Here is a 72,089-nt window from a genome sequence, read left to right on the forward strand (position 1 = left end):
TAATCCCTTTCAGTCTCTTGGAAGATCCTTCTCTGTTTATTATTTCTTCCCTATTGTATTTTAAGTTCCTTCCTCCTCACTCTTTTTAGTTCAAGTTTATTGAAAGAATAATCTACATCTTCATTTTTCCCTCCCATTTTTATTTCTTAAATTTCCTGCAGTTTGGATTCTGTTCTTCTCATAAAAGCCTCTTTTATGTCATTTTCAGTGACCATCTGATTGCATTATTCTTTGCTACTCACTTTAATTTTTTCATTGATTTCTTTTATTTTTTTTTCTTTCTGTTCTCGATTTTACTTATTTGTACATACACCTTATTATCTTATTTATTCTACTTGTGTAAGGTTAATTTTTTTCTTTTTCTAGAGTTTTTTATTTATGTAGAATATTAGATTTTGGATTTAAACCATTTTTATAGCTGTTATTTTTTCTCTATGTATTGTTTTATTTAACTTTATCCTAATAAATGTTGGTATGTTGTTTTTTTTATTTTTTGTCTTTGGAAAAAGTTTTTTTAATCTTTTAATTTTTAAATTAGTTATGTATGACAGTAGCATGCATTTATGCACTTTGATATATTATACAGAAATGGGATATGATTTCTCATTTTTCTGAGTTTACATGTTGCAGAATCATATTGGTCATATAGTCACCTGTATACATAAAGTAATAATGTCTGTTTCATTCTACTTTTTCCATCCCCACATCTCCTCCCCCCTTTTCCCATCACTTCCCTCTACCTAAACTAAGGTAATAATATTATTATTCTCTAATTATTGATATGACATGTGTCTTAAATGGCCCCTGCCTTATTGTGAATTAGCATCTGCATACTAGTGAAAACGTTTGGCCTTTGGTTTTGTAGGACTGGATTATTTTGTTTAGCATAATATTCTCCAAGTCCATCCATTGACTGTCAAATTCCATAACTTCACTCTTCTTTAAAGCTAAGTATTATTTCATTGAGTGTATATACCATATTTTCTTTATACATTCATCTCTTGAGGGACACCTAGGTCAGTTCCATAGCTTAGATATTGTGAATTTAGTTGCTATAAACATTGACATGGGGTATGATGTGCTTTTGTTTTCATGTTTTGCAGGGTATTTTCCCACTTTCTTTATGAATTTCTTTTTTTAAAAAAATGGTAATTTAAGAATATTTTGTTTTATTTCCCTTTATTTGTAAATTTCCCCAAATTTCTTCTGCTATTGATTTCTAAAAGGATTCATTCCATTGCATTTACATGGTTGTGTATTATTTAGGGTTGTTCTTTAAATTCTTTAGGGTTATTCATGGCCTATTACATGGTCTACTTTGGAGGATATTTAGTGTGCACTTAGAATGTCTAATGTGTTTTTTGGAAGAGTATTCTATAGAAGTCTCTTGTCTTACAGTGTTGTTCAAAATTTCTCTGTTTTGCTCTTTTCCTTATTGATTTTTCTATATACTATCATAAGAGAAAGTTGAAGTCCCTGATTAATACTTTTGAATTTATTTATCCTTTTACCTTTTATTTCCCTCTGATGTTAGGTGGAAATATATTTTTAATTACAGATATGACTTGTGTCTTAAATGCCCTCCAAAAGATCATGGATTGAAGGCTCATTCCAATTATAACAGAGCAGAGGGGTGATAGGATCATGAGTCTTCTGGCCTTATGATTGGATCTATACATTTGTTGATTCATACCTTAATGGGTTTTAGGGGAATGGCTTTTTTATAAAAGTGATATCTCTCTGAGTCCTGGATGCCATGAGATCAGCAGCTTTCCTCCGCCAAATGCTTCTCTGATTATTCACTATTTTGTTTTAGACCTAAAGCAATCAGGCCATGCTACCATGGACTGAAACGTCTGAAACCATGAACCAAAAATCATCTTTACACTTAATATTTTTTTAAACAAAATATTTTTCAATGTTCACTTGTTTGAATTCATGGACATTAAAATGTGTGGATACAGAAGACTTCCTGTACATTTTATAAGAACTTACTTCTGATTGATATTTCTTTTTAGCAAAACAGACATTCTGTGTGCCTTTAAATAGCTTCATTTAATCTCCTTTTTTGTGGTATTATTGTATATATGTAAGTAACTCAATAAATATATACAAGTTTTACTTAATATAATCATAAATTTTAAAAAAAATGGGAGAAGGAACAAGAGCATGTTAACATTCATAGTTAGTTACAATGACCTTTTTATTTTTTATTCTTTTCATTTATTCCTGCAGATTTGGGTTCACTCTGGTATCATTTCCTTACTCTCATGGAGCTTAATCACACTGCTTTTTCTGTAAAATTATAGATTGTCAAGTTTATAACAATCATTTGTTATTACAACAATACAATTATATATTTTTAATCAGATCACTCTTTAGAAATTATTTTTGATTGATTTAGACAGTAGAGTATAATTTGTAGAGGAAACATGAATAAGATGTTAAACAAATAATTGGTGTTTAGCTAAAAGGTGTGACGAGGGTGACATTTATAAGTAAGGGGAACAGTTCTCATACTTCTTGTTTCCAGCAGCAATATACAAAAAATGGCAATACCTTAAATGTGTAGTGGACACCATACACTTTTATTCTCTTGAAGTTGAATTTTAGCTTCCACCTAGAACCCACAACAGCTATTTTAGCTAATCTAAGATCACATCCACAGGAGATGCTTCTGAATTACTCTCCTAAAGAAAATTTCAGCAGAAAGACAAAAATAAGAAAGTTATATTTAAAAGCTGTCATTCATGACTACACAAAGGTTCATCCAATTTCAATGGCAAGTTTAATGGTATTCATTGCTGAGTAATATCTTGACTTGAATTCTAATATGTAAGAATGTATTTCCAAATTCACTATTATTTGATCATATCTAGGCATTTGTAGGCACTATAGATAAATTTCTCAGCACGTTTCTGGTAACAACTTAAAGATTTTTTATAGTAAAGCAATTATTCTATTAATATCACAGATTATTTTAATCCCAGTCCTTAGTTTTGTGAGAAAAACATTATAGGAAGTACAGAGACTTTTTAGATGTATTTAATTTTAAAAGACAGACACACTAGTGTATTTAGGGTCAATTTTTTTTCTTTCATTGCACAGCCAAAGAAAAAACAAAAAGTAGTACAGAAATGAAGCTAGTTTTTCTAACTAATAAAGTCAGAGATTTAAGGCAATCTTCTGTTTTAATTCTCTTAGTTTTGACCAGTGACAAATTTATGTGGCCCTGTGCATGTTTCTAAATCTCCATATGTGTTCAACTGAATGAATTGCTACCAGCATGACCATGGAGGAAAAACTATAACTAACTGGTTTCTTGTATAATATTTTTGTAAAGTTATAACATTTTAAAAATATTACTAGTTAGTCAATTATTAAAGGCTTTACTACTCATTACTTTAAGAAAAGTTGGGAGCAATCACAGTATATATTGATATTTTATTTAACCCAATATTTTCCAAATTTATTTGAACTTGGAAACACACTCCATCTTCCTTCAAACTTCCACTCTTTCTTTCCTTTTTAAGCATGTTTATTAAAATCTCCCACAGGACAAATCAGAAATTGTCACTATTAAATTTCCTACACATGATGCATGTGCACATAAACACACACACACACACACACACACACACGATATATTATTTTGCTTCTTTTACTTTAGATTGTTCTAAATAATCAGGAGTTAACCAAGCATAGTAGAAGTTAAAGTTATTTCTGGGGAGAAAAAAAGGTAGTTTTGAGATAAAATGAAACTTTCCTTTTCTACCCTGAATACTTAATTATATGCTCTTTCTCATTAGTCTAAATTCCTTTTGTAACCTCAAGAACAATAACTAGTAAAAAGATTTAAAACTTGTTAAGAGAAACCAAATTTTATAAAAGGATTATTTAATCCAAGATTTTGTAAGTACCAGCCTCTGGTATTTTTAAAATCACTTTGTGTAGAAAATACCAAAATTTGTAAACATTTTTTCTAAATCAAGCTATGAAGAAAGGGAAATCTGATTAGACAAAATTAACATCCCTTTTTTTTGTTACCATTGTATTTTCTACGTATTCTCTTATTGCTATTGGTATACTTTGCCATCATTTTCTATTTATATGCTAAGTGAGGAGAAAGGTTTTTGTGTTTTCAATATCTAAACTTTCATACTGTAGGGTATCTGGTAGGCTTTCAGTAAATGTTTGTTGATGTAGGCCTTGGAAGTTGGAAGATTTAAGTTCCTAGTCATTCCAAGTGGCATACATTCATGATTGTCATGCTCAAATCTTAGGATGACTATGTTGTGTCGAATATATCTTGAAATTATAGTTTATTTAATTTTATATTTATATGTGTTTTGTCTAAGAAAAGATTTAAGGTGGTGTCCATGGATGCACATAATACAATAGAATCAAGTACAATTGAAATAAATGGATAGAAGAACAAAATTGAAGAGTTTAAACTTTCCAATTTTATTTTTTCCTTTTGTGAGAGTAATTAAGGCAACATAGCATTGACCTAAGAGTAAAGATAGTGGTTAGTGAAGTAGAATTGAGATTGCAGAAATAAACTCTTAAAATCATGATCTTTTTATTTTTGATAGTTGTCCTTTTATTAAATGATTACTCACATGTAAAAAAATCTTAATAAAATTCAACCATACATAAGAATTACAGACCTAAAGCTGAGGGGTAGAACTATAAAATTTTTAAAAGAAAGCATAGAAGAAACTTTATGAACTAGGTTTAGGTAGAGAGTTGTTAGATATGACACTAAAATCACAATCCATAAGGAAAAAAGTGAATTTTATTTTATTAAAATTAAAATTGTTACATGTCAGGAAACTGGAAATCTAAAGGAAAAAAGAAACCTACAGATTGGAGAAAATATTTGCAAATTAATTATAATAAGACTTTTTTATATATTTGTATTTTTTTTGTTTTAAATACACACACACACACACACACACACACACACACACACACACATTGCTCAGGATTAAATTCAATGCCTCACACATGCTAGGCAGCCTTACCACTGAGATACAAACACAGCCTAAGATGTAGTTTTTTAATACACAAATAAATATTCAATAATGCAAACCAAAGTATTATGTCAGCAGTAGAATAATATATTTATTTTTTCTATGTTATTTATATTTCCTTTTTCTGATGAATGAATATTATTATACAATTATTATAAAATTACCCTTAAATTATAAAATCTTGAAACATCATAATAATAACTAATAAGGAACTAAAGGTTACGCCATTTAGTTATTTACATAAGTTTTTGTTATAATAGTAAATATTATCTGGCATTTCTTGCAAAATTAATTTTAAAAAATTGATTATTTCATATTTTTATTTACTCAAATTTTTTGTGAAGTTATGTATATTAGATTTTTATCACTCAACATTCTCTAGGTTATATGAAGTAGTTTCTAAAGTCAGCATAAGCACTCTTTACCTTTGAAGATTGATGAACATTAGAATATCTATATTAACTTTTTTGGAATTATGCCATTTTTGAAACACAATACATAATCATATTTCTGACTATAAGTAAGAATAAAGCATAAGTAGCCCCCAATTTTTACTGATCAAATAGATTGTAGATAGATTTTTTAAAATTAAACTTGATAATTTTTATAAAGATACAACAGTACTATTCAGGAGCCAACTTAGTTGATAAGATAAAGAGTTAATTTATTATTTAATTTTTTAAATTGCTGAATATTTATTTTATTTATTTATATGTGGAGCTGAGAATTGGACTCAGTTCCTCACACATGCCAGGCAACTGTGCTGCTACCACTGAGCCCCAACCCACATGATTTATTTTAGAGGTTCAAATGGAGAAGTTAAGACAATTTCATACAGATTTATAGAGAGATATGAACATGTAAATTGCGTATTTATTATCAGTTAATAAACCTGATCAGAGAAGACACTGGAAGACTGATATTATAATAAGATATAAAGTAAAAAGAAGTAAAAATGATGAGTTGAGTTCACTGGTAGAGGGCTTCCCTGGCACATGTGAGGTTGTAGGTACAATCCTCAGTGCAACATAAAAATGAATAAATCAAAATAAAGATATTAGAACAAAGATTCAACGAAGTTTAAAAAAAGTAAAGAATGAACATCTGCAGCTAAAATTCCAATATACTTCATTAACTTAATGCATTTTGTTATTAAAACAACAGATTGCAGATAGATTTAGCTTTGGTATCATTACATAATGTAGAACAGCATGCTTTGAAATGATAAACTATACTCTATTAAGTTGTAATTTATAAGACATAGCTCTTTATATAAAAACAAGCATGACTTTGATTTTTCTATATCAGAAGGACATATTAGATTTTGAAAAACACAGCTCTTTCAAATATATTGCTTTCCTTTTAGATCAATATAATCTAATTAGGAATATATAAAAGCCATTTTGTTCATTTCTCAAAAAGAGCTAGATTTATTGAGGCAAAAAATAAATATGATTTTTTGCAGAGATTGAATTCAGGGGCACTCAACCACGGAGCCATATCCATAGCCTTATTTTTGTATTTTATTTAGAGACAGGGTTTCACTTTACCAAGTTACTTAGTGCCTTGCAGTTGCTAAGGCTGGATTTTTAATTTTTTTTTTAGTTGAAGATGGACACAGTATCTTTATTTTTATTTTTTTTGTAGTGCTGAGGATTGAACCCAGGGCCTCATGCATGCAAGTCCAGCACTCTACCACTGGGATACAACCCCAGCCCCATGAGGCTGGCTGTGAAATCGAGATCCTCCTGCCTCAACCTCTAGATAAGCTAGGATTACAGGCATGTGCCACAATATCTGGCTTAGGTTTATATTTAACACACTTAAATTTTAGAGCACTTTTAGGTTTTTACTTTTAATTATTCTGAAAATTATAAAGCCATGAGAAGACGTAGAAGAAACCTTAAATGACATTTATGTTCACAGAATAATTGACAGTATAAATATTTCTTCATACACATTTCCCAGACACACACACACACACACACACACACACACACACACACACACACACACACAGAGTCCTTCTTTCACCATCAACATCTCCCACCAGGGTGGTATGATCTTGATATACTTTGACACATCATTATCACTTAATATTCATGGTTAGCATGAGGGTTCAGTCTTGGTGATTGTACATTCAGTAGATTTAGACAATATATGAATGTGTATCTTTGAATACAATGTCACACATAGTATTTTTATGGCCTAAAAATCCTATCTTCTCTATCTATTCATCTTTTCTGCCCCTTTGATTCCAGAAAAATACTGATCTTTTTACTGTCTTCATAATTCTGCATTTTACAGAATTTCATGGTTTGAAATCCAGTGCATTCTTTTCAGATTAATGTCTTTAACCTCAAATAAGCATTTAATGGTTTTCTACATCTTCTCATGGTAATAAACCTCATTTATTTTTAAGGGTGAATAATATTATGACATAAATGCGCTGGTTCACTTACCCACTAACAAGTTGAGGACATCATTTTTTATTACAAGTTTTTGCAATAATAGACTAATCTACTGTAAACATTTGTGTGCAGGTTTTTATGTAAATGTAAGTTTTCAGCCCAATTGGGCATGCAGCAATAAGGGCAAATCAAAATTGTATGATTAGTACACATTTGATTTTTTAAGAAATGTCAAACTTTCTACCAGAATTGTTTTATACTTTTGTGTCTCTGAACACCATGAATGAGAGAGATCCTGGTACATCTCAGCCTTTTCAGCATTTGACCCCTTCAGCGTTAGACTTTCACCATTCTGATTCATATCCAGTGGTATTTTATTATTGTTTTAATTTGCAATTACCTAATGTCTTCGATGTTGAGCAACTTTTCATATTCTTATTTTCCATCTATATATCACATCTGGTCAGATGTCTGTATAGATCTGATCATTTTTAAAAACTGTGTTGTTCATTTATTATTATTTAGATTTAAGATTCTTTGAATAATTTGAATGAGTTTTTTATGAGATATGCTTTGGGAATAGTCTTCTCTGTCTCTGGATTATCTCTTATTCTGTTTGAGATTATCTTTTACAGGACAGAAATTTTGATTTTAACTGAGTTCAACTTAAATGATTTTTCTCTTTTATGAATTTGGCCTTTGGTGTTTGTATCTAAAATGTTATTTTGAAAAACAAGGTTATTTAGATTATCTTCTACTTTATCCTTTGTGGTTTACATTTATGCATACATTGTCTTGTGAGTTAATTTTTGTAAGAGGTATGAGATGTGTCTAGAAAATTTTTTGAAATTTATAAGTTGATTTCCTGTTTCCCCAGCACCATTTGTTGAAGAGGCCATCCTTTCTCCAATGAAGATTCTCTCTCCTTAGTTAAGATTAGCTGACTGTCTCACTGTGAATCTACTTCTGGGTGATCCTTTGTTTGGATTGTCTTTTCTTTAGTAAATGCCATACTATTTTGATGCTTACATCTTTATGAGCCTTCAATTGATGAGGCTCCTTTGCTGTATGTGTTCTTGTTTTCAAATATTAAGTGTGCAATCCAGTATTTTTGCTTTTTTAATGAATTTTGGAACCAGCATTTCAGTAATACAGTTTAATTTTCTGAGATGTTACAAATATAATAACAATATTTTAAGTAAGAATTACTTGACAAATAGCAATTTTTCATATATTTTTTGATGGTGCTGGGGGCTGAACCTAGGGCCTTGTGCATGCAAGTCAATAATTGTACTAACTAAGCTATATCCCCAGCCTCCATAATTGTTCATATTGATGGATAAAAGTTTTTTGAAATTTAGTTGGGGATTTAATTGAATCTGTAGATACAACTGTGAAAACTGACATCTTAACAGTTCTGAGTTTTATTTTTCTGAAGCATGTAATATCTTTTTTTTTTTAGTTTTTAAACATTTCTAAATAAAGTTGTAATTTTACTCACAATGATTTTGACCACATTTTATTAGATTTAAACAGAACTATTTAATTTCTACTGATGCAAATGTAAATGCTATTATTTCTTTTTAGGGGTGAGGGGGTTGCGCCAGATATTCAAGCTAGGGGTATTTAGCCACTGAGCCACATCCCCAGATCTTTTTATGTGTTATTTACTAAGTTGTTTATGACCTTGATAAGTTGCTTAGGGTGGCTTTAAACTTGTAATCTCCCTTCCTCAGTCTCCTGGGCTGCTAGGATTACACATCTGGCATGCTATTGTGTTTTTAACTGCAAATAACACTTGTTAATTGCTGGTATATAGGCATGTGATTGACTTGTGTTCCTTCTGTATTCTATGTCCTGCATCTTTGCTATAATAGTTTATCAATTACATGAGTTTTTTGGTCAGTTAATGCGGACTTTGTCCAAGGATGTCGTATTAAAAAGATAGTTTTGTCCTGTGAACAAAGATAATTTTTCTTCTTTTTTTCCCCAATCTGCATGTGTTTTTTTTCTTAATCAGTGTATTATCTACCTAGCACTTCCTAAAGTGGTGTTGAATAAAGTGGATAAAAAGGCCCATATTTCTTTGACTTGTTCCTGAGCTTAGCAGGAAAGCTTCTAGCTTTCCACCATTGAATACATTATTAGTTAGAGGATGTGCGGGTGTGTGTGTGTGTGTGTGTTTATCCAGTTAAGAAAATTTCTGTTTAATTAGCTTCTAGTTGATGAATTATTTCTTTATAAACAGGTTCTGGATTTTGTCAAGTGCTTTTTGCATCTATTGATATGATCACATTGATTGTTGAGTATTAAACCACACTGGTATATGTAGAATAAATTTTAATTAGTTCTGATGTGACATTTCTTTTTTTAGTAATTCTACATATACAATTTGTATGAATTTGATAATATTTTGTTAGTGATTTTGCATTTGATATTACAGTTTTTCTGTAATATCATATCTGATTGTGGTTTTAGTGTAATGCAAGCCTTACAGAATGAGGTGGGATAGATTTCATCTGCTCCTTCCTTCTAGGAAAGATTGTAGAGAATTGGTATAAATTCTTTTGAAAATGGTTGGCAAAATTTACCAGTGAACTCTTCTGAGCCTGGAATATTCTGTTATAGTAGAAGATAATTAATTGTTTGAAATTTTAATATATATAGTCTTGTACAGGTTTTTTTCTGAGGTTTAGGAAATTTATATCTTCAACCAATTGGTACATTTTACCAAAGTTATCAAATTTGTTTTCATATACTTGTTCTTAATATCCATTCATGATGCATTTAATGTCTTTATGCTTTATGTTGGTAACTTTCATGTCTGATCTAAGTACCACCTAGTATCCATGCTTCCCACTCCTGTGTTATTATGGCTAAAGATTAGAGATCAATGATCTTTTAGTCTTTGTTTTGAATTTATGCAGTTGGAATATAATCTTATGCTTGGAATTTTTTTAAAAGCATTTATCCTGAATAATGTTTGTTGAGTCTCCTGGTTCTATGATTTGTTTTCTGATATTAATCTTGAGAAAGTTAGTCATTTTTTTGCTTAAAATATTTATCTTGTCTCTTTTTTCCTTTTTATGTTATTCCCAATATAAGCAGTGATATATTTTTATTAATGCTGTAACTCTTAAATATTTTATTCAATTTCTCTCCTCCCTATTTTTTTTCTATTTTATTCTCTGTTTTGGAATATGTATTATATTCAGGCTTATTCAGCCATTTCTAGTCTACTTCTGAGCCATCAAAGATAGTGTTTATTTCTATTAGAATGTTTTTGTTTCTGTATGCCTGCTTTATCTTTCCTTAGATTTCCATCCGTACTCACATTGTCTGTTCTTGAAGTTAATTTATTTATTTTCAGGAGAGCCCTTATTGTTTGAGTTATGGTTTTTAAAAATTTGTACTTATAGACAGTTCCACACTACTGCCATATCTGAGTCTTCTGGTACTTGTGCTATTTCCTTAAATAGTGCTTTTTACTTTTAAGTCCACATTGAAATTTTTGTTCAAATTTGGTTATGGTATACTAGATAAATAAACTGATGTATAAGACATATTATAGTGATGAGATATAAGGTGTGGATATAAATTTATGTATTTTCATTTTAAAATGTTGTTTTTTTAGTTGGCTGGTGCTCCTTGGGTGTGACCTTTGCAAGTGTTTGTCTTTTCTTTCACTTTAAGAATGACAGAAAGGCCATAGAGGGCTGGAGTATGGTGGTACTTTTTCCTCCAGTCACTTGGTTCTAGTAAATCCCTTGTAGGTTAAAGTATCATAAATATTTTATCTTGAAGGACAACCTTGTTAATAATAGTAGATTTTTCTGGCCATTTTAAAAATAATTGTTTTCCATGTTTCCCTGCTGAAAGCAAAGGGAATTTTTCCCAGGCTTTATTTGAGACCATAGTCTGGCTCCTGGTGGAGAAAGTTTCAGGAGTCCACAGTCATTTCAAATCTCCCTAAAGGTTTTGTTTTGTTTTTCATTTTTTTTATAATTGTATATCCACCAATTTATCAGTTAAAGTTAATGTTTTCCTACTTCAACTGCAAAGATGTTTCAGCTTCCAGACTTCTGTTTTAGCCTACTTTGATTTCTGTATCCACCATTTGTCTCTTCTGTTTGCAGGGCAAACATTGCACTGTGACCTCAGTTCTATGATCTAAGAAGATTGGATCAATTTTAGTTCATTTAGTGCTTTTCTTCTTGAGAGGATGGGTCTGATTATTTTAAAGCCATTGTATATATGCTACAAGAAACTTGGGAGTCTTAATTTTTATTTCTTAGAAATTGAAATCACATTTTAATAATAATGAGACATATGAAAATTATAGTTCTGGGGTACCATTGGGAAATCAGAAAGCTTTGAACAGGGTTTTGGTATGAGACTCATGAGCTATGACCTATATTTAACTCTTCTGTAAGGTTTTTGTTTTGTCATTCAAAGTATTTACTCCTCAGTTTTCTCATGTTTCATTGAAACACTAGGTTAGTTTAGGGAATGAAGTTAAATAGAATATAAAACTAATTTAAAAAATTAGTAGAGATTGTGATTCTTGTAGTAGCAGGGGGAAAAGTACAAATGAAAACCAATTCCTAGGATTTTTCAAATAAAGCACTGAAATGAATGGTGTACTTTTTTTGTGAGTACATGTTAAAATGTTTTCAGGCACAAGTAGGAGTATATTTAACAGGGACAAAAATGACAAGGTTACTTATGATTTACTGAACAAAGAAATTTGAATTTTTTACAGACTCTTTTCTCCCAGAACTTACATACATTCAAATGTATTGCTCACTTGCAAAAAATCTACCATAGGTCCAGTGATTTGTAGTGACTCAGGATCCAGATCATTTTCATCTTGTGTGGCAAAATTTTCAATAAAGTGTTTCAGGGCTTGTTGTCATGATGGAACAAGTGTGAAGTGTGAAGCATTGGATATAAGTGTCTTTACCTTTAGACCAAGATTTATGTTCTCTATTCTAAAGACATGGTCTCACTGAACTGCATAGACAGGGAAATTTGGTGAATTTGAATGTATTCTGGCACACAACTGCTCTTCCAAGATCAGTAAATAATAAGCAAAAGAGAAGTACAAAGTACAACAAACAGTATGACTATTTCCTTTGTGCTACAAATATTACAAATTCTGAGAGTAGCAAAGAAGATACAGGATTATCTATGGTTTAATTTACCTTTGAGACAATAGTGCCCACATTGATGATTAGAATGCTGAAAATAAATATGTTGATGAGGGTGATGTTGTATCATGATTATGATGATCGTGGTGGTGACAGTGAGGATGGTGATGACAATCATGATGGTTAACAAGTGTGTTCCTTGGGCTAGGGATGTGGCTCAAGCAGTAGCGTGCTCACCTGGCATGCGTGCAGCCTGGGTTCAATCCTCAGCACCACATACAAAGATATTGTGTCTGCAAAAAAAACTAAAAAATAAATATTAATTCATTCTCTCTCTCTCTCTCTCTCTCTCTCTCTCTCAAAAAAGTGTGTGCCTCAGTGTTGCTCTTTAGATTCTAATTTAATCCACAATGTGAAATTCAAGACAAAGGTTTAAATGTAAGGTGAAAGAAATGTGCACCATTAATTAACCAAAATGATATATAGAGAAGATTAATTGACAATCTTTTGGGCTTAATTTTATGTTTTGTTATCTAAGAGGACACCAACTATGAGAAACTTGCTGGGAAAATAAATCAGTATAGAATTATATTCCAGACAGCTACATTATTTATCAATTTTAGGATACTGTTCTACACTCTTGTGTTCCTAAAGTATCTTCAGACCATGTCAAGCATTTTTTTAAATCAGAGTGGTATCATAAATCTTGATATCTCCCAAGAAATATGTAGGCAGATCTTAAATTGCAAAGTTATAGGGGACAGAGAGAGCACTGAAGATATGAGCTTAGTGATACTGTGGGGAACATATACTCCTCAGGTGTGTGGTCTTTCTGAGGGCTGTGGCTTGCTTCTTAAAATGCTAAAATACTTTCATCATTAATGCATTGCATGTGTTTCATGATTGACTTTTTAAATTTACTGCCCTAGATATTACTATGCATGCCCTATTTATATGTTTGGATATCATGGAAAAAGGCAAGCAATTTATTTGTCAAAACACATTAGAATACATAACTTTAAGGCAGAGTTGCATTGGTCAGTAAAAAGCTATGATAAATGCCCTTTGGCTAATATGTTAGTGCTGTATAATTTGAAATGGTCACGATTGACCGAAAAACCTATCTGTGAGAAAAGAATAGCATGCCAAATTATTTACATTATCATTTAAATTGTATAATAGGAGACAATTATTACATTTTTTTGCTTTCTATAGGTAAATTTAACAGTAAAAATCAATGACTACAAATTAAATTCTTTAGTAATAGGATTGTTGGATTAAGTTGCATTATTTATTTATGTTCTAAACAGCATTGGAGATACATAAATAATAGAATAATGCCATACAAGCCTGTGGTTTTCCTTGCATTTTGTAGTTTTGAAGAATTACTGATGTTACACTTAACTTTCTCAGAACTAAAGTCCCATGTTGAAATATTGCAAATGTGGAAGTAAATACCAATCACCTTGACAGTTGGTTTTTAGATGTTGTTTAGACAACCTTCAGATTTTTATAACATTTTTAGAATGACTACCATGACTAAGGAAGCTGAAAAACGTCAAATCAGAATAGTGGTTCAAGAAACATAGTTTTCTTAAAAATCATTCAATTACTAATGAGCTAGTGGAGTTGACAGGGATTCTGAAAATGTCAGCATTATGGAGGACATTGCTTGTGCAGGGAGAATAATCAAGTTTATGCACAGCCTAACACCCTCTTTTCTGCCATTCAATCAAGATTTTCACACCACCTTGAGAATGTAATAGGATTTCAGATAATGTGATTCCTTAATTGCTTGAATTGAGGAAACGAGTGACTGGAACCAATATGGCCAGCCATTTTAATTAGTATCATCACAGCAGTTATGGTTTCAATCCTCCTGACATAATGTAGCCAGCACTCACAACTTTTCCATGTGATGGAAATGGATAATCCATATTTTGGAGGTGTTTCCCAAACACATGGAGAGACAAGTCCAGAGTAGAATAAGGCAGGAAGATAAATTTAATTTTATAATATGTCTGTGGAGGTAAAACAGAAACTTAGTAAATGTCTTATAATAATGAGCAAAAGAATACAATTTCACAACTATCATTGTTAAGGAAAAAATCTTTAGTGATCTATTTGGGTGTGAAAAGATAAATCTTTAGTGATCTATTTGGGTGTGAAAAGATAGGCTTGCTACAGAAAGAGAAGCCAAAACAAAGATTAAATAATATTTAGCTGGCATTATAGCTAAACTCAGATGGAAGGATAAAGATACTACAAGATGGATACTATAATTATCACCAAGAAGTGGATAATACATATTCCCTTTTGAGACAGTGCTTCTAAACTGCACCGTGCTAGGTGAAAATATCATGTGATTGCTAACTGTATGTTTAAATCTGGATACTGAGTAGCAAGAGTAGATAGTTCACATTGGTGATTTGTTGCCACTCAGTTTTAAATCCAGTATATCCTGACTCCTATATGGTGAGAAAGTGGGATCTGCCATATTTTTTTATGACCCAGACCACATTGACTTAGAGTATCTTCTTAGATTCAGCCAACAAGAAGCACCAGGGGAGTTCAGAAAGAAGCAGTGAAGAAGTAAATTTAATTAATCTGTTGTATTTCTGGGAGTACACTCTCTCAGCTTTGGGAATGGTACTTCTAGCACAGTGGCACCAGTCTGCAGCTCCTTATAGCAGCACCAGGCCAAAATTCTCAGATATATCCTCTGTGTTAAAAGATGGAGTATGGTTTTGGTTTACTACTGGGGATGGCTGCATCTCTAGGAGGTAACACAGGATGCTCATCCCTAGGCATTGATGTATTTCAGGTGATAGACAGGCTGCAGCAGAGACAGCAAGCAGCATGCTGAGAGCTATCTGTCATGTTTAAAGAGCACAGAGAAGCCAACCAATGTCCTTAATCTCTGAATTTTGAATAAATTAACTAAAGAATCTTGGTAGATTAATCAAATGGAAACTGCTTTGTTTCTGTTATAAGTAATATAGCATAGAAAATTATAAAATATGACAATATACCCACTTGTATAAATTTAGGTAAAAGTCTCTATATATGTGTATTTATATGTGTGTTTGTGTAACTGTAGATACCTTTTTCCAAAATTTACTTCAAATTACACACATACATGTGTGAGATGCAACATATATCTTCATTTAATTTTTGAAAGATAAAATGTTTTATGCATTACGTTTTACATTCTAAATATTTTTTAAAGATTTTTCTCTTTTGAATTTCTAGTTCCTTTACTGTTTCTAAAGCTGTAGTCATCAAGTGACTTAAAAAAAATATATACACACACACACACACACAATATAACTATATGCTATTGGATTACATTAATTATATAAAAGATAAAACAGTTTATTGATCTGTATTATATATAATACATTCCTATATATTATGTATAATATATACATTTATTACATATCTCTTTATAATATATATTATGTATATGTTATATTCCCTTACAATATATCATATAAAATACACACACATGACTAAATTTTATGAAAGGAATTTGGTATTTGGACAGAGATTCTAGAACTGCAGTAACCAAATGCAATGTAACAGAATTTCACCTAGCACTTTCATTTTTAATATTGTATGTTAATAATTGATATTTTTGAGGATAAGTTATAAAGATAATAATGATTAATGCAAAGAAACACAAATAATTTCAAATTTACTAATGCAAAAATACTCCTGCAATTCCTATGAGATAAAGTGAAAATTGAATGAAGTTTAAGGTATCTATTGTACAGTTTTTTTCCTAAACAAACAAAAAGCAGCTTATTAGGGTGAATATAAATTTCACATTTAGAGTTTGATTTATCTGCTATGCAAAGAATGTGAACGTCAAAACAAAATGAAACATTATAAGCACTTAATTTTAAAGACAAAACCACAATATAACGGAATTAAAATTAGAGCTTAAAATTAGTCTATGACAGAAGACTTAAATTGATTTATTTAAATTGCATTATAATACTAATTCATGTTTTCAGAAATAACAACACAAATAAATGTTTCCTGCAGATGCATGTTTAGGAAAAACGGAGTGTATATACTTTAGAGTTCTGAATCTACACGTTTTTTTGTTGGGCAAATGCATTTTGTTACATATTTACATAAATCCTCAAGAAGCATGCATGATTCATCATTAGTAACAGTGCATGAAAAGAAAAAGATATTCATTGAGCATCAACAATATGCTAAGTACTTTATAGTTACATTGTTTTTATTTTCTTATTTAATCTTACCCAAATCCTATCAGTATTCTACATTTTGAGGCCATTTTCATTGTTATTAAATTCATACTGCTAAAATTTTATAAGATTTCAGTCAAGGTCATTAATTTCTTTGAAACCTAAATGGAAGAGCAAAATACTTATACAACTGGAATTCAAGAATGATTTGAACCCTCAAAAACTTAAGGTAGGTGAGGTGCATTAATCAGAAAACATCCATTTATTCCAAATATGCATTTTCCCATCAACAAAGAGAGAGCTATTTGTTGTTGGATTATTTTTACATTCAATTTTTTTTAACCAAACTTGATAGGGTTAAATTAGCTAGGAAAGTTTGGATGGCTTTTTGCACTTTGTGTATTGTCTGTGCAGATTTGAAGGTAGTAGTAGTGTGGAGCAGGGATTTTTTTCTGATGGGGGGTTAGTATTAATATCTCAAAAGAAATTATGCATTCTCATTATTATTTTGCAATTTTACTGTGGAAATTCTCAAATGTTTTACTAGCTACTTTGCCTACTGCCCTCATCCCTTTTTGTTTTATTCCCTTAACCTGAAAATGTTGATGGTCCAAAAATGATAATGGGGTTAGTAATGGGGACCTTATCATTCTACATTAAATTCATTTGTGTTGTTACATAGGTTTTTATTTATTTTCTATGTGTAATCTCATCTATATAAATTCTTTCATCTGTTTTTAAAAAGCAGATATCCCAAGGGTTATTAAATCTTGATAAAATAGTTGATACACTGGATAAAATAGTTGTAAGCTTAAGACTTTCCAGTAGTAATAGGTGAAGTTCTATATGTAGAAAAAGAAAATGGAGTGAACATTAGGACACGTGTTGTGTCATATGTCTGGTTGGAGTTTCCTGATAATTATCTCTAGCAGGGCTCTAGCTGGCACTTGTGTCTAGCACTGCAGAACTTGAAACTGCATTTCTGTCCATGGTCCACAGCTTTTTTTCTTTCCCTGCAAGAGGTCTGAGAGCACTGTTGAGGGAAGTAGAAGTCAAATTGTTAATAGGCTGTTTCCAGGAGTTCTATCTGCTCCTGTAGATTAAGCCTTCATGCATGAGGGGTTTTGTCATTGTTTTGCCCCCTGATCCATTTCCTTGCCATCATGCTGTAGCTTGTGATTCTGTCAGCATTTCTCCCAATGGTGGCCATCAACTTGGCTTTGGCAGCTTCCCACCAGCTGGAGAGTAGGTTCCTCTGGTCTACTTATCCTTAGAGAGCCAAGAGTATGTTGTGTAAACACTGCATGGCTGGGATACTTATGTTAGATGAATCATATAGTGCAATAAACCTTAAGCTCCTAAAGAATTTGTTCACTATCATGTCTAAGTACATCTATGATTTGAAATGTATTGCTTTGTTGTATTTTAGAAATATTAACAACTTTCCATCATAGTAAGAAACTGTAATTTGGTATTTAAAACACTTGGAACATTACTAATACGGATGCCAGGGGTAGATTAGACACGGCCCCACCCGGGATCCAGAGGACTCCCCAATTTAGGGGCAAAACCTCTCAAACCTGGTGCCGGGGGAGATCAGGAATGGCTGCACGCATGGTCCAGGCAACTCGGCTCTCTAGTGGTGAAACACCTTGAACCTCGGTGCCAGAGGGAGATCAGGTATGGTAAGGCCACAACCATGGTCCGAAGATTCTGTCCTCTAGTGAAGAGACTTCTCCTACCTGGGTGAAGGGGGAAGATCAGGTACTGCCACACCCATGGTCCAGGGAACTCCCATATTTAGGGGCTAGATTGTCAAACACATTGCCTGGGGAGATCAGGTATGGCCATGACCTGGGTCCAGGGAACTCCCCCTTCTAGGGATGAGACCCCTGGAACCCGGGTAAAGATCAAGTCCTGCCATACACAGGGACAAGGGGACTCTTCCAACTACGGGTGAGACCTTCGAACCTGGATGCAAGGGGGAGATCATGTACAGCCGCACACAGGGTCCAGAGGACGCCTCCCTATAGGCAGAGTCCACACGAACCTGAGGGAAAATCATGTACCACCACAAACAGCGTCGAGGTTACTCCCCCCTCTAGGTGCGAGACCTTGGAACCTGGATGCCAGGGGAAGATTCGGAACCGCCACACCTAGGGTCTAGAGGACTCCCCCTTCAAGCGGAGAGACCCCTCAAACCTGGGAGTTGGGGGGAGGTCACGCAGCCATTGTCGAGGGGTCTCTCTAATCTAGGGGAGAGACCCCCAAACCTTGGTCCTGGGGGGAGAACAGGTACTGCTGCACCCAGTGTACAGGGGACTCCCACCTCTACGGTAGAGACCACTCGAACCAGATGAAGAGACAAGATCCGGTCCAGAAGAACCCATGGACCAGGGGATGCACCCTCTAGGGAGGAGACATTTGGAATCCGGGTGCTTACTGCATCCAGGGTTCAGGGAACGCCTCCATCTAGGTTCAACACCCCTTGAATCCGAGAGTTGATTAGGTTCCACAGCACACAAGGATGACGGGAATCACCCCTCTAGCGGTGAGACCCCTGGAACCCCGATGCCAGAGCAGATCAGGTACGGCCGCACCAGAGATCAGGCGACCACACCCTTCTAGGGGCGAGATACCTCTAAACAGATGCCGGGGGAATATCAGGTATGGCACCACCCAGCGTCCAGGGGACTCTCCCTTCTCGGGGCAAGACCGCTCAAACACTGTGCCGGGGGAAGATTAGGTACAGCCGGACCCATGATCCAGGGCACTGTCCCCTCTAGGGGAGAGACCCATCGAACCCCCTGTGTAGGGGCTTTTCCACACATCCAGGGTTGGGTGGATTCCCCACCCTTGGGGCGAGACCCCTCAAACCCAGGATTCGGGGGAGTTTAGTTACAGCTGCACCTAGGGTAAAGGGGACTCCCACCTGTAGGGTAGAGACCTCTCCTAACAGATGCCAGGAAGAGATCTTGTAAGGCAGCACCCAGGGTCCAGGGACTCTCCCCTGTATGGGAGAGTCTCCTCTAACATGGATGCCGGGGTAGATCAGATACATCTGCACCCAGGGTGCAGGTGACTCTCCAATTTATGCCAAAACAACTTAAACCAGGTGCCCAGGGGTATATCAGGTATGGATGCACCCGGTGTCCAGGGAACTCCCCCCTCTAGGGGTGAAACCCCTTGAACCTGAGAGCCGGAGTGAGATTAGGTATGCCACGGCAGCACCCATGGTCCAGAGGACTCCATCTTTTAGGGATGAGACCTCTCTCTCCCAGGTGAATGGAGGACATCAGGTATTGCCACACCCATGGTACAGGGGACTCACCAATCTACAGGCAAGATGGTCAAACATGATGCTGGGGTGAGATCTGATACGTCTGCACCTAGGTCCAGGGTACTCCCCCCTCTAGGGCCAAGACCCACAAACCTGAGGGACAATCATATACCACTGCACACATGGTCGAGTTGACTACCTCTCTAGGGGAGAGAACCCTCAAACCCGGGTGTCTGGGAAAGCTCCCACTGCAGCCATTGTTGAGGGGACTCTATACTCTAGGGGCGAGAACCCTCGAACCAGGGTCCCGAGGGGAGATCAGGTATGGCCGCACTCAGTGTCCAGGGGACAACCCAGCTAGGATAGATACTAAAATCAAATGCAGGGAGATCAGGTACGGAAGCACCCATGGTCCAGGGACACCCCCAACTAGGGATGAGACCCGCAAACCCCATGCAGGGGGGAGATCAGGTTTACAACCACACCCAGAGAACAAGGGACACCCCCCTCTATGGAGGAGACCCCTGGAACCCGGGTGAAGGGGAATATCAGGTACTGCTGCATCAAGGGTCCAGGGGACTCCTCCATCTAGGGGTGAGACCTCATGAATGGGGGGGGGAGATTAGGTTGCACTGCACATAAGGAAGAGGGGTCTCCTCCCTCTACAGGTGAGACCCCTTGAACCCAGGTTCTGGGGAGAGATCAGGTACCACTGCACCCAGGGTCCAGTAGACTCTTCCCTCTAAGGGAGACACCCCTCGAACCTGGTGTGTGGGGAGATCAGGGAGGGCCGCACGCAGGATCCAGGGGATGTCCGCCTCTAGGGGCATTACAACTCAACTCGGTGACAGGGGGACATCATGTATGGCTGCACAGGTACCAGGGGACGCCAGGTCAAGGGGTGAGACCCTTCAAACCCAGCTGCCAGGGGAGATCAAGTACAGCTGCATCCTGAGACCAGCGGCACCCCCATCTAGGGGTAAGATGCCTATAACAGGATGCCAGGGGAATTTCAGGTATGGCAGCACCCAGTGTCCCCTAGCGTTCACCCTATTTAAGCGTTCACCCTATTTAATCTCGAGACCCCTTGAACCTCGGTGCCAGCGGTAGATCAGATATGCCTAGATTCAGGGTCCGGGGATTTTCCCATTTAAGTTCAAGACCCCTCAAACCCGGAGGGAGATCAAGAACAACTGCACACAGGGTGTAGGTGACTCCCCCTTATAGGGGAGATACCCCTCAAACCCAGATGCCAGAGGAGGATCATGTAAGGTATGGCTGCACCCAGGATCCAGGGAATTCCTCCATCTAGGGGAGAGACTACACGAACATGAATGCGCAAGGCAGATCACGTAGGCCTGCATCCATGGTCCAGGGGATGCCCACCTCTAGGGGCATGGGGAAAGATCGGGGGAACGGCCGCACTCAGGGTCCAGGGGACATCCCCCTCTAGGGTAGAGACCCCTTGTACCAGATGCCGGGGAGAGATCAGGTACAGCAGCACCCAGGGTCCAGGGAACTCCCCCCTTTAGGGGCAAAACCTCTCAAACCAGGTGCCTGGTGGAGATCAGGCATGGCTGCACCTAGGGTCCATGGGTCGCCCCTCTCTAGGAATGAGACCTCTTGAATCTGGGTGCCGAGAGGTTATCACCTACAATGGCACCCAGAATCCAAGTGATCCCCCCCTCTAGGGAAGAGACCCCTGGAATTTGGGTGCCGAGGGGAGCTTCCGCCGCAGCCAGGGTAGAAGGAAATCCCCACTCTAGGGGTGAGACCCCTCAAATCTGGGGGGAGATCAGGTACCACTGCACACAAGGTCGAGGGCACTTCCCCCTCTAGGGGGTGAAACCCTTTGAATCTAGGTGCTGGGGAGAGATCAGGTACAGCCGTACCCAGGATCCAGGGGACTCCCCCCTCTATTGGTGAAACCACTCGAACACTTGTTTCGAGAGAGTTCCCCTCACAGCCAGGGTCGAGGGGACTCCCCAACCTAGGGGCAAGACCCTTTGAACTGAGGAGCCAATGGAGTTCACTGACAGCCGCACCCAGGGTCCAGGGGACTCTATCCTCTAGGGTAGAGACACCTTGAACCATATGCTGGGGGGAGATCATGTACGACAGCACCCAGGGTCCAGGGACCCCTCCCCTCTAGGGCTCAGACACCTCACAACCAGATGTGGGGGGTTGATCAGGTAAGGCCACACCCAGGGTCCAGGGGATTCGCTACTTTAGGGTCGAAACCTCTCGAACAAGGTGCCAGGGGGAGAAAAGATACAGCCGTACCAAGGGTCCAGGGGATGCCCCTCTCTAGGAACAAGACACCTTGTACCCGGGTGCTGGGGGAGATCAGGCCTGGCTGTACTCAGGATCAGAGGGAGACTCCATCCTCTATGGGAGAGACCCCTCGAACCTGGGTACCGGGGGAAAATCAGGTATCACCCATTGTCCAGTGGACTCCCCTTCTAAGGATGAGACCCCTCCAACCTGGTGCAAGGTGGAGATGAGGAACTGCTGCATCTAGGGATCAGGGGATGCCTTTCACTAGGGGCAAAATTCCTCAAACCTGGTGCCAGGGGGACATTAGGTATGGCCACACCCAGGGACCAGGGGATATCCCTATGTAGGGGCAAGATCCCTGGAACCCAGATACCGGGGAAGATCAGGTACTGCTGCAACCAAGTTCCAGGGAACTGCACACTCAAGGGGCGAATGCCCTCAAACCTTGGCGCCGGGGGGGGGGGGGGGGGAGGGAGATCAGGTATGGCAGCATCCAGGATCCAGGGGACTCTCCATCTAGGGACCAGTCCCCTCAAACCCGGGTGTAGGGGAGAGATAAGGTACGGCTGCACCCATGGTCCAGTGGACTCATCCCTCGAGGGTAGAGACCCCTCAAACAAGATGCCAACGGGAGATCAGGTACAGCCGCGCCCAGCGTCCAGTGGAATCCCCCCCCTAGAGTAGAGACCCCTCGAACCAGATTCCGGGGGGAGATCAGGTACGGCCGCACCCAGGGACCATGGGATGAGCCACTCTATGGGCAAGACCCCTCAAACCTGGGTGCCAGGGTGACATCAATTACGTCCTCACTCAGTGAATGCCCCCATCTAAGGTTGAGACCACTGGAACTAGCGTGCCAGGGAAGATCAGTTACTGCTGAACCCAGGGACCAGGAAACTTCCCCCTCTAAGAGAAAAGCACCTCGAACCTGGGTCACAGGGGAAGATCAGGTACGGTACTGCCGCACCCAGGGTCCAGGGAACTTTCCCCTCTAGGAACGAGACCCCTCGAACCCAGGTGTCAATAGGAGATATGGTATAGCCACATGCAGGGTCCAGGGAATGCCCCACTCTAGGGCCGTGACCTGTGGAATTTGGGGGCCGGGGAAGATCAGGTACGGCCACACCCAGGGTCCAGGGGTCCCCTTCCTTAGGCGCAAGACCCCTTGTAACTGGGTGAAGGGGTAAGATCAGGTATGGCTGCACCCAGGGTCCAGGGAACTTCCCCCTCTAGGGGTGAGACCCATCAAACACAGAGCCTGGAAGAGAGCAGGTAAGGCTGCACCAAGGGTCCAGGGGACTCCCCACTCTAGGGGCGAGACCCCTTGAACCCGGGGGAGATCAGGTACCACCACACACAAAGTCGAGGGGACTCCCTCTTCTAGGGGTGAAACCCCTCATACCTCGGTGCCAGGGAGAGACTGCGTGTGGTACCGCTGCATCCAGGGTCTAGGAGAAGCCCCCCTTTAGGGGCATGAACCCTAGAATTTGGCTGCCTGGGAAGATCAGGTATGGCAGCACCCAGGGTCCAGGGGTCCCTTCTTTAGGGGCGAGACCCCTTGAACATGATGCTGGGCGGGGATCAGGTACAGCTGCACCCAGAGTCCAGGGGACTCCCCCATTTAGGGGCTAGACCCCTCAAACATGGTGCCTGTGGGAGATCTTATATGGCTGCACCCAGGGTCCAGGGGAAGCTCCCTATAGGGACGAGACTCCTTGAACCCAGGTCAGGGGGTAGATCAAGTACCGCTGCACCCAGGGTCCAGGAAACTCCCCCCTTTAGTGCCGAGACCCCTTGAACATGGTGCTGTGCGGAGATCAGGTACTGCGGCACGCAGGGTCCAGGGGACTTCCCCTCTAGGGGCGAGACTTGTGAAACATATTACGTGGGAGAGATCTCGTATGGCTTCACCCAGGGTCCAGTGGAAGCCCCCCTCTAGGGATGAGACTCATGGTACCCAGGTGCCGGAGGTAGATCAAGTACGGCCACACCCAGGGTCCAGGGGAATCTCTCATCTAGTGGCAAAACCCCTTGAACCTGGGTGCTGGAGAAAGATCAGGTTTGGCCGCACCCAGGATCCAGGGTACTCCCCTCTCTAGGGACGAGACCACTTGAACCCTGGTGTAGGTGGGAGATAAGGTACCGCCTTCACTCAGGGTTCAGAAGTCTCCCCCATCTAGGGGCGAGACCCCTCAAACCCGGTGCCATGGGGAGATCAGGTAAGGCCGCTCCCAGGGTCCAGGGGAATCCCCCATCTAGAGGTGAAACTCTTGAACCAGGTGACAGAAGGAGAACAGGTTCAGCGGTGCCCAGGGTCCAGGGGACGTCCTCTTCTAAGGACGAGACTCCTGGTACCCGGGTGCTGAGAGAGATCAGGTACTGCTGCACCCAGGATCCAGGGGACACCCCCACTAGGGGAGAGGCCCCTCGAACCTGATGCCAGGGGATATCAGATATGGCAGCAACCAGAGTCCAGTGGCCCCCCATTATGGGGTGAGACCACTCCAACAGGGATGCCGGGGGGAGATCAGGTACTGCCACACCCAGATTCCAAAGGACTCCCCCTCTAGGGGTGAGACCCCTTGGTCCAGGTGCTGGGAGGGTAATGAGGAATGGGTCCAGGGGCACCAGGGTCCAGGGGCACCCACCTCTATAGGCAAGACACCTCTAACCCAGTTCCGAGGGGAGATCAGTTATATCCAGGGTCCAGGGGCTGCCCTCCTCTAGGGGTGATACACCTCGAAACTGGGTGCTGGTGCCTCGAAACTGGGTGCTGGTGGGGCGAAAAGGTATGGCCGATCCCAGGGTCCAGGGAACTCCCCCCTCTAGGGGCCCGACCCCTGGAACCCAGTGCCTAGGGGAGATAAGGTACGACTTGCACCCAGGGACCAGGGGATGCCCCCTTATAGGGATGAGACCCCTCGATCCGAGTGTCGGGGGAAGATCAGGTACGGACGAACCAGGGTCCAGGGATGACCCCCTCAAGGGGTTTGATCGCGCTAACCATGGTGCCAGGGGGAGATCATGTACGGCTGCACCCAGGGTTCAGGGGTCCTACACTTTAGGATCGAGACACCTCAAACCCGGCACCAAGGGGAGATCAGGTACGGCCACACCAAGGGTCCAGGGGACTAACCACTCTAGAGGCGAGACCCTTGAATCCCGGGGTCTCAAGTACCGCCACACACGGGGTCAAAGGGACTCCCCCCTCTAGGGGCAAGACCTTCGAACGCGGATTCGGGGGGGGGGTGGGGGGAGATGAGATATGGCCGCACCCAGGGTCCAGGGGACTCCCTCCTCAGAGGAGAGACCCCTCGAACCACGGTGGCAGGGAAGCTCCTGCTGCAGCCAGGGTCAAGGGGACGCCCCACTCTAGTGGGTGGGAACCTGGGTGCCAGTGGGACATTAGGTACAGCCGTATTCAGGGACCAGGGGACGCCCTCCTCCTGAGGAAAGACCCTTGGAACCCGGGTGCTGGGGAAGATCAGGTACTGCCGCACCCAGGATCCAGGAGACTTCTTCCACTAAGGGCGAGACATCTCATACCTGGTGGGAGATCAAGTACCACTGCACACAAGATCGAGGGGACTCTCCGGCTCTAGGAGCGAGACCTCTTGAATCTGGTGCGGGGGGGGGGGGGGGGGGGAGATCATGTACGACCGCATCAAGGAACCAGGGGACGCCCCCCTCTACCACCGAAAACCCTCGAAACCACGTGCCAGAGGGAGATTAGGTATGGTGGCAGCCAGGGTCCCGAGGACTCCGCCTCTAGGGGAGAGACCCCTCGAACCTGTTGCCGGCGGGAGATCAAGTATGGCAGCAACCAGGGTCCAGCCGTCCTCCTCTTAAGGGCAAGACCACTCCAACATGGATGCTCGGGGGAGATCAGTTAGGACTGTACCCAGGGTCCAGGAGACTCCCCCATCTATGGGCCAGACATCGAACCTAGTGCCAGAGTGAGATCAGGTACGGTTGCACCTAGGTACTAGGAAATGCGCCCCTCTAGGGGCGAGACCCCTCAAATGGGGGTGCCAGGGGGAGATTAGATGCGGTTGCACCCATGGTCCAGGGGACTCCCCCCTTAGGGATGAGAACCCTGGAATGTGGGTGCCGGGGGAGAGCAGGTACAACCACACCCAGGGTCCAGTGTAATCCCCCCTCTAGAGGAGAGACCCCTTGAACATGATGCTGGGGGAAGATCAGGTATAGCTGCACCCAAGTTCCAGGGGACTTCCCCCCTCAAGGGGCAAGACCCCTTGAACCAGGTGTCATGATGAGATCAGGTACGGCCACACTCAGGGTACAGGGGAATCCCAGGGTCGAGACCCCTCAAATAGGGGTGCTGGGGGGAGATTAGGTACCGTGGCACCAAGGGTACAGAGGACTCCCCCATCTAGGGATAAGACACCTGGATCCTGGGTGCTGAAGGAGATCGGGTACGGATGCACCCAGGGTCCAGTGGACTCCCCCCTCTAGGGGAGAGACCCATTGAACCTGATGCTGGGGAGAGATCAGGTAAGGCCGCACCCAGGATCCAGGAGACTTACCCCCTCTATGGCCGAGACACCTCGAACCACGAGCCATGGTGAGATCAGGTACGGCTGGACCCAGGGTCCAGGATACATTCCCCACTAGGGGCAAGAACCCTCAAACCTGGGTGAAGATCAAGTACTGCCACACACAGAGTCGAGCTGACTCCCCCCTCTAGGGGCGAGACCTTCATAAGCAGATGCCAGAGGGAGATATGGTACAGTCGCACCCAGGGTCCAGGGGACTCCCCCTTCTAGGGGAGAGACCCCTCGAACCTGGGTGTTGGGGGGAGCTCCCGCCGAAGCCAGAGACTAGAGGATAATCCATTCTAGGGGCAAGACCCTCAAACCCGTGATGGGGGTAGAACAGGTATGGCCGCAGTCAGTGTTTAGGGGATTCCCCCATCTACGGATGGAACCCCTCAGACCCGGGTGCTGGGGGCAGATTGGGTATGGCCACACCCAGGATCCAGGGAAAGTACCCCTCTAGGGACAAGACTCCTCGAACTGGTGGAGATGAGCTATGGCCACACCCAGGGTCCAGGGGACTCCCCCCTCTTGGCACGAGACCCCTCAAACCCGGGTGCCGGGGGCAGATCAAGTATGGCTGCACCTAATGTCCAGAGAACTCCCCTCTCTAGAGGAGAGATCCCTCAAACTGGAGGGGAGGTCAGGTACCTCCGCACAGAGGGTTGAGGGACTCCAGCCTCCAGGGGCAAGAGCTCTCTAACCTAGATGCCAGGGAAAGATCAATTAACCCCACACCCAGGGTTCAGGGGACCCCTCCTCAAGGGGGAAGATCCTCTGAACCCAGGTGTCAGGGTGAGCTCCCCCCACAATCAGTGTCAAGAGGAATCCCCACACTAGGGATGAGACAGCTCAAACCCGGTGCCAAGGGGAGATCAGGTACAGCTGCATCCAGGGTATAGGGGACTCTGTCATCTAGGGGAGACACCCCTAGAACCGGGTGCCAGGGGAAGAATACGTATGGCAGCACCCAGGGTCCATGAGATGCCCCGCTCTAGGGGTGAGACCCCTCGAACCTGGGTGTCAGGGTGAGATAATGTGTGGCCATACCCAGACTCCAGAGGACTTCCTCTTCTAGGAGTGAGACCCCTTGAACCCAGGGGAAGATCTAGTATCTCTGCACAATGGGTTGAGGGGCCCCCCCTCTAGTGGCAATACCCTCAACCCCGATGCCATGGGGGACATTAGGTAAGGCTGCAGACAGGGTCCAAGGGACTCCTCCGTCTAGGGGAGAGATCCCTTGAAACTGGCTGTCAGGGTGATCTCCTGCCACAGCCATGGTCGAGGGGACTCTGCACTCTAGGGGTGACACCCCCTCGAATCTAGTTGGCAAGGGAAATCAGGTATGGCCACATCCAGGGTCAATACAGCACCCTTCTTTTTGGTCATATTTTTGTTGCACTGGCCAAAGGATAGCCAGTGAAATAGAAATAGAACTGTTTTGATGATATTTTAAAAGACATTTGATTTGCTGATTCTTACACCCTCTTTTCTCTTTCCCCTTTTTCTTGCCTTGAAATAGCTATGGTGGCAAGAGATGCAGCAGCCATCTTCTGCCTGTGAGCCAAAGGGGTGAAAACTAAAAACCTTACTGTAGACATTATTGAGACTTGAGACAATGTTAAAATGATCTGTTCCTAAGCATCTCAGTATATAAAGAATATAAGTGTTTGTTATTTAAGCTACAGTGGTCATGCTTAATTACCTATAGCAAAACCTACCTTAACTAATACACAAATGTTAAATTATTTGATCCTTAAATGGACCCCTAGTTTCAAAAAAGAAAATGGATTCTGTTTTGGGGAGGATTCAATTGATAAGTAGGAACCATTGTTCGTGCACAGGTAAGATGGTTTCTATTTGGGTAATGTCATCTCCATCTGATGTGTTAGTCTCAGGGAATACACCTTCAATATTGCATTTTTTTGGGTTATTTTGAAAATGAGCACAAATCACACAAATCCTAACTCTCAGAAATAAGCATTGAATATATATTTTGGCGAATAATTTTAAAAATTGTTTTTCTTGTACTAAGCTTAGTATAGTTGAGGTCCTAACTTGCACATGCACACACACTGGTGCACACATGCTTATCTCTAATAAATATGTCACAGTGCACTATATGCCATTGATATTCATGTTCAAATTGCCACAGATTCTAGTCCCTGGCCACTAAAGTGAGAACTCAGCATCTTCAAAAAGTCTGTTTTTTTTTTCCCCTGTGAAATCCCAGTGACACGTCATCAGCCCTCCCACGTCCCAGCGGCATATTATTCCCCTGGGTTCCAATAGCCTTCTGCCTGAGCAGGCTCCAGGGGTCCCAAAGCACGGAAAATCACCAGTGACCATGTTTTTTCCAGAACTTTCCAGGCCACCCTCAGCAGCATCTCAAATGGTACTGGGCCCCTCTCTTCCTCCCACTGCCGATGCCTCTGCAAAGATGGTTTCTCAATTTTTCCTGTTGCTCCAGTTGTCACCTGCTGGCTGCCTGTGGTCCAATGCTTTATCTTACCCCACATCCACCAAATCTGGAAATTCTTTGGTTTCACTCTCATATCTGTCAATTTTCTGACACATAAGGATGATCAATAACCTCCCCAAACCTGTCACCTTACTTGGGACCTGTAAACATGTTATCTCCCAAAGAAAAGGGGCTTTGAGTTTGTGGCTAAGGTTTATGATGTGGTAGAGGATCCTGGGTTACCAGGGGGCTCACAGTAGGTGACAGATGAAAGAAACAGCAAAATCAGAGCCAGAGAAGTGGTGAGATGATGATAACAGAGGACATGGAATGGCAGAAATGAGATGACAGAGAGGAATCTGAAGATGCGACCCTACTGTTTTCAGATGGAAGAAGTGTCCACGAGGCAGAACTTACATAACCTCCAAAGCAGGGAAAATGCAGGGAATGGTCCTACTCTGGAGTCTGGGGAGGGAGCACAGCCCTACCCACACCATCTCAAGACTTCTGACCTCCATCTCTGAGAGAAGAAATCCCTGCTGTTCAGCTGGGAGCTTGTGCTGATTGGTAATGGCAGCAGCAGGAAAAGGGTCCACATTTCATCTGGCCAGCGGCCCCCCAGTTCCTGCAGGAGCTTCATGACTGCACTCCCTGGCCAACCTCTGCCCCTGAGGCCTATATTCAGATAGAGTGGACCTTTGGGACCTTATGGGTCCCATCATGGGTGTCCTCTAATCAAACCCAGCACACCTTCCACTCTCCTCCTGTGAAAGGCAACACTGCCCTTGTCCTTAGAATGCTGCTCCAGAGGGTCACAACTGTGCTTCCACCTGCTCCTCCTCTGCCCCTCCACCTGTGGCTCCACCTGTCCCTCTACCTGCACCTCTTCTGCCCTTCTTTTGCCCCTTTACCAGCCCCTCCTCTGACCCTCTACCTGCCCCTCATCTGCCCCTCCACCTGTTCGTCTTCTGCCCCTTCAATTTCCCCTCCACCTGCCCTTCCACTGCCCTTGCACCTGCTCCTTCACCTGCCCCTCTACTTGCCCCTTCACCTGCCTCTCCACCTACTCTCCCTCTGCCCTTTCACCTGCCCTTGCACTTCCTCTTCCTCTGCCCCTCCACTTACCCCTCCACTGCCCCTCCACCTGTCCCTCCTCTTGCCCTCTCTCTGCCAATCCACCTGCCCTTTTTCAGTCCCCCACCATCCCTTACTTTTCCCCTCCACCTGCCCTTTCTCTATCCCTCCACCTGCCTTCTCCATTGGCCATCTGCATGAGCCACATGGTTTCCAGAGCCTTCCCAGAGCATATGAGGGCCTCTTCCACCCCAGTCGTGGAGCCAGCCATGGGGTCTGCATGATGGACACATTCCTCACACAGAACCCAGCTTCTGATCACTTGCCAAATTTTCCATTGAGTTTGTCTCCATCTGCTACTTCTGTGCTCTCAACGCCCATGTCCCATCTCTCTCTCCATTCTTGTGGTACTTGTTACTAACATCCCTTATCCTTCATGTTCCTATGAATTAACCAATGGAGAGCAGCCTACAGTGTTTCTGTGGCCACAAGGGCTCCAGGAAGACTGTCCATTATATTTATTGATATAATCAGCTTCCTGAAAGAAAGTAGTGTGATCAGTGTGCACATGACTTAGAGCATCACCCAGATCGGCTATGCTCTCAGCTGTTCTTGGGTGATTATACAATGTGTCCCCTCTTCTGTAAACAGAGACACATGTCCAGTGGGAGGCTGGGTGGGAGCACATGCTAGGCTTTTACTGTTCTTATCCATATTCCCTATATCCTCTGATCAGCAGCCCCCAGTAAAAAGTGGAACCCACAACACACATGTAAGGGCAGGTTCAAGGGTTCCTTCTGGGTGCCACTGGGTGTGTGTGAGCCTACAGAGCAAGCTGTGCTACACCCACTGGAGCGAGCTTCCCAAAACTTTATCCTGGCTTTATTATTTTTACATTATTATTATTATTATTTATAGTATTATATAAAAACATTTTATTGCAGCTATTAAAACAATCTGTGTAAACATAATTTTTTTGACTGCAAGATATTCAGGCATATGGTGACGCTATCATTTACTTGAGTCTCTCTCTTCTTGGATATTTAGGGTGACTACTAGTTTTCATGATTACAAGAAGGGGGATTACATTTCTTCTGAATGTAATGGTGAAAGCCCTCCTGGAGGGGAACCTTGACATTGACACAAAGTTCTGAAACATCTGTGCTATCTGCAATAAGGAGATTTTTCTGACATGTGAGGACAGGTAATATTGTAGGAAAGGTGTCCCCAGGGTCCTGGGAAAGGAGACTTGGCACCATGGAAGGGCATGCCATGTGAGAGAGCAGTAATCTCTTGAGTGGGTCCACAGATGTTTATCAGCAAGCAGACTTCATTCATCTATTTCACCTACAAATGTTTGCTAAGCACCTATTATGTGCCAAGTCTTGTTCAAACATGGATTTTTCAAGGTGTGTTTGCTAGACTTACATCAGCAGCATTCTTGAAAACTTACCAGAAGTTCAAATTCTTGGGCATCAGCCAAATGATTGCATCACAAAATCTAGAAGAGGGGCTTGGAAATTTCCTTTTAATGAAGTTTCCCAGGGGTTGTTGTTTGGGCTAAAGTTTCAGGTCCATGACTATAAAATGGCTCAGCATTACAACAGTGGCAAAAATCGATGCTTCCTGTGAACTTGTAAGGATGGGAGATGGACAGTGAGCATGCATTTAAGTACAGAAAAGTAGATCAGGTAGTGAGTTTGAAGGAGACAAATACTGCAGGGGAGCTCAAGCAGGTGCCAGAGGAGAGGGAGGATGAGCCCTTTGGACACTCAAGGGAAGGACATTTTGCAGGGAAACAAGCATCAGTGGCCTGGGCTGACATGACGTGGACACCAAGCTCACTAGAATTTGCTGTTAGTGGAGGGAGGGGAACAGAGATGGGGAGTTGGGGGGAGTGTCACATAGAGAGTGTCACAGAGAGCAGTGTGTGTAGGTGTGTTCTGAACACTCTTCTGACTTTTCCAGCAGAGCAGGCATCAGCTCCTGGAACTTCAAGCCTTCAGGGCAGCTTAATTAGTACTCCGGGCAGCTGGGTCCCTCCCTCTTTTCTCTCAGTATGACTGCAATGCCTGTGGCACTGTGTCAACAGAATTCATGTTCGAGAATATCTGCCTACATGTTGGGTTGTGAGGTTCTACTCCTCACTCATTTCCTTGACGTGAATTCACAACAATCCAAACATCATTGCAATAAGCAGCATCATTAATCAGTAATTATTTCAAATGGAGTCATAGGCAGAATGTGAGATTCAATATGTCCCATTCCTTCTGGAAGTACACAGCCAGGAATGGTACCATGGTATAGTGTTGTCATAACAGGAAGGACATCAACTGCCTGCTGATGAGTTTCTGACCCATGATGATAAATGCAGAGTTGTGGGGTACAGGACTAACTCCTGCTTGCACTGAAGAGTTGGCATCTCTGTCAATAGGGGGAAATTTCAACAGAAATGCCATTCATTCTGCGGAGTCCCACGCACCCAGCTGAGGCAGGCAAGAGCATGAGTGGGGCAGCTGGTGTGCGCAATCAGTACAGGCTCCCACTGGACAGTGTGGCCACACTCTGGGCCCTGCAGCTGCCACCGGCGCCATTTCCTGAGAGCACGAGGTAGGAGATGTGCCTGGGGTGGCTGTGCGTTCCTAAGTGCCAGCCAGGGCAGCCGTCGCAGAGAAGTGCCGCCTGGCAGGGTCATGGCGCCTGAAGCCCACATGCGCAGCTGAACCTTAAGTGGCCTGTGGTTGACAGCACAGCCTGCTGAAGCTGCTGCCTGTGCTTCTTCCAGAGGAAAGGATTTTGATTTCAGAGAGGAAGGAAGGAAGAACAACTCCCAGCTTCCCTGTCCTGCCCTTTCCACTGCAATGGTCCAGCCAGGCCATACCCAGGAAGCCTGTGATGGCTCAGCAGAAGGGACTTTCCTGGCAGCACCTCGGCGAGGAGCGCGAATTGTGAGTTTATTCTGCCATGGTTCATGCTTCCTGCAAGCCTTCTAGGAGACCATACGCTGCTCGGGCTCACAGTAGGCTGCCTAGGCTCTAGCCGCAGCAGCCCAGTGCCCTCTACCCACAGCGGTGGATGTCATGATGGTGTGGGGAAGGCACCACTGCCTTGGCCGGCTGAGTCGCGGGGGCGGAAACAGCGGTGGTGGTAGCAGGCTCTTCAGCAGCACTGGGAAGCCGACTGGCGAGGTGGCTTCTCTGCCTCCTGTGAGCGCAATGGGAGGGGCCAGCTCGCAGCCATGGAAGAGGCTGATATGGCTCTGCGACCACTGCAAGGGCAAGATGCAGCTGGTGGCCGACCTGCTGCTGCTGTCCAGGGAGCCATACAGTGCTCTCTGAGGGCCCACCAACTCTTGTGCCAGTGAAGAATCCTTTGAGCAGAGCCAGGACACCATCACTGTGCGCACCAAGGGGCTCTCCATCCTCACCCATGATGGGCAAGGCAGTGCAGACTGCCATCTTGAGTGGTCCAATGAGCATGGTGTCAGCCTGCGTACTTCTGACCCAGTGCCTCAGGGATCTGGTGCAGCACCCAGATGGGGGCCCCATGATGTCTGGCCACAGGAAGAGGCTGAGGAACTCGGCCTGCGCAGTGTCTGAAGGCTGCATCCTGCTATCTCAGGCTTTAAGAGAGTCTTCACCCAGGACTTTATCGCCACTAAATTCCAATTCTGTGAATTAGCAACACCCCCTCTCCACCCCATGCCCTTTCTTCTACTCCAGCCTAAAGGAAGATACTTATTCTCTGCCCCTCTCCATTTATACCAAAGAAATGATAGGTGAAACCTCCCCCCTCCATGTTAAATGCCCAAGAGGAATCTTTCCAAAGTCAGGGCTATGCACACAACTCACATGAATCAAAGAGCCCAGATGTCTAGCAGCCTGTACAGGAGTGGGGAGCAGAAAAAGGGTAATCTGCTGGTTGTGGTTTTACTCGTAAACCCCACCCCTGTCCGTCAACTGAATTTTATTAATTGGGCAGGAAGGAAGTCATGGGTTCATTTCCTCTTTTTTATTTTAATTGAAAGAAAGGTTACCTCAGTTTCAGTCATTAGACATGGATGTAGCTACCTTTTTTTGTATGTTATTTTTTTTAAGCAGTTGTGTTGAATTAGGAGTATACTTGGTACGGAGAGAGTATGACTTTGCCATGTGATTTCCAAATGGGGGGAAAGCTACTGTAAGCGTGTTTTTTTTTTTTAATTTACACCAAAGAGTGATTTTTCCCCCCAGTGTAAAGTTTTTCTCTTAAATGTTCTGAAGTATTTATTTCATCTATTAAAATGCTATATTTTGAAAAAAAGAAAGATAGGCCATTTACTGCTCACCAGTTGATTCATAGCCATGGTTTTGCTTTCTGCAGTCTTCCTCTACACTCACATAGTCCAAATAATTTTCAAAAAATACTGTGGAAGAAGAAGAAAAATCATGATATTCAACATGTTTAGAAGATATCCTGACTCCTCTCTCATGAAATCCTAGACATTCTTTTGTCTAAAATGCAGTGCTGGGAAAATTCAGATTGCCCAAAAGTTATAGGTGCAGTACTCTGTTCATATTCCAAGATCAGAATTCAAAATAATGTGTACATGATCACTAACAAAAATGAAGGAATTATACCACCATATATGCATTTACATATATTTGGAAAACATTGATTTTCACATGTGAATTGCCCAATAAGGAATCCAGAGTTATAAAATGCTGTTTGATTTTGAAGAAGTATCACTTTTTTAACCAACATGCAGACTTTGGTTTCCACTTCTAGGGAAACATTGTGGAATTTCTGAGATTTCACTGATTTTTCTTTATTTGTTAGCAGTGGTTCTCCAAGTTGAGTTATGTCCCCTTGGAGTCTCACTCCCTGCCAACCCTCCCTTACCCATGAGGTAGATCTATTCTTCCTGGATTTAGAAGCAGTCAAGTCAGGATCACTATTATGAAAACATAAATCAACTCAAGTTGATTTCCATTTTGAGGAACCAATGGCACCATCCTGCCAATCAAGCCCTTATAGTTCCATTTATCCAAATCAGCTTAAGTACTGAGTTCCTAGTTGAAGTGTCAGGGCTGGTCACATTAATTTATATCAGGATGTTCAGAAATGATGCTCATAGATGATGAGTGGGGATCAGGATGAAATCTATTTGATTAGTCTGGTCAGTTCCTAATGTGCTAGTTGAAACCTTTGAAATCCTGTTCAATATCCATCCATCATCAGCTGTGATATTCCTTTTTTTAATAATAGATCCATATATATGAGAGAGATAATTATAAATTATAGTGTATCCATCAACATATCACACATTTTGTGGAGGAATTATTATTTTTATTACTATTACGGTAATAAACATATCATAAATCTTGTGGAGGAATTATAATTTTTATTACTAAGACTTATATTCACTCACATTATTGTGCCTCCACTGAAAAAAGAGAAAAATCCAGGTGCAGTGATGCACACCTGAAAGACCAACCACCTCCTCCAGGCAGATGCTCACCTTTCTGCTCTGCAAATGGACAGAAGGGCCGGAGGGCCAAAGCCCAGGGCTGCAGGGTCAGCTGGGGGTCTTTCTTCAGCCTGCCTCTCGGCCGAATCCTGCCCCCTTCCCCCCTCATCCCCTGGTCCCCGGGATCTCGCCTTCTCCCCAGGAGGGATGTGGCCCCAAGGAAGGAAACAGCAGGTGCGGAGGCGTCAGCAGCAGATGGACATGTAAAGACGGACATGTAAAGACGGGCTGAGTCTCTGCACACCTGCCACGGCCAACACAGACACGAAGTTAGACACTAGCCGGGCAAGTGTCACATCTGTGACCCCAGCGGCTCCGGAGGCTGGGGCAGGAGGATTCCAGGTTCAAAGCCAGCTTCGGCAATAGCATGGTGCTAAGCAACTCAGTGAGGCAGACCCTGTCTCTAAATACAAGACAGAGCCAGGGCTGGGGGAGTAGCTCAGTGGGTTCAATACCTGGAGCCAAAATAAATAAATAAATCCATTCACAATAGCATAAAAAAATACATAGGGATAAATCTAACATAAGGAACGTGAAACTGACAGTCTAAACACTACGTGACGTTACTGAGATGAACTTAAGAAGGTCTGTTAGGGCGCCGGCCAGGAGCCGGGTTCTCAGCCCTCGGAGGAGGCGGCGCGGCAGAGCCTCAGTGGCCTGGGACGCTCCTCCTAACGAGGCCCGCTGCCCGCCCCACCTGGAGCTCCCTGGCCCCGCAGGGACTGGCCGCCACTTCTAGCGGTTCCACGCGTTACTTGCCTCTGGGCACCTGGACCCCAGGATGAAAGACCAGCCGGAGCACTGAAGGCGAAGTGGCTGACCCAGGACGATGAAGCCCAAGGGGTGGAGGTCGCAGTTGTCAACACGGCTTTCACGGCTGGATTTTTTCTGAAATCAAGGAGACGCGGCTCAACATTGGCAAGCTCTCAGAGCACGTGGAGGAAGCAAAGAAACTCTAGAGTATCATTCTCTCTGCACCAATTCTAGAGCCAAACACCAAGGATGACCTTGAGCAGCTCACAATGGAGACCAAGAAAAGGGCCAACAGTGTCCAAAACAAACTGAAGAGCTGGAGAGGCACAGTGAAGAGGTGGGGTCCGCTCATCAGCAGGCCTTCTCTCTGGGAAGTCTGTGGAGGCGATGACCAGGTACAATGAGGCTCGGGGGGACTTCGTGAACACAGCCAAGGGCGAACCTAGGCAGCTGGAGATTACTGGCAACAAGACAAGGCAGAGGAGCAGGAGGAGATGCTGCCGAGTGGCTGCCTGCCATCTCACTTCTGGGATCACCGACTCCCAGATTCCCAAGCAAGCCGTCAGGGAGACCGAGGGTGGGCATAAGGACATTGGGAGGCTGGAGAGCAGCCTTAAAGAACTGCCTGACACGTGTATGGACAGTGCCAGGCTGGTGGAGGACCAGGGCCAGAGATTAGATGGCCTAGAGCTGGACGTCATGCACACAGTGGACCGTGTGAGAAGGCACGAGACGAAACTCCAAGAGCTGTGAACTACCAGGGTCAGGCCCGGGAGAAATCGGTGACCATCACTGTGATGGTGGTCGTGCTGCTGGGCACCTTAGCCTCCATCCCTGGACTTGCCGTTGGGCTGCGTGAGTGGCCTGCGGGGCTGCTGCTCCGAGATCACCTGATCTCACTGCAGCCTCTTGGGACCACCTTTGTTTTCAGATGGGAATGGAGTCTGAATGGCCTTCCTGAGACTGACCCACAGTCAGTCCAGCCCAGGAGGAATCTACCTGCCTGATGAATCCCGAGTTCTCCTCAAAACCCACTCCTGCCCCAGCACCTGAAGTGCCTTTCCTCCTGGGCCCCAGGACTGACCCAGCTTTTTCCCTTCCGATTGTGCCCGATTAAGCCTTGCACCTTGGAAAGAGAAGGTCCCAAGTGCTGAGTCTTCTACCCCATGGAGGATTCTCCCAGAAAGGACAGGCATTTTTCTAGGGGAGTCTCTTTAACAAAGCAGAGGGATGCTCCTAGATTTGGCAGCAAGAGGGTTAGATGGGAGACTCTGCTTGGCAGGATGCCAGTCCTGTCGGTCCTGAAAACCTGAGTGGTTGGCCGATGCCATTTGGGTCCAAAAGGTTGACTTGCTTGAAATTCAACTTCAAATCAAGCTTTTAATAGGATCCACCTGGGGGCCAATTTGGTCTTTCTCTAGGTTGTGTTCTCACGTTTACTCAAAGAGGGACCAGGATGACCATCTTCTGACGTGGCCATTTTCAAAGGCTGAGGATTTGGAATATTTGTTTCCCTGTGAGTTTGGGAAATGGTTTTTTGCCTTTGGAGTGACTCTTTGTGAAGCCAAAATCAACCAGGGACTTAAAATTGGGCTGGGGACAAGGTGCTAGAGTCTCAGACTCTGAAAAGGTCTCGTGAGGCTGAGTGTTCAGTCACTCATGTGTTCAGGGGTATTTTTAAAAGTGTGTATGTGAGGTGCATGAACGTATATTTGCCTGCTTCTCAGGAAATAGGAAACTAGAAAAGGAAGATACTATGACCTCAGAAATAAAAAAAAAACCCTTTTTTTGAGCTAGACTAAAAATTAGGTAAGTTGCATTTTTTTACCTACAAATGAATCATGGTAGAAATAGGATCCTCTTATGTCATCAACAAAGTTGTTTTCTAGAAGAAAACTGGGAGAATCAAATGAAATATTCAGACTGAGGACTGAGCTGGTTTCCGGTTTCTGTGCAGCAGGTAGAGTGGATCCTGACACCTTTCTCTACCGGCTGCCTCCGCTAGGCTCCCCTGGGACATCCCACAGCAACCCACGTGACCTGGGGATGTCCTGCCGTGGGCTGGGTGAGTTGGGAGAGGCCTGCCACTGGGTGAAGGAGCTTGACAGGTCCTTGGTTCCCCAGTTCTTGGCAAAGAGGAAGCAGCATCCAGGAAATCTTCGTGTAGTGGCTGCTAAGCCGTGGGTAGCCTTAGATCCCTGCCAGTCTCCCTGACTTGGGTGTCGCTGTGTCTCAGCTTTGACTGTAAAGCTAAGGCAGAGAGAGCACCTGGTCCAGGCCTGCCCACTAGCTCCTGTGCAAAGGCTCCTCGGCTCTCACTACCCAGCATCAGACAGAGCCTGAGGGGTGCCCTCTCCCCTTGGCTGAGATGGGAGAAGTCAGGCTGCAGCCGCAGGCCTTCACCGTCAGCGAGACCAAGGCCTGGGGGTTAATGTTTGGAGTGCAACACATGAAGGGTCTTTGTATTTTTTTTAAATGTAAATTTGATTATTTTATTGCTGATTTAAAAATAAATGACTTTCTAATGATTGAAAAAAGAAAGAAGAAGAAGGTCTAGGTAATAGGAGGGTGTCCCGAGGTCATGGGTTGAGAGACTTGACCTGGTTTTCATGACAGTGGTCCCCTGATTGCCCTACAGGTTCAACGTGATCCCTCCGGAACCCCAGCTGAGGTCTCTGCAGAAGCTGAGAAGCTGGTTCTGGGAGTCATATGCAACAGCCAGGGACCAGAACAGCCAAAACCGTCTGGAAAAGAAGAGAACTGGAGGCAGCAAGGTGGCTTTTAACAGTGGGAGGCTGCCCTCTCAGTCCGGAGGACAGAAGCTGCAAATGGAGGCACTGGCTGGGCTCCCTCTGCAGGCTCCAGAGAGGGCCCTTCCTCCCGCTTCCAGCCCCTGGTCCTGGCCGTGGGGCTAAGCATCCTCAGCGTTTCCCAGAATGCCCCAACACTTCGTCACAGGACCCGGGGCACCCCATGTGTGCTGTGAAGACCTGGGGAGGGTTAGACCTTTCCTGCTGTGTCACGTGTGGGCTTGGGATGGGCCCTAGAAACGGCCCTTTAAGAAGAAAGTGCTATTCTCAGGTGGAGAAGGCTCACCTCCCTGACCCCAGGCCTCAGGCCACGCCTCGGATCCCTGGGTGTTTGTCCACGGTGGGCTGCAGATTCTCAGGGCCATCTCAGACTTGCTGAGCCCGACTAAAGGGAGCACCTGACCCCACTCCCACCCCACCTCCAGCACCACTCAGCTGCCCAGAGTCCCTCCCTGGGAAACATCCATGCAGAACCCGACTGCCCTGCTGCCTCCCACTGTGCCAGTGTGGGGCTCCAACCTTCCCGCTTTCCCAGCCCAGACAAACGTTCTCAGAAGGTCCGTGAGACCTCCACTGAAGGGACCGTCCACTCTCTAGGGCCCAGTGACAGAAACCGCGCCTCATCCATAACCATGGATATCCCTAACCCACGGGCAGCTGACCCTGACCCGCCACGTCCTCGGCCGTCCTGGGAGCGGGTGTGGGGGGGGTCCCTCTGAGCCGCCCCCCCAGCCTTGGCTCAGCCCGGCCCACTGGTTTCATCCCGTCTGCTTGGCCCCGAGGTCGGCCTGGACTCCAGACAAGCCAGGCCCTGGCCTCTGAGTCTCCTCCGTTCTCGGAAGCCCTGTGGGCTCCAGGGCTCTCGATGTGGCCCTTGAATGACCTCTGCCCATCAGGCCCAGAACACAGCCCCAGCCTCCTGCTGCTGAAGGCCGGTCTCTGTCTGGGCAGAGGCCACACCCACCACAGGATGAGAAGCAGCCACCTCAGCCATCTTGTGGGCCCAGCTGCATGGCCTGTCCCTAAGGGCCCAGTGGTGAAGAGAGAGGAGACTGGATGGTGACAAAGGACAGAGCCTCTGCCTGCTGGGAGGAAAGGCGCCCTGCCTGACTGGGTGCTAGGAATGATCGGGGTCTGGACAGCCTCAGGGTCTGAGATGGTCATTCTGCATTGGCCAGCAAAAGGGCAATAGGAATTTCTAAGCAGCAACAACATCTGGAGGGCCAGACACGCAGCAGCCCCGTCAGGACAAGGGAGTCCTCGTCACACACAGCCACAGCCCGATGTTAACAGAGCGGCCAGGCAGGGCCCTGGGCACCTCCTGCCCGAGGGCGCGGGCTCTTCTGGTATTTCGTTTATCATTTTCATCAGCGCCTTCCACAGATTGACCCCCTGACCCTGGAATCTCACACTGTCACTCATCATAAGTGAATTTATCAACACAGAATACACATGAGAGTTTTAACTGTTGGCATACGAAATTACTTCATTCTTCATGCTTCAAAAAAATCCAATTTTGCATAAAAAATAATGATAAGGGCCAGTTGACAATTACCTAGGTGGGAAGGGCTGTGGAAATGACTGGAATTTCAATAGCCTCTGTGGAGCTGTCTGGAGGCTGCCGGAGTGATCCGCTGCTAGTGATCCCCCCGTGGTGGGGTGAGCACAAAGCTCCACACTGTCGATTGGCACGCACCTATTAGTAATTTCCCCCTGTGACACAGACTTAGATGCACAGTCAGGCAAATATTAAAATTAATCAGGCTCTTATTTTAATGCAGAAAAACGACAGCTTCACTGGAAAAAAATCTCATGGCCAGACCCCCACCCACACAATCACACACACACACACACACACACACACACACACACATCCCGTTCCACCACTGGGCCTGCCCTGCTCACGAGGGACCTGTCACCCACGGTGGACCAGCAACCGGGGATAGTGTTTGCCCTCAGCCTGATCCACTCAGATGGGGAATAATCTCACCCAAGAGAGAAATGAGGACACAATTTGCTGTCACTTTCCAAGGACAGCAGTGACCAGGACGTTGCAGTGCAGCTTGCCTGGTGAGTGGGTGAGCAGTGATCCAGATGTGACTTGAGAATGGCCGCACCTGCACTTCTGGCCTAGTCACTGTACCTGAGAAGGGCTCACAGAGAGGCCCTGTCCCCATCATACCCGTCCCCGTCCTCGAGGGCCAAGAGCCCGTGTGCCTCTGGCTTCTCCTTCTGACGGGACTTCAGCTGGTGACCTGTCGGTGGTCCCCTCTGACCGGGCCTCCCGTGACATCCACAGCGATTTTAAAAAGGGCAATGATAGGAAGACTTTGGAACAAGTAACTCACACCCTCTTGATCAGTCCTAAAGGCACTAAATCTTCTTGTCTTTGAAAACAAACACACAAACAAAATGTTTTCCATGCTGCAACCCTCCTGTCTGTGGGGGGCTCAGTGGGCCCACCCCACTGTTGGAAGTTCCCTTTGTCAGGATCATAAGGGCGCTCAGCACTCAGGTCGCCATGCAGGCAGCCCCACACTCTGGGGGGACGGAGGCGGGAGACGAGGGTTCTGAGGAAGTCGGGCTCTGACTGGAGGAGCAGCTGGCCCTGCGGGGCACCCCTGCCCTGCACCCTCCCAGCTGGAGAAAGGGCTGCTCACAAGTCTGCTTGAAGCCAGGGGACACACGAGGAGTGCAGGGGTCCTCAGGGACTTCATCTTGGCCAACACCTGCAGAGGACGGTGCCAACTTCTTCAGTGAAACTATTTTAACACCGTAAGCCATGTCACCAGGGGCTGCCTCAGGTCAGGATGGGTCAATGGGGGCTCTTGGCAGAACCCCCACTCAGTGCCCTGGTGACAAACAGCACGAGATACCACATCTCCGTTTTTCAGCACTCCGACCAAGAAAACTGACGAGGACAATTACAAGAGGAAGAGTTGATTTGGGGTCCGTGGTTTTGGAGGTCTCAGTCCATGGACGGCCAACTCTATCGCTCTAGGCCCAGGTGAGGCAGCACGTCGCGGTGGAAGTGTGCGGCAGGGGAAGCTGCCTGAGCCCCACCCAGGAAGCAGAGAGAGAGCCCTGCTCAACAAGGAACCCACAGAAGCCCCAGAGTCCTGCCTCCAGGGACCCCTCCTGCAGCCACACCACATCTGCCCACAGCTACCACCTGTCAACCCCATCAGAGGATTGGTGCCCTGGTCAGGTTAAGGCTCTCCAACCCAATCAGTGCCCCTCTGAAACTTCCCGCAGTGTCTCACACATTAAACTCTGGGGACACCTCACATCTAAACCACAAAACACAAAGGACTGGGAAGCATTTTGTGAAAGAAAGATGAATTACTCAGTCCCAGCGGCTCAGGAGGCTGAGACAGGAGGATCTCGAGTTAAAAGCCAGCCTCAGCAATGGTGACACTAAGCAACTCAGTGAGATCTTGTCTCTAAATAAAATACAAAATAGGGCAGGAGATGTGGCTCAGTGGCCAAGGGCCCCTGAGTTTAATCTCTGGTACCAAAAAAAAAAAAAGAGTTTCTCAGGAGGCTGAGGCAGGAGGATTACAACTTCAAAGACAGCCTGGGCAACTAGTGAGGCCCTGCCTCAAAATTTTATAAGTTTTAAAAGGGCTGAGATGTAGCTCAATGGTGGAGCTGGGTTCCATTCCCAAACCAGAAAAAAAGCAGAAAGATAACAAGTTATTAATGAGATGAAATAAAGACAAATAACTTCCCAAGAGAGGGTGTCAGCTCTGCACAAACCACAGCTCAGAGCTAAAAGGCTGCAGAGAAGTGGGGCCTGAGGTCAAGGTGAGGAGTGGTCTGCACAGAGCAGGGTCTACCCAGTGAGTATGTACCCAAATGTGGTGCATCTTCCCTAAAGAGGAGGGGGACAGAAGACATGTCCCCTAACACCCCCCTCCTCTTCTCCCCAAACCTGCAGAGTCAAGGGACACAGGGCAAGGCTGGACTGCAGTGTCGGACACACACCGTCTTGAAGGACTGCCTTCCCTCCTGCACAGTGGGAACCAGGGCCGGTCAGTGTCCCCTGGAGAAAGCCACTTTCCTGCATTGCCCAGGACAGCTGCTCCTCAGGAGCAGGATGCTGGTCACACCAGCAGACTAACCAAGCTGATGCCCTTGAGGACAGCCCTCCCCTGTGGTGAGTGGGAAGACCTGCAGGCACTGGATGAGGACAGGTGTCACTCATCCTGCTGGTGTCCTTGGACAAACACCACGAGGGACCGAGGTGCTGCCCTTCAGTCTGCTGCCATCAAACTCTTCTTGGGGCAGTCACTGATGTCTAGTAAGTGCTCCCCAATAAATCTGTCTCACAGGCTGCTTCTGGCACTTTGGCCTCCCACTGCCCTGCCACACCTGGGCTGTGGACGAGACAGTGGTCTACACAGAGAGTGCTCAACACAGAGAGTGGTCCAAGAGCCTTGTCTACACAGAGCATGGTGCATTAGCCAGCTTTTCACTGCTGTGACAAAATACCAGAGGAAACTTCTCCTACAGGAGGGGAGAGCGACATGGGCTTGCGGTTCAGAGGTCTCCCCAAGAGTTGGCTGGCTCCGTTGTGTTGGGCTGGTGGCAAGTAAAACATGGTGGAGAGAGGGCATGGGAGAGGAGAGTCGCCCCTCCTGGAGGCCAGGGAGTGGGGAGGAAGGAGGAAGGGAGGGGCGGTGGGGCAGGGCAGGAACAGCCCTTCTAAGACACATCCCGGAGCCCACTCGTCCGGCATGGCCCAGGGCCTGGTTCCCACCACCTCCCAGTGACTTCATCAGTATGAACTCCTGGACTAACTGTTCCACTCACGAGGTCAGAGCCCTCGTGACGGGTCACTTCTCTGCACTGGGAACCCGCCTTCAACATGTGAGCCCTTGGGGACATTTTACTTCCAAATCATGTGCAGCAAATGGTCCCCACAGAGTGTGGTCCCCACAGAGTGGTCTACACAGCACGTGGTCTCCTGCATCTCACCAGGGTCCCGGTGGTATGTGGCCCACCCTAGCCAGTCTGGGATTTGCTGGTCAGGCACAGGGACAGGCACATGTCTGTTTGTCTCAGGTGATCTGTGGTTGGATTAGGAGGGACAAATCTCCCCTGGCCAGTGCTGGTCTTTGGAGACCCGGGGAACAGGTGGCTGCCAGAGGCTGTGGACCAGGTGTCCATGCATCACTGTGGTGCTCATGTGCAGAAGGCCCTGGGGTGTGGCAGGTGGTGGCCAGGTACCTCCCGACTAGGGGACCCTGCACAATGCTGGCAGGAACCTTGGGGGACGTTCGCCCTCACAGAGCAGGGCGAGGGCCAAGGGGAGTCCCAGCCCCACACCAGCTGTGTGCCCACCAGAGGGCCTGACTCTGGGTGCCCTGGCCCCTTCAGCCTGCCAAATGGACAGTGCCCAAGATCTCGGCACGTCACTACAAAGAGATACTGAGCAGGTGCCTGGGAGCCTGGCCACCAGCCGCCCCTCCCTCCCTCTTCTCCTGGCTCTTCCCACCAAAACAGACACCATCCCAGAGGGTCCCAGCCCCCGTGCACTCCGAGGCTCAGGGGGCACTTCTCACTGATGCCTGGACCCCCCCTCTACCCAGCCTGGCACACACCGCGAGCCCTTCTGCAGGGCCAGCCTTGACAGGATCATCGGCAGGTTGAGGGGCAATGGGCTCCTTCCCACCCTGTTTCCCACCCTGTGGCTGGTCAGAAAGCATCACAGGAGACTCTCTGGACTGTGTGGACAGCAGCGGCCCATGGGGGGGTGGGGGGAAGCAGGACACAATCCTTGGGTAGGCGGCAGCCTCAGAGGTCAGTCTTGAGAGAGACCAAGACAGGGAGAGAGACAGACAGACAGACAGAGGGAGACAGAGAGGAGAGACAGGGTCAGAGAGCAGGAGAGACAGAGAGGAGAGAAAATCAGAGAGCAGGAGAGACACAGAGATGTGCCCTTCTAGGATCCACCCCAGGGTCCCCTCAGCCAACACCTGCTCTCAGAAGTGCACAGCGCCTGGTCTGTGGTTTGGCCAGTGAAAACGTGCAGGAAGCACACACCTCACACACTCACAAAGCACATGTGCTAGGAGCTAGGCCAGCGGCACACCACCATGGCCAAAGACTCCACCACACTCCTTTGCAACTGGACTCCAGGTTTCCAGTTAAAAAAATAAAATTTTCCAGTTAAAAAAATAATAAAAAATTGGAAAAAAAAAAAAGAACGGAACTGAATGGAGTTTAAAACAGGGGAAGTGCATTTGGTGTGTGCAGAATGAGGCAAGGTCTCTTCCCTGACCAAGTTTTCAGGTGAAACACAGAAACACCTGCCAGACCAGGTGGCTTCTCACGCATCCCAGCAAGGCTTTCCAGAGTTTAGAGGAAGAAGGGACGTACTGTGACCTGGCAATTGCAGCAGCAGGGGCAGCAGGGTATGTGTGGTCTCAGTCTATTCCCTGTTCCTGTGACAAAATACCTGAGTTGGCCTACTTCATAAGGAGAAGAGGTTTAACTAGCTCACAGTCCTAGAGGGCCAGACTCTAAGTTTGGGCAGGCTTCTTGGTTCCTCCTCTCAAGAGGGCCTCTTGCCCTCTGCAGCACTACACACTGGGGAACCGGTCATGTCCCAAGATGGGCCCAGATCCATGAGACAGAGACAGCTCCATGAGAGAAAGACACGCTCCATGAGAGAGAGACACGTTCCACAAGAGAGATAGAGTCCAGCTCCAAGAGAGAGAGACAAATAACATGAGACAGAGACAAGCTCCATGAGAGAGAGAGACCAACTACATAAGAGAGAGACCAGCTCCATGAGAGAGAGAGAACAGCTCCATGAGAGAGAGCAGATCCAAGAGAAATACCACCTCCATGAGAGAGATAGAGTCCAGCTCCATGAGAGAAAGAGACCAGCTCAATAAGAGAGAGACCAACTACATGAGAGAGACCAGCTCCACGAGAGAGATAGAGTCCAGCTCCATATGAGAAACCAGCTCCATGAGAGAGAGACCAGCTCCATAAGAGAGACCAGCTCCATGAGAGAGAGACCAGATATATGAGAGAGAGAGACTAGCTCCATGAGAGAGAGACTAGCTCCATGAGAGAGAAACTAGCTCCATGAGAGAGAGACCAGCTCCATGAGAGAGACCAGCTCCATGAGAAAGAGAGACCAGCTCTATGAGAGAGACCCGCTCCATGAGAGAGAGACCAGCTCCATGAGAGACACTAGCTCCATGAGAGAGAGATCAGCTCCATGGGAGATACCAGCTCCATGAGAGAGAGACTAGCTTTCTGAGAGAGAGAGAGAGAGAGAGAGAGAGAGAGAGAGAGAGAGACCAGCTCCATGAGAGAGAAAGACCAGCTCCATGGAAGAGACCAGCTCCATGAGAGACAGACCAACTCCATGAGAGAGAGAGACCAGCTCCATGAGAGAGAGACCAGCTCCATGAGATAGAGAGCAGCTCCAAGAGAGAGGGACCAGCTCCATGAGAGACACCGGCATTCTGAGTGAGAGGAACCAGCTTCATAAGAGAGACAAGATTCATAAGAAAGTAGAGCTCCATGAGAGAGAGAGACCAGCTCCATGACAGAGACAAGCTCTATGAGAGAGAGAGACCAGCTCCATAAGAGAGGGAGACCAACTCCATAAGAATGAGAACAGCTCCATGAGAGAGAGAAAAGCTCCATGAGAGAGAGAGTGACCAGCTCCATGAGAGAGCCCAGCTTCCAGAGAGAGAGAACAACCAGCTCATTAGAGGGACCAGATTTATGAGAGAGAGACCAGCTCCATGAGAGAGATAGACCAGCTTCATGAGAGAGACCAGCTCCATGAGAGAGAGACCAGTTCCATGAAAGAGAGACCAGCTCCATGAGAGAGACAAGCTCCACGAGAGATACCAGCTCCATGAGAGAGAGATCAACCCCATGGGAGAGACCAGCTCCATGAGAGAGAAACCAGCTCCATGAGAGACAGACCAGCTCTTTAAGAGAGACCAGCTTTATGAGAAAGACCAGCTCTATGAAAGAGAGAGACCTGATCAATGAGGGAGACCAGCTCTATGAGAGAGAGAAACCAGCTCCATGAGAGACACCAACTTGCTGAGAGAGAGAGACCAGCTCCATGAGAGACAGAGATAAGCTCCATATGAGAGAGATACCAGCTCCATGAGAGAGGGCAGCTCCCTGAGAGAGAGACCAGCACAATGAGAGAGACCAGATTAATGAGAGAGAGACCAGCTCCAAGAGAGAGAGATCAGCTCAATGAGAGAGACCAGCTCCATGAGAGAGAGAGACGAGCTCCATGGAAGAGACCAGCTCCATGCGAGAAAGACCAGCTCTCTGAGTGAGAGAGACCAGCTCCCTGACAGAGAGAGACAAGCTCCATGACAGAGAGAGACCAGCTTCATGAGAGAGAGATCAGCTCCATGAGAGAGAGATCAGCTCCATGAGAGAGAGAGACCAGCTCCATGAGAGAGACCAGCTCCCTGAGAGAGAGACCAGTTCTGTGAGAGACACCAGCTTCCGGAGAAAGAGAGAGACCAGCTTTATGAGAGACATTAGCTCAATGAGAGAGAGACCAGCTCCATGAGAGAGACCAGCTCCATAAGAGAGACAGACCAGTTCTATTTGAGAGACCAGCTCCATGAGAGACAGACCAGCTCCCTAAGAGGGAGCAGCTCGATGAGAGAGAAAAAAGCTTCATGAGAGAGACCAGCTACATGGGAGAAACCAGATCCCTGAGAAAGAGACAAGCTCCATGAGAGAGAGACCAGATCCCTGAGAGAGAGAGACCAGCTCCATGAGAGAGATCATCTATATGAGACAGAGACCATCTTCATGAGAGAGGGAGACCAACTCCCTGACAGAGAGACCAGCTCCATGAGACAAAGACCAGGTCCATGAGAGAGGGAGACCAGCTCCCTGAGAGATACCAGCTTTATGAGAGAGAGACCAGCTCCATGAGAGAGAAAGACCAAAACCATGAGAGAGACCAGCTCCCTGAGAGAGAGACCAGCTCCATGAGAGACACCGGCTTCGGGAAAGATGGAGGCCAGCTCCATGAAAGATATTAGCTCAATGAGAGAGAGACTAGCTGCATGACAGAGAGACCAGCTCTATGAGAGAGACCAACTTCCGGGAAGTGAGACGCCAGCTCCATGAGAGTTATTAGCTCAATGAGAGAGAGACCAGCTCTCTGAGAGAGAGACCAGCTCCATGAGAGAGACCAGCTCCATGAGAGACAGAAACCAACTCCCTAAGAGAATCCAGAATCCATGAGAGAGAAACCAGCTCAATGAGAGAGACCAGCTCAATGAAACAGAGACCAGGTCCATGAGAGAGACCAGCAACATAAGAAAGAGACCACCTCCATGAGAGAGAACAGCTCCATGAGAGAGAGAGAGAGAGCAGCTCTATGAGAGAGACCAGCTCCATGAGAGAGACCAGCTCCATGAGAGAGAGACCAGCTCCATGAGAGAGAACAGCTTTATGAGAAAGACCAGCTCCATGAGAAAGAGAGACTAGCTCCATGAGATAGAGAGACCAACTCCATAATACAGAGACCACCATTATGAAAGAGAGACAAGCTCCATGAGGGACAGAGACCAACTCCATGAGGGAGAACAGCTCCATGAGAGAGAGAGAACAGCTCCATGAGAGAGATACCAGCTTCATGAAAGAGATACCAGCTCTATGAGAGAGACCAGCTCCATGAGAAAGACCAGCTCTTTAAGAGAGAGACCAGTTCCTAGAGAGACACCACCTCCCTGAGAGAGAGAGACCAGCTCCATGAGAGTCACCAGCTCCATGAGAAAGAGAGCAGCTCCATGAGAGAGGGAGACAAGCTCCATGAGAGAGAGAGAACAGCTCAATGAGAGAGAGACCAGCTCGATAAGAGAGACCAGCTCCCTGAAAGAGAGAGAGACCAGCTCCATGAGAGTTACCAACTCCATGAGAGAGAGACCATCTCCATGAGAGAGGGAGACCAGCTCCCAGAGAGATATCAGTTCCATGAAATACAGACCAGGTCGACGAGAGAGACCAGCTCCATGAGAGAGAGAGACCAGCTCCATGAGTTACACCACGTCCTTGAGAGAGAGATCAGATCCATGAGAGAGACCAGCTTCTGGAGAAAGAGAGAATATCTCCATGAGATATATTAGCTCAATGAGAGAGAGACCAGCTCCATGTGAGAGAGAGACAAGCTCCATGAGAGAGATCAGCTACATGAGAGAGAGACCATCTCCATGAGATAGACCAGCTTCCTGAGAGAGAGAGAGAGACCAGTTCCATAAGACTGACCAGCTCCATGAGAGAGAGACCAGCTCCATGAGAGAGATAAGCTGCTTGAGACAGAGACCAGCTCCATGAGAGTGTGAGACCAGCTCCATGAGAGAGACCAGCTCCATGAGAGAGTCCAGCTCTATGAAAGGGAGAGACCAGCTCCATGAGAAAGACCAGCTGCATAAGATAGAAACAACCTCCATGAGAGAGACCAGCTTCATGAGAGAGAGAGAGCAGCTCCATGAGAGAGATCAGCCCCATGAGAGAGACCAGCTTCCTGAGAGAGAGACCAGATCCATGAGAGAGACCAGCTCCCTGAGAGAGAGACAAGCTCCATGACAGAGAGACCAGCTCCCTGAGAGAGATAGACAAGCTCCATGAAAGAGACCATCTATGTGAGACAGAAACCATCTTCATGAGAGAGGGAGACCAGCTCCCTGACAGAGAGACCAGCTCCATGAGACAAAGACCAGGTCCATGAGAGAGGGAGAACAGCTCCCTGAGAGATACCAGCTTTATGAGAGAGAGACCAGCTCCATGAGAGAGACCAGCTCCATGAGAGAGAAAGACCAGCACCATGAGAGAGACCAGCTCCCTGAGAGAGAGACCAGCTCCATGAGAGACACCAGCTTCGGGAAATTGAGAGGCCAGCTTCATGAGAGATATTAGCTCAATGAGAGAGAGTCCAGCTGCATGAGAGAGAGACCAGCTCTATGAGAGAGACCAGCTCCCGGGAAGTGAGTGGCCAGCTCTATGAGAGTTATTAGCTCAATGAGAGAGAGACCAGCTCTATTAGAAAGAGACCAGCTCCATGAGAGTGACCAGCTAAATGAGAGAAGAGAACAGCTCCATGATAGAGAGACAAGCTTTATGAGAGAGAGAGACCAGCTCCATGAGAGACAAAGACCAACTCCCTAAGAGAGACCAGCCCCATGAGAGAAAGCCAGCTCCATGAGAGAGACCAGATCCATGAAACAGAGACTAGGTCCATGAGAGAGACCAGCAACATAAGAGAGAGACCACCTCCATGAGAGAGAGCAGCTCCATGAGAGAGAGAGAGCAGCTCTATGAGAGAGACCAGCTCCATGAGAGAGACCAGCTCCATGAGAGAGAGACCAGCTCCATGAGAGAGACCAGCTTTATGAGAGAGAGACCAGCTACATGAGAGTCCAGCTCCCTGAGAGAGAGACCAGCTTCATGAGATACACCAGCTCCATGAGAGACTGAGACCAGATCAATGAGTGAGACCAGCTTCATGAGTGAGAGAGACCAGGTTCATGAGCGAGAGACCAGATCCAAGAGAGAGAGACCAGCTCCATGAGAGAGAAGAGCGTTCTGAGTGAGAGAGACCAGTGCCATGAAAGAGACCAGCTCCATGAGAAAGACCAGCTCCATGAGAAAGAGAGACCAGCTCCATGAGATAGAGAGAACAACTCCATAAGACAGAGACCATCTCTATGAAAGAGAGACAAGCTCCCTGAGAGACAGAGACCAGCTCCATGAGGGAGAACAGCTCCATGAGAGAGAGACAGAACAGCTCCATGAGAGAGAGACCATCTTCATGAAAGAGATACCAGCTCCATGAGAGAGACCAGCTCCATGAGACAGACCAGCTCCCTAAGAGAGAGACCAGTTCTAAGAGAGAGACCAGCTCCCTGAAAGAGAGAGACCAGCTGTATGAGAGTCACCAGCTCCATGAGAAAGAGAGCAGCTCCATGAGAGAGACCAGCTACATGAGAGAAAGAGAGCAGCTCCATGAGAGAGGTCAGCACCATAAGAGAGACCAGCTCCCTGAGAGAGAGACCACCTCCATGAGAGAGACCAGCTCCCTGAGAGAGAGACAAGCTTCATAAGAGAGAGGCCAGCTCCCTGAGAGAGAGAGACCAGCTCCATGAGACAAAGACCAGGTCCATGAGAGAGGGAGACCAGCTTCCTGAGAGATACCAGCTTTATGAGAGGGAGACCAGCTCCCTGATAGAGAGAGAAGAGCTCCATGAGAGAGAAAGACCAGCACCATGAGAGACACCAGCTCCCTGAGAGAGAGACCAGCTCCATGAGAGACACCAGCTTCAGCAAAGAGAGAGGCCAGGTCCATGAGAGATATTAGTTCAATGAGAGAGAGACCAGCTGCATGAGAGAGAGACCAGCTCTATGAGAGAGACCAGCTCCCGGGAAGTGAGAGGCCAGCTCTATGAGAGTTATTAGCTCAATGAGAGAGAGACCAGCTCTATGAGAAAGAGACCAGCTCCATGAGAGAGACCAGCTAAATGAGAGAGAGAGAACAGCTCCATAAGAGAGAGACAAGCTCCATGAGAGAGAGACCAGCTCCATGAGAGACAGAGACCAACTCCCTAAGAGAGACCAGCTCCATGAGAGAGAGACCAGCTCAATGAGAGAGACCAGCTCCATGAAACAGAGACCAGGTCCATGAGAGAGACCAGAAACATAAGAGAGAGACCACCTCCATGAGAGAGAGCAGCTCCATGAGAGAGAGAGAGCAGCTCTATGAGAGAGACCAGTTCCATGAGAGAGACCAACTCCATGAGAGAGAGACCAGCTTCATGAGAGAGAACAGCTTTATGAGAAAGACCAGCTCCATGAGAAAGAGAGACCAGCTTCATGAGATAGAAAGACCAACTCCATAACACAGAGACCACCATTATGAAAGAGAGACAAGCTCCATGAGAGACAGAGACCAGCTCCATGAGAGAGACCAGCTCCATGAGAAAGACCAGCTCCCTAATCGAGAGACCAGTTCCAAGAGAGACACCACCTCCCTGAGAGAGATTGACAAGGTCAATGAGAGTCACCAGCTTCATGAGAAAGAGAGCAGCTACATGAGAGAGAGAGACAAGCTCCATGAGAGAGAGAGAACAGCTCCATGAGAGAGAGACCAGCTCGATATGAGAGACCACCTCCCTGAAAGAGAGACCAGCTCAATGAGAGATACCAACTCCATGAGAGAAAGACCAGCTCCATGAGAAAGGGAGACCAGCTCCCAGAGAGATTCCAGTTCCATGAGATACAGACGAGGTCCATGAGAGAGACCAGCTCCATGATAGAGAGAGACCAGCTCCATGAGCTGCACCACCTCCTTGAGAGAGAGATCAGATCCATGAGAGAGACCAGCTTCCAGAGAAAGAGAGAATATCTTAATGAGAGATATTAGCTCAATGAGAGAGAGACCAGCTCCATGTAAGAGAGAGACAAGCTCCATGAGAGAGATCAGCTCCATGAGAGAGAGACCATCTCCATGAGATAGACCAGCTTCCTGAGAGAGAGAGAGAGAGAGAGAGAGAGAGAGAGACCAGTTCCATAAGACTGACCACCTCCATGAGAGAGAGACCAGCTCCATGAGAGAGATAAGCTGCTTGAGACAGAGAGACCAGCTCCATGAGAGTGTGAGACCAGCTCCATGAGAGAGACCAGCTCCATGAGAGAGTCCAGCTCTATGAAAAGGAGAGACCAGCTTCATGAGAAAGACCAGCTGCATAAGATAGAAAACACCTCCATGAGAGAGACCAGCTCCATGAGAGAGAGAGAGAGCAGCTCCATGAGAGAGGACAGCACCATGAGAGAGACAAGCTTCCTGAGAGATACCAGCTCCATGAGAGAGACCAGCTCCCTGAGAGAGAGACAAGCTCCATGACAGAGAGACCAGCTCCCTGAGAGAGAGAAACCAGCTCCATGAAAGAGACCATCTATGTGAGACAGAAACCATCTTCATGAGAGAGGGAGACCAGCTCCCTGACGGAGAGACCAGCTCCATGAGACAAAGACCAGGTCCATGAGAGAGGGAGACCAGCTCCCTGAAGGATATCAGCTTTATGAGAGAGAGACCAGCTCCATGAGAGAGACCAGCTCCATGAGAGAGAAAGACCAGCACCATGAGAGAGACCAGCTCCCTGAGAGAGAGACCAGCTCCATGAGAGACACCAGCTTCGGGAAAGAGAGAGGCCAGCTCCATGAGAGATATTAGCTCAATGAGAGAGAGACCAGCTCTATGAGAGAGATCAGCTTCCGGGATGTGAGAGGCCAGCTCCATGAGAGTTATTAGCTCCATGAGAGAGAGACCAGCTCTATGAGAGAGAGATCAGCTCCATGAGATAGACCAGCTCCATGAGAGAGAGAGAACAGCTCCATGAGAGAGAGACAAGCTCTATGAGAGGGAGACCAGCTCCATGAGAGACAGAGACCAACTCCCTAAGAGAGACCAGCTCCATGAGAGAGAGACCAGCTCTATGAGAGAGAGACCAGCGGCATGAGAGTGGAAGACCAGGTCTCTGAGAGATACCAGCTCCATGAGAGAGACCAGCTCCAAGAGAGTGAAAGCAGCTCCATGAGAGAGACCAGTTTCATGAGAGAGATCAGCTCCATGAGAAAGAGACCGGCTCCATGAGAGAGACCAGCTTAATGAGAGAGAGACCAGCTCCATGAGATAGACCAGCTCCTTGAGAGAGAGAGAGACCAGCTGCATGAGAAACACTAGCACCATGAGAGTGTGAGACAAGATCCATGAGTGAGACCAGCTCCATGAGTGAGAGAGACCAGCTCCATGAGATAGAGAGTAGCTCCAAGAGAGAGGGACCACCTCCATGAGAGAAACCAGCGTTCTGAGTGAGAGGAACCAGCTTCATAAAAGAGACACGATTCATAAGAAAATAGAGCTTCATGAGAGAGAGAGACCAGCTCCATGACAGAGACAAGCTCTATGAGAGAGAGAGAGACCAGCTCCATAAGAGAGGGAGACCAACTCCATAACAGTGAGAAATGCTCCATAAGAGAGAGAAAAGCTCTATGAGAGAGAGTGACCAGCTCCATGAGAGAGCCCAGCTTCCAGAGAGAGAACAACCAGCTCATGAGCGGAAACAGATCCATGAGAGAGAGACCAGCTCCTTGAGAGAGATAGACCAGCTTCATGGGAGAGACCAGCTCCATGAGAGAGAGAGACCAGTTCCATGAAAGAGAGACCAGCTCCATGAGAGAGACAAGCTCCATGAGAGATACCAGCTCCATGATAGAGAGATCAACTCCATGGGAGAGACCAGCTCCATGAGAGAGAAACCAGCTCCATGAGAGATAGACCAGCTCTATAAGAGAGACCAGCTTTATGAGAAAGACCAGCTCTATGAAAGAGAGAGACTAAATCAATGAGGGAGACCAGCTCTATGAGAGAGAGACCAGCTCCATGAGAGAGACCAACTTGGTGAGAGAGACCAGCTCCATGAGAGAGACCAACTTGGTGAGAGACAGAGACCAGCTCCATGAGAGAGACCAGCTCCATGAGAGAGACCAGCTCCATGAGAGAGGGAGACCAGTTTCATGGAAGAGACCAGCTCCATGAGAGAGAGACACCAGCTCCATGAGAGAGACATCAGCTCAATGAGAGACCAGCTCCATGAGAGAGAAAGATCAGCTCCCTGAGAGATACCAGCTCCATGAAAGAGAGACAAGCTCCATGAGATAGACCAGCTCAATGAAAGAGAGAGACCAGCTCCATGAGAGAGACCAGCTTTCTGACAGAGAGACCAGTTCTATGAGAGACATCAGCTTCTGGAGAAAGAGAGAGACCAGCTTTATGAGAGACATTAGCTCAATAAGACAGAGACCAGCTCCATGAGAGAGACAGACCAGTTCTATTTGAGAGATCAGCTCCATGAGAGACAGACCAGCTCTCTGAGAGGGAGCAGCTCCATGAGAGAGACCAGCTATAAGGGAGAAACCAGATCCCTGAGAAAGAGACAAGCTCCATGAGTGAGAGATCAGCTCCCTGAGAGAGAGAGACCAGCTCCATGAGTGAGACCATCTATATGAGACAGAGACCATCTTCAAGAGAGAGGGAGACCAGCTCCCTGACAGAGAGACCAGCTCCATGAGACAAAGATCAGGTCCATGAGAAAGAAAGACCAGCTCCCTGAGAGAAAGAACAGCTCCAAGAGAGACACCAGCTTCGGGAAAGATGGAGGCCAGCTCCATGAGAGATATTAGCTCAAGGAGAGAGAGACCAGGTGCATGAGAGAGAGACCAGCTCTATGAGAGAGACCAGCTTCCGGGAAGTGAGAGGCCAGCTCCATGAGAGTTATTAGCTCAATGAGAGAGAGTCCAGCTCCATGAGAGAGAGACTAGCTCCATGAGAGAGAGAGAACAGCTCTATGAGAGAGAGACAAGCTCAGTGAGAGAGAGACCAGCTCCATGAGAAACAGAGACCAACTTCCTAAGAGAGACCAGCTCCATGAGAGAGAGACCATCTCCATGAGAGAGACCAGCTCCATGAAACAGAGACCAGGTCCATGAGAGGCACCAGCAAGATAAGAGAGGGACCACCTCCATTTTAGAGAGCAGCTCCATGAGAGAAACCAGCTCCATGAGAGAGACCAGCTCCATGAGAGAGAGACCAGCTCCATGAGAGAGACCAGCTTTATGAGAGAGAGACCAGCTACATGAGAGGCCAGCTCTCTGAGAGAGAGAGAGACCAGCTTCATGAGATACACCAGCTCCATGAGAGACTGAGACCAGATCAATGAGTGAGACCAGCTCCATGAGTGAGAGAGACCAACTTCATGAACGAGAGACCAGATCCAAGATTGAGAGACCAGCTCCATGAGAGAGAAGAGCATTCTGAGTGAGAGAGACCAGCTCCATGAAAGAGACCAGCTCCATGAGAAAGACCACCTCCATTAGAAAGAGAGACCAGCTCCATGAGATAGAGAGACCAACTCCATAAGATAGAGACCAGCTCTATGAAAGAGAGACATGCTCCATGAGAGACAGAGACCAGCTCCATGAGGGAGAACAGCTCCATGAGAGAGACAGAACAGCTCCATGAGAGAGAGACCATCATCATAAAAGAGATAACAGCTCCATGAGAGGGACCAGTTCCACGAGCGAGACAGAGGCTCCCTGAGAGAGAGCGACCAGGTCCATGAGAGAGACCATCTCAATGAGAGAGAGAGACCAGCTCGACGGGAGAGACCAGATCCATGAGAGAGAAAAGCTCCATGAGAGAGAGACCAGCTCAATGAGAGCAGAGTCCAGCTCCATGAGAAAAGGAGACCAGCTCTCTTAGTGATACCAGCTACATGAGAGAGAGACCACCTCCATGAGAGAGACAAGCTCCACGAGAAAGAGAGACCAGCACCATGAGAGAGACCAGCTCCCTGAGAGAGAGACCAGCTCCATGACAGAGAGACAAGCTCCATGAGGGTGTTCAGCTCCACGAGTGAGAGACCAGGTGAATGAGACAGACCAGCTCCTTGAGAGAGAGAGAGACCAGCTCCATGAGAGACACCAGCGTTCTGAGTGAGAGAGATTAGCTCCATGAGAGAGACCAGCTTTATGAGAACACCAGCTTCATGAGAGAGAGACCACCTCCATGAGGGAGATCAGCTCCATGAGAGACAGAGACCAGCTCCATGAGACAGAGAGACCAACTCCATAAGAGAGAGACCAGCTGCATGGGAAAGAGACAAGCTCCATGGGAGAGAGTGACCTGCTCCATGAGAGAGACCAGCTTCCTGAGAGAGAGGGACCAGTTCCATGAGAGAGACCAGCTTCATGAGAGAGACCATCTCTATTAGAGAGAGAGACCAGCTCCATGAAAGAGAGAGACCAGCTCCATGAGAGAGACCAGCTCACTGAGAGAGAGACCAGCTTCATGACAGAGTCTAGCTTTTGAACTGAGAGAGACCAGCTCAATGAGTGGGACCAGCTCAATGAGAGAGAGAGGCCATCTTTATAAGAGAGACAAGCTACCTGAGAGAGAGACTAGCACCATGAGAGAGACCAGATCCATGGGAGAGACCAGCTCCATGAGAGACAGACCAGCTCCATGAGAGAGAGAGACCAGCACCCTGAGAGAGACCAGCTCCATGAGAGTGACCAGCTCCATGAGAGCAACCAGCTCCCTGAGAGATAGACCAGCTTCATGACAGAGTCCAGATTCCAGACAGAGAGAGACCAGCTTCATGAGGGGTACCAGCTCCACGAGAGAGAGAGAGACCATCTTTATGAGAGAGACAAGCTTCCTGAGAGAGAGACCAGCTCCATGAGAGAGATCAGCTCTATGAGAGAGAGAGACCAGCTCCCTTAGAGGGAGACCAGTTCCATGAGAGAGACCAGCTACCTGAGAGAGAGACCAGCTGGATGAGAGAGACCAGCTGTCTGAGAAAGACAGACCAGCTCCATGAGAGAGAGAAACGAGCTCCTTTGGAGAGACCAGCTCCATGAGAAAGAGATACCAGCTCCATGAGAGAGAGACCAGCTTCAAAAGAGACCAGCTCTTTTAAAGAAAGACCAGCTCCATGAGAGAGACCATCTGCATTAGAGAGAGACCAGCTCGTTGAGAGCGACCAGCTCCATGAGAGAGACCAGCCAATGAGAGAGAGACCAGCTCCATGAGTGAAAGAGACCAGCACCATGAGAGAGACCAGCTTCATGAGAGAGAGACCAGCTCCATCAGAGAGACCAGATCCATGAGAGAGAGACCACATCCATTAGAGAACAGCTCCATGAGAGAGAGAGACCATCTGCATGAGAGAGACCAGCTCCATGAGAGGGAGAGACCAGCTCCATGAGAGAGAGAGACCAGCTCCATGAGAGAGAGACCACCTCCATGAGTAAGACCACTTCAAGAGAGAGAGAGACCAGCTCCATGGGAGAGACCAGCTCCATGAGAGACAGACCAGCACCATGAGAGACCAGCTCTATGAGAGAAAGACAAGCTTCATGAGAGGACCAGCTACCTGAGAGAGAGACCAGTTCCAAGAGAGACACTAGCTCCCTGAGAGAGGAAGACCAGCTCCATAAGAGTAACCAACTCCATGAGGGAGAGACCAGCCATATGAGAGAGGAAGACCAGCTCCCAGACAGATACCAGTTCCATGAGAGAGAGACCAGCTCCCAAAGAGATACCAGTTCCATGAGAGAGAGATCTGATCCATGAAAGAGACCAGCTTCAGGAGAGAGAGAGACCAGCTTCATGAGTGATATTAACTCAATGAGAGAGAGACCAGCTCCATGAGAGATATCAGCTCCATGAGACAGAGACCATCTCCATGAGATAGACCAGCTTTCTGAGAGAGAGAGAGACCAGTTCCATGAGTGTGACCAGCTCCATGAGTGAGAGACCAGCTCCATGAGAGAGATAAGCTCCCTGAGACAGAGAGACCTGCTCCATGAGACTGTGAGACCAGCTCCATGAGAGAGACCAGCTCCATGAGAGAGTCCAGCTCCATGAAAGAGAGAGACCAGCTCCATTAGAGAGACCAGCTGCATAAGATAAAAACCACCTCCATGAGAGAGACCAGCTCCATGAAAGAGATAGAGCAGCTCCATGAGAGAGCCAAGCTCGATGAGAGAGACCAGCTCCCTGAGAGAGAGACCAGCTCCATGAGAGAGACCAGCTCCCTGAGAGAGACGAGCTCCCTGAGAGAGAGACCAGCTTCATGACAGAGTCTAGCTTCCGGACACAGAGAGACTAGCTCCATGAGGGGGACCAGCTCCATGAGAGAGAGAGACCATCTTTATGAGAGAGACAAGCTTCCTGTGAGAGAGACCAGTTCCATGAGAGAGATCAGCTCTATGAGAGAGAGATACCAGCTCCATGGGAGAGACCAGCTGCATGAGAGACAGACCAACTCCCTGAGAGAGAGAGACCAGCTCCCTGAGACAGATACCAGCTCCATTAAAGAGACCAGCTCCGTTATAGAGAGGCAAGCTCGATGAGAGAGACCAGCTCCCTGACAGATACCAGTTCCATGAGAGAGAGATCAGATCTATGAAAGAGACCATCTTCTGGAGAGAGAGAGACCAGCTCCATGAGAAAGATCAGCTCCATGAGAGAGAGAAACCAGCTCCTTTGGAGAGACCAGCTCCATGAGAGAGAGAGAGAGCAGCTTAATAAGAAAAGACCAGCTCCATGAGAGAGAGACCAATTCCAAGAGAGACCAGCTTTCTTAAAGAGAGACCAGCTTCATGAGAGAGACCATCTCCGTGAGAGAGAGAGAGAGACCAGCTCAATGAGAGAGACCAGCTCCATTAGAGAGTCCAGCTCCATTCGAGAGAGACTAGCTCCATGAGTGAAAGAGAACAGCTCCATGAGAGAGACCAGCTCCATGAGAGAGAGACCACCTCCATGAGAGAGAGAGAAGCTCCATGAGAGAGACCCGCTCCCTGAGAGAGAGATACCAGCTCCATGAGAGAGAGAGACCAGCTCCATGAGAGAGACCAGCTCCATGAGAGAGAGATCAGCTCCATGAGAGAGACCAGCTCCATGAGAGAGAGATCAGCTCCATGAGACAGACCAGCTCCATGAGAGAGAGACCATCTCTATGAGAGAGACCAGCTCCATGGGAGAGACCAACTCCATGAGAGACAGACCAGCACCATGAGAGACCAGCTCCATGAGAGAAAAACCAGCTCCATGAGAGCACCAGCTACCTGAGAGAGAGACCATTTCCAAGAGAGACACCAGCTCCCTGAGAAAGAAAGATCAGCTCCATCAGAGTCACCAGCTCCATGAGAGAGAGACCAGCTCCATGAGAGAGGGAGACCAACTCCATGAGAGAGAGAGAACAGCTCCATTAGAGAGAGACCAGCTTGATAAGATAGACCAGCTCTATGAGGGTAACCAACTCCATGAGAGAGACACCAGCTATATTAGAAAGGAAGACCAGCTCCCAGACAGATACCAGTTCCATGAGAGAGAGACCAACTCCCAGACAGATACCAGTTCCATGAGAGAGAGATCAGATCCATGAAAGAGACCACCGTCCAGAGAGAGAGATACCAGCTCCATGAGAGAGAGAGACCAGCTCCATGAGAGAGATCAGCTCCATGAGACAGAGACAATCTCCATGAGATAGATAAGCTTTCTGAGAGAGAGAGACCAGTTCTATAAGATTGACCATCTCCATGAGAGAGAGACCAGCTCCATGAGAGAGACGAGCTCCCTGAGACAGAGAGACCTGCTCCATGAGACTATGAGACCAGCTCCATGAGAGAGAACAGCTCCATGAGAGAGTCCAGTTCCATGAAAGAGAGAGACCAGCTCCATTAGAGAGACCAGCTGCATAAGATAAAAACCACCTCCATGAGAAAGACCAGCTCCATGAGAGAGAGAGAGCTGCCCCATGAGAGAGGCCAGCTCCATGAGAGAGAGAGCTCAGCTCCATGGGAGAGACCAGCTCCATGAGACAGAGAGACAAGCTCCATGAGAGAGAGAGAGACCAGCTCCATGAGAGAGACCAGCTCCATGAAAGAGAGACCAGCTCATGAAAGAGATCAGCTCCACAGAAAGAGAGACCAGCTCCATGAAAGAGACCAGCTCCATGAGTGACAGACCAGCACCATGAGAGACCATCTCTATGAGAGAAAGACCATCTCCATGAGAGCACCAGCTACCTGAGAGAGAGACCAGTTCCAAGAGAGATAGCAGCTCCCTTAGAGAGGGAGACGAGCTCCATCAGAGTCACCAGATTCGTGAGAGAGAGACCAGCTCCATGAGAGAGGGAGACCAGCTTAAGGAGAGAGAGAGAACAGCTCCACAAGAGAGAGACCAGCTCAATAAGAGAGACCAGCTCCCTGAGAGAGAGAGACAAGCTCCATGAGAGTAACCAACTCCATGAGGGTGAGACCAGGTATATGAGAGAGGAAGACCAGCTCCCAGACAGATACCAGTTCCATGAGAAAGAGACCAGCTCCCAGAGAGATACCAGTTCCATGAAAGAGAGATAAGATCCATGAAAGAGACCAGCTTCCAGAGAGAGAGAGACCAGCTCCCAGAGAGATACCAGTTCCATGAGAGAGAGATCAGATCCATGAAAGAGACCAGCTTCGGGAAAGAGAGAGACCAGCACCATGAGAGATATTAGCTCAATGAGAGAGAGACCAGCTCCATGAGACAGAGACCATCTCCATGAGATAGTCCAGCTTTCTGAGAGAAAGAGGGACCAGTTCCATGAGAGTGACCAGCTCCATGAGAGAGAGACCAGCTACATGAGTGAGAGGAGCTCCCTGAGACAGAGAGACCTGCTCCATGAGACTGTGAGACCAGCTCCATGAGAGAGTCCAGCTCCATGAAAGAGAGAGACCAGTTCCATTAGAGAGACCAGCTGCATAAGATAGAAACCACATTCATGAGAGAAACCAGCTCCATGAGAGAGAGAGAGAGCAAATCCATGATAGAGCCCAGCTCCATGAGAGAGACCAGCTCCCTGAGAGAGAAACCAGCTTAATAAGAGAGACCAGCTCCCTGAGAGAGACCAGCTCCCTGTGAGAGACCAGCTAACTGTTCGACAGAGACCAGCTCCATGAGAGAGAGAGAGACCAGCTCCATGAGAGAGATGAGCTCCATTAGAGAGAGACAAGCTCCATGAGAGAGACCAGCTCCATGAGAGAGACACCACCTCCATGAGAGAGTCCAGCTCCATGAGAGAGAGAGAGATCATCTCCAAGAGAGAGGCCAGCTTCATGAGAGAGACATCAGCTCCATGAGAGAGACCAGCTCTTTGAGAGAGAGACCACCTCCATGAGAGAGACCAGCTCCCTGAAAGAGAGACCAGCTCCCTGAGAGATACAAGCTCCATGAGTGAGACCAGCTCAATGAGAGAGAGAGAACAGCTCCATGAGAGAGAGAGACAAGCTCCAGGAGAGAGGGAGAACAGCTCGATGAGAGTGAAACCAGCTCCATGAGAGAGAGACCAGCGCCATGAGAGTGGGAGACATGCTCCTTGAGAGATACCAGTTCCATGAGAGAGAGACAAGCTCCATGAGTGAGATCAGCTCCATAAGAGAGAGACCACCTCCATGAGCTAGACCAGCTCCATTAGAGAGAGAGAGCAGCTCAGTGAGAGAGAACAGCTCCATGGGAGGGAACAGATCCATGAGAGAAAGATCAGCTTTATGAGAGTGTGAGACCAGCTTCTAGGGAGAGACCAGCTCCATGAGAGAGACCAGCTCCATGATAGAGAGACCATGATAGAGAGACCAGCTCCATCAGAGAGAACAGCTCCGGGAGAGAGAGCCCAGCTCAATGGGAGAGACCAGCTCCAAGAGAGAGAGACTGGCTCCCTGACAGAGAGAGACCAGATTAATGAGAGAGACCAGCTAACTGATCAACAGAGACCAGCTCCATGAGAGAGAGAGAAGCTTCACGAGAGAGAGTGCAGCTTCCTAAGAGAGAGCGACAAGCTTTATGAGAGAGACCATCTCCATGAGAGAGAGAGACCAGCTCCATGAGAGAAAGACCAGCTCCATGAAAGAGAGAGACCAGCTCCATGAGAAAGACCAGCTTCATGAGTGAGACCAGCTCAATAAGAGAGAGACCAGCTCCATGAGAGAGAGAGACCAGCTGCAGGAGAGAGAGAGAACAGCTCCATGAGAGAGAAACCAGCTCTATGAGAGAGAGACAAGCACCATGAGAGTGGGAGACCTGCTCTTTGAGAGATACCAGCTCCATGAGACAGAGACAAGCTCCATGAGGGAGACCAGCTCTATAAGAGACAGACCACCTCTATGAGAGAGACCACTTCAATGAGAGCCAGACCAGCTCCATGAGAGAAACCAGATCCATCAGAGAGAGACCAGCTTTATGAGAGAGTGAGACCAGATTCAAGAGAGAGAACAGCTCCATAAGAGAGACAAGCTCCATGAGAGAGAGACCAGCTCCATGAGAGAGAAGAGCTACGTGAGAGAGAGAACAGATCCATGGGAAAGACCAACTCCAAGAGAGAGAGACCGGCTCCCTGAGAGAGAGAGACCGGCTCCCTGAGAAGGAGAGACCAGCTCCATGAGAGAGACCAGCTCCATGAGAGAGACTAGCTAACTGATCGAGAGAGACTAGCTCCATGAGAGAGAGACCAGCTCCACGAGAGAGAGCAGTTCCCTAAGAGACAGCAACAAGCTCAATGAGAGAGACCATCTCCATGAGAGAGAGAGACCAGCTCGTTGAAAGAGATGATCTCAATGAGATAGACCAGCTCCAGGAGAGAAAACAGCTCCATGAGAGAGAGAGACCAGCTCCATGAGAGAGATCAGGTCCATGAGAGAGAGAGACCAGCTCCATGAGAGAGACCAGCTCAGTGAGACAGAGACCACTTCCATGAAAGAGTTCAGCTCCATGAGAGAGAGAGAGACCAGCTCCATGAGAAAGCCCCACTTCCTTAGAGAGAGAGACAGCCCCATGGGAGAGAGAGACCAGCTCCATGAGAGAGTCCAGCTTCATGAGACAGAGATCAGCTCATGAGAGAGACCAGCTCCATGAAAGAGAGAGACCAGCTCCATGAGAGAGACCAGCTCCATGAAAGAGAGACAAGCTCCATGAGAGAGACAATCTCCATGATAGAGAGACCACCTCCGTGAGAGAGTCCAGCTCTAAGAGAGAGAGAGACCAGCTCCATGAGAAAGACAGGCTCCATGAAAGAGACCAGCTTTATGAGAGAGAGAGCAGATCCATGAGAGAGAAGAGCTTCGTGATAGAGAGACCACCTCCATGAGAGAGTTCTGCTCCTTGAGAGAGAGAGAGACCAGCTCCATGAGAGAGATGCACTCCCTTAGAGAGAGAGACCAGCCCCATGAGAGAACGAGACCACCTCCATGAGAGAGAACAGCTCAATGAGAGAGACCATCTCCATGAGAGAGATCAGCTAACTGATCGAGAGAGACCAGCTCCATGAGAGAGAGACAAGCTCCATGAGAGAGAGTGCAGCTCCCTAAGAGAGAGCGACAAGCTCCATGAGAGAGACCCTCTCCATGAGAGAGATAGACCAGCTCGTTGGGAGAGTCCAGCTCCATGAGAGAGACCAGCTCCATGAGAGAGAGACCAGCTCCATGAGAGAGAGAGACAAGCTCCATGAGAGAGACCAGCTCCATGAGAGAGAGACAAGCTCCATGAGGCAGAGACCAGCTCCATGAGAGAGTCCAGCTCCCTGATAGAGGAACCAGCTCCCTGAGAGTGAGAGAGAAGCTCCATGAGTGAGACCAGCTCAATGAGAGAGAGACCAGCTCCATGAGAGAGAGAGACCAGCTCCAGGAGAGAGATAGAACAGCTCCATGAGAGAGAAATCAGCTCCATGAGAGAGAGACCAGCGCCATGAGAGTGGGAGACCAGCTCGCTGAGAGATACCAGCTTCTTGAGAGAGAAATGAGCTCCATTAGAGAGACCAGCTCCATAAGGGTCAGACCACCTCCATGAGAGAGACCAGCTCCATGAGAGAGAGAGAGCAGCTTCATGAGAGAGACCAGCTCCATGAGAGGGACCAGATCCATGAGAGAGAGACCAGCTCCATGAGAGAGACAAGCTCCACGAGAGATACCAGCTCCAAGAGAGAGACCAGCTCCCTGAGTGAGAGAGACCAGCTCTATGAGAGAGACGAGCTTTATGAGAGAGATAAGCTTTCTGAGAGAAAGATCAGCTTCATTGGAGAGTCCAGCTCCATGATTGAGAGACCAGCTCTATGAGAGAGACAAGCTTCATGAGAAAGACCACCTCCATGAAAGAGAGAGATCAGCTCCATTAGGGAGACCAGCTCTATGAGAGATAGAGAATAGCTCCATGAGAGAGACCAGCTCCATGGGAGAGACCAGCTCTGAGAGAGACCAGCTTCCTCAGAGAGAGAGAGACATGCTCCTTGAGAGAGACCGTCTTCATGAGAAAGAGAGACCAGCTCGATGGAAGAGAACCGCTCCATGTGAGAGACCAGCTCTATGAGAGAGAGACCAGCTCCTTGAGAGACAGACCAGCTCCATGAGAGAAGGAGACCAGCTCTCTTAGAGATATCAGCTTCATGAGAGAAAGACAACCTCCATGAGGGAGGCAATCTCCATCAGAAAGAGAGACCAGCTCCATGAGAGAGACCAGCTCCCTAAGAGAGAGACCGGCTCCCTGAGAGAGAGAGAGAAGCTCCATGAGTGAGACCAGCTCAATGAGAGAGAGACCAACTCCATGAGAGAGAGAGACCAGCTCCAGGAGACAGATAGAACAGCTCCATGAGAGAGAAACCAGCTTAATGAGAGAGAGACCAGTGCCATGAGAGTGGGAGACAAGCTCCCTGATAGATACCAGCTCCATGAGAGAGAGATCACCTCCATGAGGGAGACCAGCTCAATGAGAGGCAGAGTGCAGCTCCATGAGACAGACCAGCTCCATGAGAGAAACGTCATCCATGAGAGAGAGACCAGATTTATGAGAGAGTGAGAGCAGATTCAAGAGAGAGATCAGCTCCATGAGAGACACCAGCTCCATGAGAGAGAGACTGGCTCCATGAAAGAGAACAGCTACGTGAGAGAGAGACCAGTTCCATGGGAGAGACCAGCTCCAAGACAGAGAGACAGGCTCCCTGAGAGAGAGAGACTAGCTCCATGAGAGAGATCATCTCCATGAGAGAAACCAGCTAACTGATCATGAGAGACCAGCTCCATGAGAGAGAGACAAGCTTCACGAGAGAGAGTGCAGCTCCCTAAGAGAGAGCGACAAGCTCCATGAGAGAGACCATCTCCATGAGAGAGAGAGACCAGCTCGTTGGGAGAGACTAGCTTCATGAGAGAGAGCAGCTCCATGAAAGAGAGACCAGCTCCATGAGTAAGAGAGACCAGCTCCATGAGAGAGACCAGCTCAAAGAAAGAGAGACAAGCTCCATGAGAGAGACCAGCTCAATGAGAGAGAGCCCACCTCCATGAGAGAGTCCAGCTCCATGAGAGAGACCAGCTCCATGAGAGAGAGACCAGCTCCTTGAGAGAGAACAGCTCCGTGATAGAGAGACCACCTCCATGAGAGAGTCCAGCTCCATGAGAGAGACCTGCTCCATGAGAGAGAGAGACCAGCCGCATGAGAGAGAGAGAGACTACCTCTATGAGAGAGAGACGAGCTCCATGGGAGAAACCAGCTCCATAGGTGAGAAAGAACAGCTCCATGGGAGAGACCAGCTCCATGAGCGACAGACCAGCTCCATGAGAGAGAGAGAACACCTCCATGAGAGAGCGACCGGTTCAATGAGAGAGTCAGACCAGCTCCATGAGTGAGACCAGCTTCATGAGAGAGAGATCAGCTCCATGAGAGAGACCAGCTAATGAGAGAGAGACCAGCTCCATGAGAGAGACTAGCTCCAACAGAGAGAGACCAGCTCCATGATAGAAGCCAGCTTGCTTTCTCCCTCATGGCGCTGTTCTATCTCTCTCCTGGAGCTGGTCTCTCTCTCTCATGGAGCTGGTCTCTCTCTCATTGAGCTGGTCTCACTCATGGAGCTTGTCTCTCACTCTCAGGGAGCTGGTCTCTCTATCAGGGAGCTAGTCTCTTTCATGAAGCTGGTCTCTCTCTCATGGAGCTGGTCTCTCTCTCATGGAGGTGGTCTCCCTCTCTCATGGAGCTGGTCTGTCGCTCATGGAGCTAGTCTCTCCCATGGAGCTGGTCTCTCTCTCATGGAGCTGGTCTCTCTCATAGAGCTGATCTCTCTCTCATGGAGCTTGTCTCACTCTCTCCTGAAGCTGGTCTCTCCCTCTTATTAAGCTGGTCTCTCTCTCATTGAGCTGGTCTCACTCATGGAGCTTGTCTATCTCTCTCATGGAGCTGGTCTCTCTATAAAGGAGCTGGTCTCTCTCATGGAGTTGGTCTCTCTCTCATGGAGCAGGTCTTACTCTCATAGAGGTGGTCTCACTCTTTCATGGAGCTGGTCTGCCGCTCATGAGAGAGAGACAACCTCCATGAGGGAGGCAATCTCCATGAGAAAGAGAGACCAGCTATATGAGAGAGACCAGCTCCCTGAGAGAGAGACCAGCTCCCTGAGAGAGAGAGACAAGCTCCATGAGTGATACCAGCTCAATAAGAGAGAGACCAACACCATGAGAGAGAGAGACCAGCTCCAGGAGACAGATAGAACAGCTCCATGAGAGAGAAACCAGATCCATGAGAGAGAGAGACCAGTGCCATGAGAGTAGGAAACCAGCTCCCTAAGAGATACCAGCTCCATGAGAGAGACATCACCTCCATGAGAGAGACCAGCTCCATGAGAGGGACCTGATCCATGAGAGAGAGACCAGCTTTATGAGAGAGTGAGACCAGATTCAAGAGAGAGATCAGCTCCATGAGAGAAACCAGCTCCATGAGAGAGAGACCAGCTTCACGAGAGAAAACAGCTTCATGTGAGAGAGACCAGCTCCATGGGAGAGACCAGCTACAAGAGAGAGAGACCGGCTCCCAAAGAGAAAGAGACTAGCTCAATGAGAGAGACCATCTCCATGAGAGAGACCAGCAAACTGATCGTGAGAGACCAGCTTCATGAGAGAGACAAGCTTTCTGAGAGAGAGTGCAGCTCCCTAAAAGAGAGCGACAAGCTCCATGAGAGAGACCATCTCCATGAGAGGGACCAGCTAACTGATCGTGAGAGACCAGCTTCATGAGAGAGAGACAAGCTTCCTGAGAGAGAGTGGAGCTCCCTAAAAAAGAGCAACAAGCTCCATGAGAGAGACCATCTCCATGAGAGAGAGAGACCAGCTCATTGGGAGAGACTAGCTCCATGAGAGAGAGCAGCTCCATGAAAGAGAGACCAGCTCCATGAGAGAGAGAGACCAGCTCCATGAGAGAGACCAGCTCCATGAAAGAGAGACAAGCTCCATGAGAGACACCAGCTCAATGAGAGAGAGCCCACCTTCATGAGAGAGTCCAGCTCCATGAGAGAGCGAGACCAGCTCCATGAGAGAGACCAGCTCCATGAGAGAGAGACCAGCTCCTTGAGAGAGAACAGCTCCGTGATAGAGAGACCACCTCCATGAGAGAGTCCAGATCTATGAGAGAGACCCGCTCCATGAGAGAGAGAGACCAGCCCCATGACAGAGATCGACCAGCTCTATGAGAGAGAGACCAGCTCCATGGGAGAAACCAGCTCCATGGGTGAGAGAGAACACCTCCATGGGAGAGACCAGCTCCATGAGCAACAGACTAGCTCAATGAGAGAGAGAGACCACCTCCATGAGAGAGCGACCGGCTCAATGAGAGAGTCAGACCAGCTCCATGAGTGAGACCAGCTTCATGAGAGAGAGATCAGCTCCATGAGAGAGACCAGCTAATGAGAGAGAGACCAGCTCCATGAGAGAGACCAGCTCCATGATAGAAGCCAGCTACATGGGTGAGAAAGACCAGTGTGTTTGGAGGGGTCATTGAACCAAACTGTAGCTAGGAAATAAGATAATTGTAGTTTTTACCTCATATGGTTGTTTTGAAGGGTAAAAACATATGCTAAACATTTAGAACAACATGTAGAATGTGTTTCAGTGCATTTTATTTGCTTTCATTATTATTAGATATGTAGTTGGTATTTGTAGTGAATGGTGAGTGTGGTATGAATGTGAATGTTAAGAGCATAAATAGGCATGTAACTGATATGTTTATGTCTTTTTCCAGATGGTTGGCATAATGAAACAAAAGGTGACATTATGGAATTGTTCTTATTTGGAACTAACATATCAGAGAATGTTTTAAGTTGCAGTTTCATTTTGTTTTGTGAGGTTTTTCTTGACTGTTGTTGGTTTATAGTATTTTTGGTGCTAGAGATTGAACCTGGGACCTTGCACATGGTAAGGACATGATCTACCATTAAGCTATACCCTAGCCCCTTTTTGTTTGTTCTTGATATATTAGTTTGATTTATTTCAGGTGATGTTGTCATAATGTATCAAAGCATCTTTTTATACTTTTAAAAATATAAATGAGGACCATACCATCATTTGGAAAATGCCTGTAATGATAGGTAATCAGTATATGTGTGGGAGTATTTTTTAATGAGGATTGTTTAGAATTTATTGACTCTGTGACACTGTCCTCAGACTTGAGTTATAGGGCTTTCCAAAAATGAGATGTGAGTGCTGCAGTAGAATCATCCAGGGCTACCTGAGGGTGTTTTTGAGGTGCCAGCCTTTTGCCTCCAGCGTTTTTGGAGAAGGTAGTTGTGTCTTGAGTCACCTGGACTATTGGGCATGGGCTGCATGGTTTTACATAGTATAGGGTTAGCTATGTGGAGTTAGGTGCAGCTGTGGTATTTCACCTAAGTCATAGCTTTTTGTGGAGTGCTTCACTACAGAAACTTGGTGGATTTCAGAGATGATGTACTTTATAAATGGAGTCTAGAGAGGCCTATGAGAGAATAACAGAAGGCCGACATTTCCCACTCTGCGCCAATTGTTTGTCTCACGGCTTTGCATAATGACTTTCTTTCTCTCCCCTCCCCACCTCTTCTCACATGCACTTAGAAGGACTTAATGGCATCATTTATAGTTGGAGAATAAATGTAAAACTTATTTGTTCAAGAACACCAATAAGTTGCAGTTAAAAAAGTAAAGACTCATATAAGGCAGGACAGATTGCTACTTGAGGGAGCTAATGGCCAGTTGGTTTTAGAGTAGATCACCAAATGAAATGTATCTTTACCTGCTGACCCCTCAGTTCAAGGAGCTGTGTTCACAGTGTTGGAGCACTGTGGGGGAGGGCTCAGATTTTACAGCAGAAAGAACTGTGGATGACTAACCTTGCAGTTGCTCTGGCCTCTGCACCCATGACTCTTGTGCATTTCCCGTGAAAATTTCCCCCCACACCCACCCCCATCTTCTAAAGCCGGGGAGATCTTTCTACACGTAGCCACAGGCTTAACCTGGTACCTGGACAAGGGACTGATGAGAAAGGGGATTTGGGATTTTTAGGGGAAAATTACTTGGCTTTGAGAAACTTAATGGAAAATATGTATTCAGTGCAGCTAGGTTCCAGGCACACACTGGAATAAAGAATTAAGCATTGTTTCATCTCTCAAGAAGTTGTCTAGTGTGAACAATCTGTGTGCAAATAAATGGTTTCAATTACTGTGAAAACAGCAGCAATGAAAGGGGCCACAAGAATGGTGGTAGTATAGAAAATGCAGTAGAAGTGTTCAGGAGGACGTTGATCAAGGTGGGTTTGAAAGACAATGAGAAGCTTGCCAAATAAACAAGAAGGGAGATCACCAGGGCAAAAGAACAACGAATGGTCTGTCTCTTAAGAAGATTTGGAGCTAAGAACCAAATTCAGAGACTGGGTGTATTTTGCTTCAGTTCCACCTTATACCTGCCTGTCATGTGACCTGATTTCTTTGCTTTTACTAAGGGAAAGAAATGGGAATCCCCTTGTCTCCCTTTTGTTTGGCATAGAAAGCTAAAATGTCTAAAATTGTGATCTTGGGCTAAGATTATTTAGTAATCATCTAATCATCAGTGATAAAGTATTGTCCCTCATAAACAAGGCACTGAGTTCCATCCCTGGCAATAGGGGTGAGGTGAGGGAGAATTGTGATTGTGTCTAACTTTGATAATAAAACTTATAGAGCCTGAGATAGATGTACACGATTAGTTTAGTGACAGATATAGGGTCAAATAAGACATGCACATTGGTCCGGTTCCATTTTAGTTGCTCTGCATTTGAGTCATTACTTTTTTTTGCCCCCCTTGCTGGGTTCATTGCTTCTCATTCATTAAGTCAGTGCTTACTGAGTTGGTTCTAAACAGCTGTGTAGTCTAACAGAAGTACAATTTTTTCCTGTCCGGAGCTTAAAGCCTTAAAACGTGAATTAACTTTGGAAAATATAGGCTGGTATCAGTTTATGAAGAGCTAGTCTAAGAAGTTAGGACTTAATAATTTGCACCCCCAACCCACGGGGAATGCCAATGAGTTCTTTGAATTTATAGCCTAAGGCAAATCCTTTTTGATTCCCATGTTCCTTTACTTTATTTATTACAGGAGGATAATGCCTTAATGTGTTTGAGTAAATTTTGAAAATGTATACTAAAGGTAGTTTTATAAGCTTTGCATTGTGTGAGAGAGTAGTTTGTAAAAATGTGGACTCAGAGAGCAAAAGAGCATGGTTTTGAATTCTATCTCCATTATTTATGAGCTGTGTGATCTTTGGCTATTAAACTAGGAGTATTTCCTTATAGGAAATACTAAGGAAAATGATAATTTAAATCATTGTCACATAAAAATTACTATAAGGAATAAATGAACAAATTCAAACAAAAGTATACAAGTAGGTCGCCTTACACATAGTATTATCCACAATTGGATTGTCTGGTGACCTCCTTTAGTGGGTCTGATTTTTCTAATGTCCTTGAACATTGCTGCTGTTTCTGTACATTTGTGCATCAAAATCATTGAGAGGGCATCTTAAAAATATACATCTCTAAGAGTTCTAGTTCTGCAAAGAGTGTTAGCCCCTTTCTTTCCTTTAAACTTTTTCCCCTTAAGATCTTTTCCCTTAAACTAAAAACCTTGAACATGA

The 72,089-nt window shown here is 46.4% G+C and overlaps 1 pseudogene; it reads left to right on the forward strand.

The window, feature by feature from the left end:
* Window positions 1–34,334: 34,334 nt before the first annotated feature.
* Window positions 34,335–40,256, forward strand: LOC110597356 (syntaxin-3-like; annotated as a pseudogene).
* The last annotated feature ends 31,833 nt before the right edge of the window (window positions 40,257–72,089 follow it).

Source organism: Ictidomys tridecemlineatus, chromosome 2 (genome assembly GCF_052094955.1).
Source record: "Ictidomys tridecemlineatus isolate mIctTri1 chromosome 2, mIctTri1.hap1, whole genome shotgun sequence".
Lineage (NCBI taxonomy): Eukaryota > Metazoa > Chordata > Mammalia > Rodentia > Sciuridae > Ictidomys > Ictidomys tridecemlineatus.